The 72089-nt window shown below is 37.8% G+C and overlaps 1 protein-coding gene across 1 annotated transcript; it reads left to right on the top strand.

Annotated features, from left to right (window-relative positions):
• The first annotated feature begins 26199 nt into the window (after positions 1 to 26199).
• LOC6041369 (calcium-activated chloride channel regulator 2) lies at positions 26200 to 45477 on the top strand. The gene is made up of 3 exons (XM_038266900.1): positions 26200 to 27173; positions 41321 to 45057; positions 45133 to 45477. The coding sequence occupies exons 1-2, from the start codon at positions 26988 to 26990 to the stop codon at positions 44783 to 44785; spliced, it is 3651 nt and encodes a 1216-aa protein (XP_038122828.1). The 5' UTR covers positions 26200 to 26987; the 3' UTR covers positions 44786 to 45057; positions 45133 to 45477.
• The last annotated feature ends 26612 nt before the right edge of the window (positions 45478 to 72089 follow it).

Here is a 72089-nt window from a genome sequence, read left to right as displayed (position 1 = left end):
AACATTTAAACATTTAAACATTTAAACATTTAAACATTTAAACATTTAAACATTTAAACATTTAAACATTTAAACATTTAAACATTTAAACATTTAAACATTTAAACATTTAAACATTTAAACATTTAAACATTTAAACATTTAAACATTTAAACATTTAAACATTTAAACATTTAAACATTTAAACATTTAAACATTTAAACATTTAAACATTTAAACATTTAAACATTTAAACAATTAAACATTTAAACAATTAAACATTTAAACATTTAAACATTTAAACATTTAAACATATAAACATTTAAACATTTAAACATTTAAACATTTAAACATTTAAACATTTAAACATTTAAACATTTAAACATTTAAACATTTAAACATTTAAACATTTAAACATTTAAACATTTAAACATTTAAACATTTAAACATTTAAACATTTCAACATTTAAACATTTAAACATTTAAACATTTAAACATTTAAACATTTAAACATTTAAACATTTCAACATTTAAACATTTAAACATTTAAACATTTAAACATTTAAACATTTAAACATTTAAACATTTAAACATTTAAACATTTAAACATTTAAACATTTAAACATTTAAACATTTAAACATTTAAACATTTAAACATTTAAACATTTAAACATTTAAACATTTAAACATTTAAACATTTAAACATTTAAACATTTAAACATTTAAACATTTAAACATTTAAACATTTAAACATTTAAACATTTAAACATTTAAACATTTAAACATTTAAACATTTAAACATTTAAACATTAAAACATTTAAACATTTAAACATTTAAACACTTAAACATTTAAACATTTAAACATTTAAACATTTAAACATTTCAACATTTAAACATTTAAACATTTAAACATTTCAACATTTAAACATTTAAACATTTAAACATTTAAACATTTAAACATTTAAACATTTAAACATTTAAACATTTAAACATTTAAACATTTAAACATTTAAACATTTAAACATTTAAACATTTAAACATTTAAACATTTAAACATTTAAACATTTAAACATTTAAACATTTAAACATTTAAACATTTAAACATTTAAACATTTAAACATTTAAACATTTAAACATTTAAACATTTAAACATTTAAACATTTAAACATTTAAACATTTAAACATTTAAACATTTAAACATTTAAACATTTAAACATTTAAACATTTAAACATTTAAACATTTAAACATTTAAACAATTAAACATTTAAACAATTAAACATTTAAACATTTAAACATTTAAACATTTAAACATTTAAACATTTAAACATTTAAACATTTAAACATTTAAACATTTAAACATTTAAACATTTAAACATTTAAACATTTAAACATTTAAACATTTAAACATTTAAACATTTAAACATTTAAACATTTAAACATTTAAACATTTAAACATTTAAACATTTAAACATTTAAACATTTAAACATTTAAACATTTAAACATTTAAACATTTAAACATTTAAACATTTAAACATTTAAACATTTAAACATTTAAACATTTAAACATTTAAACATTTAAACATTTAAACATTTAAACATTTAAACATTTAAACATTTAAACATTTAAACATTTAAACATTTAAACATTTAAACATTTAAACATTTAAACATTTAAACATTTAAACATTTAAACATTTAAACATTTAAACATTTAAACATTTAAACATTTAAACATTTAAACATTTAAACATTTAAACATTTAAACATTTAAACATTTAAACATTTAAACATTTAAACATTTAAACATTTAAACATTTAAACATTTAAACATTTAAACATTTAAACATTTAAACATTTAAACATTTAAACATTTAAACATTTAAACATTTAAACATTTAAACATTTAAACATTTAAACATTTAAACATTTAAACATTTAAACATTTAAACATTTAAACATTTAAACATTTAAACATTTAAACATTTAAACATTTAAACATTTAAACATTTAAACATTTAAACATTTAAACATTTAAACATTTAAACATTTAAACATTTAAACATTTAAACATTTAAACATTTAAACATTTAAACATTTAAACATTTAAACATTTAAACATTTGAACATTTAAACATTTAAACATATAAACATTTTTATTCAATAATAAAAGCGGCAAAAAAATATTAAGGATCACAAAACGAACACACCATGACACCTAAACTGGGCGACGCTCCCCTAACGAACGCACCATGACACCTAAACTGGGCGACGCTCCCCTAACGAACGCACCATGGCGAGCTGTCATTTGTTTTCAATCGCGCGCGTGTTCGATCATGTTTGTGTCGATCGTGTTTGGCCGCTGTTTAATCGAAAAAGTGTTAGTGAAATCGCGTGTGTTCGTGAAAAAGGCAACATCCGGCGTTTGTCCAACACGGTCTTGGACAAATTTGCCGGGTGACCGAACCGGAACGGCTCTGGGATGGCGGAACTTTTTCATATTTGGGTGAGTATAAGGAGTTTTGTTGAACTTGGAGAGGGCGGAATCGCACCCGCAACAACAGCAGGCATTTTCAGGCAAATTTCTCAAGCTATTGGCTGATGCACAAAGTGATTTGTTTACCTTTTTTTGGTATCCTCCGCAAACTTCAAGCCATACAAAATTGTTGCCGGATCTTTTACGGAAGAGATCCGGAGAAAGATCCGGCAGCAATTTGTTTTGATTTGACGTTTGCTGAAGGTGCGGACAAGATTGGTTATGTTCAAAAGAGAATGGTCAAGGTCAAGTTTGCGAGAGCAATTGTCTGAACAAACTGTGTGTGTCCCTCTTTTTTACAGGGACTTCTTCTACCAGGCCCGGCGCCTGCTGCGGACACTTCCGGCCGGATTTGTTCAGGATGGTCGTTTCGTCTGGAGGCGAAAATCGTTAGGTAAGTTGTGTGTTGATGCTCAACGGTGAACGTTCAAACAACGGTCAAGGAAAAGGTCACGAAAAGAATTTTGTTGAGTGGTACGCAACTGAAAAATAACAGAAACAGAAAGTAGCGTTTGACGTTTATTGGCACGGTGCCAGTGTTAAATTTGTTTTGATGAATAAATGAAATAATAGGATTTGCAAATTTGAATGCCACTGATAATTACAAATCTCGAGTTTTTTTTGAAAAGGTCCTATAAACAAAATTTTCACTTTTTGCTTTTTGGGTGTTTTTGAATACCCCTGACTCAAGGCGGTTCTAAAAACACTCAAAATGCAAAAAATTAAAATTTTAAAAATTATAAAACTCGAGAAATGTTCACATAATTTTGTATTTAATGTAAACATATAGAGCTGCTCATCAGACCGAATCTCAAAATGCTGCATCTTGGAAGGAAATTAGGCAATTAGGATATTTGGGAATTCGGAAATTCGGAAATTAGGAAATTCGGAAATTAGGAAATTAGGGAATAAGGAAATTAGGAAACTTGGAAGTTAGGAAATCCAGAAATTCGGAAATTAGGAAATTAGGAATTTAGGAAATTAGGAAATTAGGAAATTAGGAAATTAGGAAACTAGGAAATTAGGAAATTAGGAAATTAGGAAATTAGGAAATTAGGAAATTAGGAAATTAGGAAATAAGGAAATTAGGAAATTAGGAAATCAGGCAATTAGGAAATTAGGAAATTAGGCAATTAGGCAATTAGGAAATTAGGAAATTAGGAAATTAGGAAATTAGGAAATTAGGAAATCAGGCAATAAGGCAATAAGGAAATTAGGAAATGTGGAAATTCGGAAATAAGGCAATTCGGAAATTCGGAAATTCGGAAATTAGGAAATAAGGAAATTTGGAAATTAGGAAATCAGGCAATAAGGCAATTAGGAAATTAGGAAATTAGGAAATTAGGAAATTAGGAAATTAGGAAATTAGGAAATTAGGAAATTAGGAAATTAGGAAATTAGGAAATTAGGAAAATAGGAAATTAGGAAATTAGGAAATTAGGAAATTAAGAAATTAAAAAATTAAACAATTAAGAAATTACAGAATTCGGATATTCGGAAATTCGGAAATTAGGAAATTAAAAAAATTAACAATTAAGAAATTACAAAATTAGAAAATAAGGAAATGAGGAAATTAGGATATTAGGAAATTAGGAAATTAGGAAACTTGGAAGTTAGGAAATCCAGAAATTCGGAAATTAGGAAATTAGGAAACTAGGGAATTAGGAAATTAGGAAATTAGGAAATTAGGAAACTAGGAAATTAGGAAATTAGGAAATTAGGAAATTAGGAAATTAGGAAATTAGGAAATTAGGAAATTAGGAAATTCGGAAATAAGGAAATTAGGAAATTAGGAAATCAGGCAATTAGGAAATTAGGAAATTAGGCAATTAGGCAATTAGGAAATTAGGAAATTAGGAAATTAGGAAATTAGGAAATTAGGAAATTAGGAAATCAGGCAATAAGGCAATAAGGAAATTAGGAAATGTGGAAATTCGGAAATTCGGAAACAAGGCAATTCGGAAATTCGGAAATTAGGAAATAAGGAAATTTGGAAATTAGGAAATCAGGCAATAAGGCAATTAGGAAATTAGGAAATTAGAAAATTAGGAAATTAGGAAATTAGGAAATTAGGAAATTAGGAAATTAGGAAATTAGGAAATTAGGAAATTAGGAAATTAGGAAAATAGGAAATTAGGAAATTAGGAAATTAAGAAATTAAACAATTAAGAAATTACAGAATTCGGATATTCGGAAATTCGGAAATTGGGAAATTAAAAAAATTAACAATTAAGAAATTACAAAATTAGAACATAAGGAAATGAGGAAATTAGGATATTAGGAAATTAGGAAATAAGAAAAATAGAAAATTAGAAAATTAGAAAATTAGAAAATTAGAAAATTAGAAAATCAGAAAATTAGAAAATTAGGAAATTAGAAAATTGAGATATTAAGAATTTTAGAATTTTAGAATTTTAGAATTCCAGAATTTTAGAATTTTAGAATTTTAGAATTGTAGAGTTTTAGAATTTTAGAATTATAGAATTTTAGAATTCTAGAATTTTAGAATTTTAGAATTTTAGAATTTTAGAATTTTAGAATTTTAGAATTTTAGAATTTTAGAATTTTAGAATTTTAGAATTTTAGAATTTTAGAATTTTAGAATTTTAGAATTTTAGAATTTTAGAATTTTAGAATTTTAGAATTTTAGAATTTTAGAATTTTAGAATTTTAGAATTTTAGAATTTTAGAATTTTAGATTTTAGAATTTTAGAATTTTAGAATTTTAAATTTTAGAATTTTAGAATTTTAGAATTTTAGAATTTTAGAATTTTAGAATTTTAGAATTTTAGAATTTTAGAATTTTAGAATTTTAGAATTTCAGAATTTTAGAATTTTAGAATTTTAGAATTTTAGAATTTTAGAATTTTAGAATTTTAGAATTTTAAAATTTTAGAATTTTAGAATTTTAGAATTTTAGAATTTTAGAATTTTAGAAGTTTAGAATTTTAGAATTTTAGAATTTTAGAATTTTAGAATTTTAGAATTTTAGAATTTTAGAATTTTAGAATTTTAGAATTTTAGAATTTTAGAATTTTAGAATTTTAGAATTTTAGAATTTTAGAATTTTAGAATTTTAGAATTTTAGAATTTTAGAATTTTAGTAACAGCTAATTTAATAGCATTTGTACCGAAACAAACATAAGAAAATATTCCCTATGTCTAATTTAGTGTGTTTCTCTTTTACAGGGGCCTATTCCACTGAGGATTGTTCTTCATAAATACGCGAGAGTTCATCCCAAGTACGAAGCAGTAGTTCCGGCACCGGCTACAAACATTTCGAACAACGTCAGAAAGTTCGGATTGAAGCAGAATATTAAAAGAAAACGACGCGGAAAAAAGTACTATTTTTTTTAAATCTACGAAAAAAACTATAAAAATACAATAAAACTTACCATATTGACCATTAATTTTAATGTATAAATATATGTTTTACAGTACAATTTAGTGGAGGAAAAAAAATAAATAACATTAAAATACAATAAAACTTACTGTAGTTATTATTTATTTCAATGTACGAATATAGTTTAAACCGTACTATTTAGTATGGCAAAATCCATGAAGAACTGTGAATTTACTGTGCAAACCATTGTAATGGTTACTGTTTTTATTATAAATGTATTATGTTTTCTATAGTCAGGGTAACTTTTTGGACGGAAAAGGCATCAATGAAAATACGGTAGAATGTATAGTATTTGGTTTTTTTTGTATAGGGAAAAGTCGAAATTTTTATGGTGACTGTGCCTAACAATACCCCTTTTTTATAATAAATTCCCAAAATAAGATATATTCTATGGTGAAAAAACATAACGGCTGCTGTAGAATCATGGTAAAAATAACCATAGAATTTATCGTGTGATAACCATAACATCTACTGTAGGTTTATAGTAAAACTTTATGCGGGTACTGTTCTATGCTATTGGTTCAAGTTTTCAATTTGCGGACGTCAACACAGTTTATGTGGGGCGGCTGAATTTCGACGCATATTGGAAGCGAACGGAAGCGTACTGCAGCGCTATGTACTTCCTCCCAGGTTGGTTTGACTGGGAATCAGCAAAATAGAAGCAAACAGTTGTTTTTATTGCTACAAATAAAGTCGACTTTTTGCTTGTTTAATGACTGGCTCAATTTGTGTCATTTGGCCGGGCGCTGCTGGGGGGCTCGTTTTGCTGATACTTGCTATTTGTCGATTGGTTTGCAGGGGTTTTGGATGAACTATGGCTTTTTGTTGGTTTAATTGGTAAATATGCATGATGGTAAATAAAAATATGTTTATCAGGGCGTTACATTTTTTACTGTAACCGTACCAAATATGAGCTTTATTGGAAGCAATAGTTGTTGGACTTTTAGATTTAGGGGGAGAAGGGTAATATTCTCTCCTGGGGGTAAATGCACTCCCTTTGTTTATCCAAATTAGCTCGTTGTTTGTGTAGAGGACACCATTGAAGCTCAGCTACAAAAACAGCGTACTACAATTCATGAAGTACGTCACGCTCTAAAAGTGTAGGGGGGGGGGGGGGGGATTTGGCGTTATCACAAGCGTGCCAGAATTTGACGAGAAAGAGGTCGATAAAATATCTTTAGTTTCATTGAAATTTGCATGCCTTAACAAACATTGAATGTGGGTGTGGTCAAGGTTGAGGGGTGGTTGAACATTTTGTGGCTGAAATAAAGCCAAACTTTGGTCACCCCTGGTTTTTAGAATGTGATATTATGAAAATTTACTATTTATCATCTAATTAATTATTTTTTTTCGTAAAAACGATAAAATTTATAGTAAAATATTATTGTTTAATCTAAAAATGAAAATAACGTTTCAAATACATTCTAATCTGATGTATCTAAGTTATAACAGTTCAATTGTTAGCAAATTAACATGTTTTTTCATGCATTGTTCCTCTTGCCCAAATGGGTTGTTCTTCTTGCCCCACTAGTTGAGTAGAACGTACGGAAAATCAAAAATTTTAAAATCATTTTTTTACATAAAAAACAGGATTTTTTTTAAAACTTGTTCTATCAAAGTCTTAGTCAAGAACTCGAATAAGATGATTTTAAAAAAATCCGATAGATTTTTTATCGTTTTTAATGGGTTATAACGAGTATTTCCTTAGCTTGTTATACTTGCCCCACTTTCTCCTGCAGGCTTCACGGATAGCATTTTATTCTGATCTAGATTCTGAAAAATGCAAAGTTTGCAACTCACCATCTGAACGCATAATGAACTGCTTCCATCAAATTACGATAGTTTTTGATCGAAATTGTGCATTGAGTCATGAATTCAACCATATCAAGAAAACACTCGCTTAGAAAAGCTTTTTAGTTAGTGTTCTAATAAGGCAACTGTATTCATTTAGTTGAAACTTTAATTAGGCTTAAACAAAGCCTAATGGATCATATATAATTCAAATATCAAAATGCTCAATGGTAGTCATTGATTTTCATCAATAGAATGTTCACCATGAAATTTAAAAAAATCATATTCAAGCCTGAAAGGGTTACGGTACTCGTGGTTTTGGGAATCATGCTGGCCAAATTGAGCCAAAAAAATGGTTATTCATGTTCATAAATTTAGTCTGCAAAACCAACAGCGAAAATTGAACTTGTGATTTCAATATGGAGCAGCGCAAAAAAAATCCTACAAAGAGTCTCTATAAGAAACTACACGTAAGTTTTCAATCAGTCAAAATCTCGTAGCAGGATGATGATGTTTCCTTGTTTGGACGATTGATAACTTTTTTTGATCTTAGATATATTATACTATATTATATTATATTATATTATATTATATTATATTATATTATATTATATTATATTATATTATAATATATTATATTATATTAAATTATATTATATTATATTATATTATATTATATTATATTATATTATATTATATTATATTATATTATATTATATTATATTATATTATATTATATTATATTATATTATATTATATTATATTATATTATATTATATTATATTATATTATATTATATTATATTATATTATATTATATTATATTATATTATATTATATTATATTATATTATATTATATTATATTATATGATATTATATTACATTATATTATATTTTATTATATTATATTATATTATATTATATTATATTATATTATATTATATTATATTATATTATATTATATTATATTATATTATATTATATTATATTATATTATATTATATTATATTATATTATATTATATTATATTATATTATATTATATTATATTATATTATATTATATTATATTATATTATATTATATTATATTATATTATATTATATTATATTATATTATATTATATTATATTATATTATATTATATTATATTATATTATATTATATTATATTATATTATATTATATTATATTATATTATATTATATTATATTATATTATATTATATTATATTATATTATATTATATTATATTATATTATATTATATTATATTATATTATATTATATTATATTATATTATATTATATTATATTATATTATATTATATTATATTATATTATATTATATTATATTATATTATATTATATTATATGATATTATATTATATTATATTATATTATATTATATTATATTATATTATATTATATTATATTATATTATATTATATTATATTATATTATATTATATTATATTATATTATATTATATTATATTACATTATATTATATTTTATTATATTATATTATATTATATTATATTATATTATATTATATTATATTATATTATATTATATTATATTATATTATATTATATTATATTATATTATAATGATACGATAAACAATTTCAGTTTTCTCAAGGATGGCATGACCGTTTTATTTTTTCACAATCGTTGTAAAAAGTGTGAAGAGCATGGGTGTTTGGTCGAGCAAGAAAAGTATTTTAAAATTTTAAATCAATGGAAGAACCCAAAAGAAAAAAGAATAATAACCACACAGAGCAAATTGATACCCATGAATTATGCTTTCGAGTATAATAATGCATGGTAATCATGATGAAAGTGGCTACTGGAAAACAAACACTGGCAAGACCCGCGGGGAACCTCTCTCTTCAACTCTTACAACTTTTAATGGACGAGCTGGTGAGGTTGAGCCAAATATATTCTAGCTTACGTAGCGCACCTACAGGAGGAAGCTGCAACACTTCCACCATCAATGATCAATGTTTTCATCCATTTGGATGCTTACGAAACCGGCGATTATGTAAAGTTAATAGATGCTAAGCTTTTAATGCAATTAGCATCCCGGGAACAGATGGTAGGACAAGAGATAGAGATCGATTTTGTGGGCCGGATGCTGCCTTTGGAATGACCTCACGCAGTCTGGCATTGACCCTTGGGGGATTTACTTTCTTTGTGCTTGATCAGGCAGAACTTTAAGATGGCTTGGAATCTTGCAATTATTCTGAGCTCAAAATGTATGTGCTTTTTTATGCTCTGCACAGAAAACCAAACATTGTAATATTACATCTGGGAAGGGGTGCATCTGTTATGTCAGAAAAAATGTGTAATTTTTCAACTTTTCTGCACGGAGAAAATAGAGTTCCCAAAATCGTGAACAAGCGTTCATGAAAATGGGAACCTTGAACAAAGTGTTGGGAACTCTTTTCTCTCCGTGTGTTGTATGTCGCTTTTTTAGTCTTAATTGAAGTAAAATTACATCATAAAAAGGTAATATTCAACCTTTAAAAATTACACCTTCAAAATTTACACCACTTTTACTGTGTACCAACTCAATACTGGGTGCCAAATTGGTTTGAACATATTCAGATTACATTAGGCAAAAGATTAGTTTTTGGTGGAGTTTCGGTGGAGTCGCTGGTAGTCAGTTGTACTCACAATCCAAAGTCGTCAGTTTGAAACCCGGGGTGAACGGAAGCTTAGGTGTAAAAAGAGGTTTGCAATTACCTCACCAATCAAGCCTTCGGACACCTTGTTTCGAGTAGGAATCTCCCAATTGAGAACGTCAAGGCAATGCTGTAGAGCGAATAATTTGATCTGATTTAATTTTATTACTTGAAAAAACCTTTTCGTTTTATCACTTAGATATTTAATGTTACCCATCTGGCCCATTTCGTCGCTAGTGATTAAAATACCTTACTAATCAAATCTCAAGGGCAGTTTTGAAGGTTACAAAATCCTTTCAGAGTGACATAATCAGTACACTTACGAAGGTGTTACTTGCCCGCAACTACATCGCCACTAAGCTGGGGTTGATTTTTGGATGGTAATTGTATACTTGAAGCACGCTGAAACACGCAAAAGAAAGTGAGTTGTGAAAGCATAAATAATATTTAATTATTATTCGTTGTTTTGCTGGGCTTTCCATTACACCGATTGTCTTAAAAAGTTTTCTTCGAGGTGTGGCACAATGTTATCAGCATACCAGTTCTGAGTCCTTTTTTATGCTTCTGTGGTTTCTAGGAAAAGCTTCTTTTTAATCACTTTTTTTCTTATATTTTGAGAAGGTTTAATGTCACTTTTACCCCGCCAAGTGTTGCCAACTCTCTAACTTAAGTGGAGAGGTTAAAGTTGAATTCCATTTCTTCAAGTTCTCATCAGCGCGTTTCGTACACAAAATTCTTAATAAAACAGGTAGGTAAAAAGTTTTAATCCATTCAAGCTCGCAAGCCGGCTTTGTATTGCGGAATGTATAGCTAATGCCCGAGCACGGGTGTACTCAGGACGAAAAAAAGAACAACATGAAGTACGTTTTCTCGTAATGTACTGCCACAGAACGAGATTTTTTATAAATAATTTTCCCATAAAACAGCCCACATTTGCATGTTTTACAAATTGCCAGAATTTATTAGATTAGACCAGGCCAGTTCTCCTGGTAGAGGTGAGAGTGTGGATGTGTGTGTGTGCTACCCAAGAGGGGGTATTTTGGGTGGATTTACCAGCCGGAAAATTGAATATGTGTGTGTGTGTGCGAGTTTTTCCCACGACGCTCGAGGTGTGGAGTGAAAGTACCGAAAAAGAATCCACCGAAGAAAAAACAACAACGAGATGATTCTCGCGAACAACGTGAAGTGGCATATGTGTGGGTCTTACCAGAGGGGAAGGAGGTTGGTATTTGAGCATAAACCAGTTTGGAGCTCCCCGTCTAACAACTGTTATGCCAAAACGGCTTCCCCGTACCCAGCATGCTGGAGCAGGAATAAATATTTCATCCGGCGACAGAGTCGATTGTCTTCGGTGGAGACCGGAGCCGCGGCACAGTCAGTGTGTAATGTTACATGTTTTAGGAAGTTTAGGGGAGTACAAACATAGGACATGAACACACACAACCCACACAAGCGAGAAAGGTCCCAAGCCAAACCCCAAAACGAAGAAACTTTGTGCCAAATTTATGATCCCCACAATTCACCGCGTGGGGTGGTTATGGGGTGGGGGCTCTGATAAGATTTAGAATACACTTGCCAAGTGGATTCCTTGGTGGAATACGGTCCTGGCTCAGGGCAACGAGAATATTTTGCCAGCCAACATTCAAATCGACGGCGACAAACATCCGCATGGTCGACATTTATGGAGCCAGGATGTGAATTAACTTTATCAGCCTGAATGAATCTTGAGTAGTAACTTATTTAGCTGCAGCGCAGAAGGGGAGATTCACGAGAATCTAATTATGAGTTGCTTCATAGAATTTCGGCGAAATAAGTGAGCTTTTGTGCATTTTAATTGACCTAGATAGTTGATGAAAGTAATAAATTAATTCCTATTTTTTTTTGAAATTAGATATGTCATCATTGAATTTTCTTATTATAATTACATTTCATTTACATTCTAAGTGGTATGGCTAAATGCTCTTCATCTTTATTGTATTTTTCGTTTTATTATTAACTGTTCACATTCATTTATTTAATTCAAATTGTTTTACATTTTTGCATTGAATTTAACAACTAATCCTAATTTTAAACGAAAAAAAGTAAATGCATTGAAATATTCAAAATCAATAGAACGAGGGAAACTACGAACTGTATTTTAAGATAAATCGTCCAAGCGTTCTTACTGGTTCCTGACGAGTTTTGCAACCACGCAGAGTTGTTGTCATCTCGATGAAAATGTTCAGAAGTTCTTGTGGTGAAAACAGGTCACTACTGCCTTCATCCGTATATGCTGGTTGGTTTTCCCTCGGTTGCTGACTGAAGCATGGAGGTGTTGTATTCTCTGCAACTTTTTGACGCTGATTCAACGGCAATGGCTGCAGATTTGGAACCACTCGAGCAGATCCCGCTCCAGGTGACGTCAAAGCAGGAAAATCCACGTCTGTGAATGCTGGTGATGATTTGCGACGATTTGGTTGGTGCCTTGGTACGGAGTACCTCTCTCGTTGTTGGTTCCCAAAGGAATGAAATTAATTCCTAAATTTTCTGCAGGCATTCTGATTTCTTGCGTGTAACCGATGAGCCTTCCCTCGTGAAGTTCTACGAGATCGTCTGTAGTAGTATTCCGTAAGAAAAACATTGCGCCAATACCAGCGATGTCCCAGTGTGCAACTAGCGCTACCAACGAGCTGCCGAACCCACCACCAGAGGACTCAGACAACATTGGGTAGCAAAGGAGTCGTGACAGGGTTAATGGTGGTCTGGAGTGAAGGCATGACGGAATAGGTGGAGTCGAAGGGTACCAAGGACCGCCATTGTCGAACTGATCCACGAACGCGGTCTATTTCCCGGACGACACCATCGCGAGTAGTTGGTACTCCTACAAACCACTACTGTGCCAAAAGTGAAATTCACATTTAGTGAATGAAGTGCCCGTCTGAGGCATTAAGGAGCTTAAGGAGAAGCGTAGTTTTTACGTGTGGAATTATGGGGCACTAGGTACGCCGGTAGCCTTCCCCGAGTCCTCAGACAAACCACCTAGCAAACCCCAAACCCCAACCCTTGACATCCCTAACCTCAAACGTTCTCCACCAGGACCAGGTCGCTGGAGTGCTGCGGTCGACGACGGGTCTCCGAAGAGATGAGAAGAAGAAGAAGTGAAAGGTTAGGTCAGTGTAGGATTAAGAAAGTGGGAGGAATAAAGCACTGTAGAAGAAGGAGAAATAGAGTGTGTTTCTTACCCGCACACACTGGAGTTTCCATTGGTATTCCAGCATTCCCCAAGCTACCCGCGACTTGATCTAAAGGCGTGCCGACCTTGAGGCACTTGTGGTCAGAAAGTCCCAACGACATTAATGAATCGGAGCAACCCGTACTACTTTTGTATTATGTTGTCATCCAAGGGGGTATACTGCCGTAACAAGCAAAAGGTCAGTGGTTTTTGACCACGGATCATATCCTCATAGCTGTTTTCCAATAAAGTGTCCATGTGGTTTATTGGTGGTCCCTTGGGGGTATGGCGATTGTCCATGCTCCATACAAAAAGATTTTTTTGTATGGACAATTGTCCACGAGGGGGTTCAAGATTACCAAAAAGTGTCCACGTGGTTTATGAATGGTCCCTTGATATCTTTATCGTTAACAAATTTGAAAAATTTAGTGAGAGTGAAGAACAATAACAAATCAGTTTTTCTATCAGTGCCTACATTCTCCGTTGGCTAACCGTTCGCTCTCTTTACTTCGTTCAGAACTGAGCGGCAAGCGAACAGAGAAATGATGATCGAGATTTTGGTTCGCGAACGGTTCAAACCCGCCGCTCTGAGCGTTCGATAAGCGCTCACCCGATAGGTTCGCCGATTGAGTTCGCTTATAAGCGAACCGTGGCACCACTGGTATTATAGCGATGTAATCGAAATTTAGTGTCAATTTTAAACTCACCTTTCAAATAAAATAATTTATTTATATTTTTGTCAGTTGTTAAAAACCTTTTCAGTTTCGTTGCTAAAAGTCGGAAATCGATAGCTTCAAGAGAAAGATAGAAAAATAGCTGTGACAGTCTTTTTCTGTAATTACCCCCAATAAAACGGTTAAATTCCCATCCATGATAAAGCAGAACATTTCTCCGGCGGCGTGGGATGAATCCAAAGTCATCCCACGACGACGACAACACCGGTCTTCGAGAAGGGTATTAAAAACCAGCGACGGTGATCTGATTTGATTTTATGCCTTTTAGATCCATCGCAGCACCGGCAGCATCAGCAGACTCGGAATCTAGAGGCAAAAACAAAACAGAAAACAACATTCATCGGGACTGCCCCCCTCCCCCCCCAACTCTTTGGGAATCTTGCCAACACCACCACCCGGTCGAGGCCATTGACGTGACGCCGACGCCGTCACTGGCTCCGTCAATGAATGGAAAGAGAAGGTAATGAAAAGGAGCCGGAGAAAAACAATGGATTCGGAAGATGAGGCAGACAAAAGCTAAATAAAATCAATTTTATATCAACCGATTAAAATCGAATTATCACAATTACGGTTTGCTGCTTCTTTTCTCACTGTTTTTAACTTTATGTACGTTGTTGCTACATCTAGGCTCTGGTTTCGAGAACTGTAGCAGACGGAAATGAAGGGATGCCCTTCAGAAATAGCTGTTGCCCAATTGAACCATGTTATGACAACGGACGCCATCTGGCGACGCAAGTAGCAGCTGTTAAAATGATTATTAAATCGCAATAATGCAGTTCGATTTATCGGACGAAGAATTTCCCTTAAATAGACATGGCAACAATCGAAATCCTTTGTTATCTGTGCCGATCAATGCTAACGGACTGGTCAAATCGTTGGAAACAACTTTGCTCACCAAATCAGTAGTAAAAACAATAGCAGATGTTTTGTTACAATCTGCCTTTTGTTTCGCCACCAAAAAACAATCATCCACACACAAAATCATAAATTGACCACCGATAGCCATCTCAATGACGCAATGTTCGTGGCGATTTTCGCACACATTATTAAATAACATATCAATTAGCACGCCACATTCACACACGAACACATCGAGCCACCACTAAAATATACAAATCGCAGCGAATCGCATCAAATCGCACGATTTGGAGTCATGGAAAACGTGATTTGTGCACGTCAAAGATTGGGCGTTAAATTATTTTTTTTAAATCTGACAATTTGAAAATAAAAATGTTTGGTGCGTAGCATTGAGGAATGAGAATTGGCAAATGACAAATTTGAAATGAGAATTGGTCATTGGTGACCAATGACCAATGGCCAATGACCAATGACCAATGACCAATGACCAATGACCAATGACCAATGACCAATGACCAATGACCAATGACCAATGACCAATGACCAATGACCAATGACCAATGACCAATGACCAATGACCAATGACCAATGACCAATGACCAATGACCAATGACCAATGACCAATGACCAATGACCAATGACCAATGACCAATGACCAATGACCAATGACCAATGACCAATGACCAATGACCAATGACCAATGACCAATGACCAATGACCAATGACCAATGACCAATGACCAATGACCAATGACCAATGACCAATGACCAATGACCAATGACCAATGACCAATGACCAATGACCAATGACCAATGACCAATGACCAATGACCAATGACCAATGACCAATGACCAATGACCAATGACCAATGACCAATGACCAATGACCAATGACCAATGACCAATGACCAATGACCAATGACCAATGACCAATGACCAATGACCAATGACCAATGACCAATGACCAATGACCAGCGATGGAATAATCGTCATCAAAAGAAAATCATTGGACGTTCATCAAGAGAAAAAATCCGAAGTGAGCATGGCTCTCCTCCCTCGCGCACGAAAGATCGGTAAAAGGAATCTAAAAAAATCATCATCTTGATTATTCGGCGGAACATCTTATTCACTACTACACTTGCAAGTGTAACGTCACACGTCGAAAAACGACCTGTCACATTTTGTAGATGGGCAATTTGTGTAAACAAAGTAAAATATTTTTTTTTTAAGTGGTGCTGACAAGGAAATTCATAAAAAATCATCAGCAGATTGATTTTCTGGAAGAATTTCGGGAGCGATTTTCTTTTGCGTGATTTGCCTCCTCTCTCTTTCGCGGGTGAAGAAAGTTCGCTAGCGAAATTGATATTTTTGCGATTATTCCATCCCTGCCAATGACCAATGACCAATGAGTGAGAATATTTTTTAATGCTCAATTTTTAGGTGAACACATCATATCTGCTGAAAATTTCGCGATTTTGGTACTGATGGGGCTGCTTCTAGTTCAATGGAGCAGATCGTGCCCGAGCGGCCTACAAAGCACCCAAATGACGGTTGTTACTGCTGCTTGGCCCACAGAGAGCCCAGGAGGGGCGACCACCGAGCATGGCCGAATGGCTCTCGTATGTAGATGGATGGGTGGTGAGGCGGCAATTTTTTTCTCTGCCAAATTATAATAACCACCCATAATAACTGTTATCACATCGTTCGAATTGATTGAAATTGAGCTCCCGAAAAGCGATGCCGCGAGTTTTGAAATGGCCGCTGGCGTATGGTTCATCTGTGCGTTACCATGAATGGATGATGCCACCGATTGATCAGCGAAGCTATTCGTTTTAGTAGGTTAGCGAATTAACTGCCTGACACGCATAGTAGAGTGTGCAAATTGTGAGCAGATGTTGCAGATGAATTTCAGTTGAACTTTTGAAGACTGTAAAGCGATGTGCTGTTATTTATCATATTTTAATTAGTAAAACACCTCAATGTATTATTCACAATTAAACTCGTCAGTTCAAATTGCCACTTTTGCTACGAAATCGATTTTAACGACCGGTTCAACCGATGAACCTCGATGTAGCGAGACAGTCAAGTGAGCTCTCCTCAAATAGCCAAAGAGTTTAAAGAAGTCTTAAGCACCAGTCCGAATCCATTACCGGTCGTTGGTGCGACCGGTCGATAGGGTGCCTAAGCCGAAAAGGGGGCAACATAATAAAAATCATGGATCATTTTTCATTTTTTGCAGTAAAGCTGCGAAGCTTAAGAGACCCAGCACTTCCCAGCTCGTAGATCGCAGATGTTACTGATTACTGGCTGCTGCAGCCGCTACCGAAGAGCTGAATGGTTTGAACCTGGCTGGACTACTAGTTTCTTTTCCGTTCTGCTGGTTGACCGTTGACTGATGTTGTTTGAACTGAGCATTTTTTATAACCTTTCGCGCCCCGCAACTTCCAGTAGCATTGCGATCTATCATATTTCATCCAGAAGCAAGTTATCAACATTAGCAGAAACATCTGTGAAGGGAACAACAAAATAAAGAAAAGATGAATGAGCAAACAAATAGAAGCACTCTTCCCACTCTTCTCCCAGAACTTCTGAGAGTTAGAGAGGGTAAAGCGATTAAAAGTTAATAATTGATACTAAAGTGGAGCTGCTGCTGCTTTATGACCACGCTTGATTCAGCGGGTTTTGGTTTGAATTGTTTCTTTTGAGCTTGGCACATTTTTACGTGATGTGACTGGAAAAGATCTGGTTTAAAATAAACTTATAGGTTGGCAAGCATTAGATAAACTCTATTTCTAAGGAAAAGTCTGCTCAGGTAGGGTCACTTATCGGCAGTTGGACTTACAATGTAAAGGTCGTCTGTTCAAATCCCGGAGTGGAAGGGGGATAGGAGTTGCAATAGATTCCTTTAGAACTAAGTTATTAAAGAAATTAATAGATGTTTTTAATATATAAAAAATGTGCTTGATTTTCCTCATTTTTAACAGTATTAATCGAACTTGCATGTAAGCACTTCCTTTGGTACAATATCAAGCAATTAGTGACATTTTCCTGTCCATTACACCATGAAACAAACCGTTTTCAACTGTACAGTACAGCAATGCCATGCCACAAAAAAAAAAAAAAACAAAACTGGACCAACATCAAAGACTAACCCGAGTGCGCACTCTGGCTGATAATTAAGCTTGAAAACAACGGCACAACGGGTCTGTGACAGTTGCGCGCAAATGCTTCAATGGAACTAGCCCTCTAGCGATTGATTCGCACAAATGCACCATTAAAAAAAATGATAGATTGATGGATCGGTCACACAGGGTGGTTAATTGCACCTGGATCGGTGGCCGTGAAGCGGCACATTTTTCTCTGCTTATTTTTTTCTCGATGGCATTTGCTGTTAATATGTTGGAAGCCCATTTGTTGGCGGCAATCGAGCAGTGATAAACAATTTGTCCGGCGATAATCATTTTTATCATTGGCAACATGTGTCGTTGAGTGGGCCTGGGACAGCAGAATAAGGGGCCTTCACAATCTTGCATAAATTTTGCTGTGAAAATTTGCTATTCCCTAGCCCCATTTTTGTCGGTAAAACACGATTGTGTCCTCTTTGTGGATCTTTTTTTTTAGTCCAAACCTTGCTTTTCACGTGGCATCCACAACAATCTCCAGGAAAAAGAGGGCACAGCAAGGCTTTCCCAATAGTTGGTGGGAAGCTGGGAAAATAAATTTTATGAACCTCGACTGTGTGTTTGGTATTGTAACGCCATGTGGTGGCCCCCGGATAAAATGTGGCCAACGGAGTCCTTCCCCGGTATCGACGCTTGATGTGACGACTGTGCCTGCCCGGATCCTGTGCCAAATCGACGGATGGCAGGACCACCGAACGGACACCGATGGCAGTGTGTGGCGTCGTAAAACGTCGATGAAAGCGGGAAGCTCCGTACGTGATCGGTCATATTAATTTGGGTAACTTTTACTGCCAAGCCGCTCTCTCTTCTTTATGGTGGCAAAATGATGGCCTACGGGGGGTTATCCTCAATCCGTGCGTTTCAAGACTGGCATCGCTTCGACAAGCCGGGCGGCCTCGGGTCCGGCCGTTTCAGCATCTGGGATGAGTTATAAGCTTTGAGGGTTACTTACTTTCCGACTATGAAGTATGACAACAATTTGGCCGTATACCGTGAAGGCGTTCGTTAAAGGCCATCATGATTCTTCATTTCGTAGATTTGCTGTCGTAAAATGCGTACGAGCTGGAATGTAGCAAAACTATCACTCACAACCATTGCCCTAGCTTAGATTTGTAGTTGGTGAATGGAAATAACAAATGATAATGGTTGGTTCTCAAAATATACCACTACATGTATTTAGAATTTTGAAGTACAGAAAATTTGTATACGTACTAGAATATGAGATGATTCTTTCAATCATAGTTAGTACCATAGGCCACGCATACTACCTCCTAAAGCCTTTTTTACAGTACATTTCATTCAAGGTCCTATTTGTGCATAGAAATTAGCACCATCGTCCACAGTGTCACCGTGAAATATAACTGAAATTCCATTAAAAGCAACGAAAATCAGGCAAACTGCCAGCACGGTCATAATGATGAGTGATGGTATCTCATAATTCAGAGTGCATTACCGTCTATTTGAGAGATTGTTGAAGGAAAATCTCTCCGGCCATTTTTATTTTAATAATTTAAATATTTTTTTGTTTTTTATTTAAATTTTTGTATTTTTGTATTAAACAAAAATACAAAAATACAAAAATACAAAAATACAAAAATACAAAAATACAAAAATACAAAAATACAAAAATACAAAAATACAAAAATACAAAAATACAAAAATACAAAAATACAAAAATACAAAAATACAAAAATACAAAAATACAAAAATACAAAAATACAAAAATACAAAAATACAAAATACAAAAATACAAAAATACAAAAATACAAAAATACAAAAATACAAAAATACAAAAATACAAAAATACAAAAATACAAAAATACAAAAATACAAAAATACAAAAATACAAAAATACAAAAATACAATTTTTTTTTGTATTTTTGTATTTTTGTATTTTAGTACTTTTGTATTTTTGTATTTTTGTATTTTTGTATTTTTGTATTCTTGTATTTTTGTATTTTTGTATTTTTGTATTTTTGTATTTTTGTATTTTTGTTTTTGTATTTTTGTTTTTTTGTTTTTATTATTTTTATATTTTATTTTTGTATTTTTATTTTTATATTTTTGTATTTTGTATTTTTGTTTTTTATATTTTATTTTTGTATTTTGTATTTTTGTATTTTTGTATTTTTGTATTTTTGTATTTTTGTATTTTGTATTTTTGTATTTTTGTATTTTAGTACTTTTGTATTTTTGTATTTTTGTATTTTTGTATTTTTGTATTCTTGTATTTTTGTATTTTTGTATTTTTGTATTTTTGTATTTTTGTATTTTTGTATTTTTGTATTTTTGTATTTTTGTATTTTTGTATTTTGTATTTTTGTATTTTTGTATTTTTGTATTTTTGTATTTTTGTATTTTTGTATTTTGTATTTTTGTATTTTTGTATTTTTGTATTTTTGTATTTTTGTATTTTTGTATTTTTGTATTTTTGTATTTTTGTATTTTTGTATTTTTGTATTTTTGTATTTTTGTATTTTTGTATTTTTGTATTTTTGTATTTTTGTATTTTTGTATTTTTGTATTTTTGTATTTTTGTATTTTTGCATTTTTCTATTATTTTTTTTTGTATCTTTGTATTTTTGTATTTTTTTTTTGTATTTTTGTATTTTTTTGTATTTTTGTAATTTTGTTTTTTTTTGTATTTTTGCAAATGGTTCGTTAATATTTTTTCTTATACATTAATTTCTTCAAAGGTTCACCCTTAAACCAAGTACATTACCAAGAAACCCCATCCATTCATCCATCCGGTTTACACTCCATGTCCTTTGAAGGACCAGTTCATTGTGGCAAATTGTCGGAAAAATGAGTGCTTACCGGAAAACAAAAACAAAAATTTTCAACTTTTCTCTGCATTTTCTCGGTTTCCTCCTGTCGGTATCGGCATCTTTGGCAGAATCCAACTCTTTCCGACAGCATTTTTGCTCTTCGGTGGGTGGTGGTGGTGGTGCGGCGGCAGTCTTATGAAAAGTTGGAGCGGAAAATAAAAGTGGAAACTTTTTCTGTTTCTTTTTTTTTGTTGCTCTCGCCGGAAAATTCCAGTTTGGTCTTTGTGCCCCCGTAACGGATCGGATATTTTATTTCATGACCTAAGGTAAACGTTTACTTTTTTTTGGCTACCGCGCGCCCTCGTTTCTTGTGGGTTCTTCGCCGAACTTTGCATGCCAATGATGCACACAGTATTATTTGCCAACCATAATCCTCCACCTGATGGGACCTTCTCACCTCAGCTTGGTGGGATGTGGTCGATGTTTGGTTTTGCCATTTTTGGGTGGGCAGAAGTACGAGTTTGCGGTTTTGGATTTGTCTCAGTGGGTATTGCAGTGGGTGGGAAAACTTGGTGAAAAATGAATCTGTAATGCTGGGCACAAAGAAATGCTCTGAGTTTTACTTGGCCTAAACATTATTTTTGAAGAGATATTAACTTGAGTTTTAAGTTTGCGGTAAGTCGCAAACTTATAGTTTATAGGAACTTTGACACAAATGTGCTGGTACGTTTGATGTTTCGATTGAAAAACAATAAAATCTTTATAATCCGATTCTCATATTCTTTGAATTCCTCAGGAGCTATGTCGTTTATTGGAATCAGAAAGGTAAAAAATCCATATGGTAGTGCTCACAAAATGCGGAGGATATCTAAGCAATTCTCTGAGTTGTCGAAATTAGTCATTTGTTGGTTTTTTTTTAACTTAATGAATGATTTGATAATCTTAGTAATGGCCATGTTATAAAAATTGGTAGCCAATATGGAGTTTTTTAGAATATTTAGAACATCCATGTGAAATAAAATATATTTTAAAGCATTTTTAAAAGGTCATACATAACCCAGCCAGGGAAAATATTTAAAAAAATATAGTAGAAAACGAAAGTGGTTATCTTCTAGAGAACTACACTTCTCGGAAAATTCATACTTCAGATCACCTCTGTAAAATCAATTCCCCGATGACACATCATCCAACAATGGAAGACGATGTTTGCCAAACACGGAATCAAATGTACAGCAAAGACGCGTATTGCAAGACTTCCTTTTATCCTGGATCTCACCGGGAATCCCTTCCAATAACTTGCGATTCGTGCTCGTGGGAGCGATTTACGAACTCTCCTCCACCCATTCCATCATTCGCTGGAATGTCATCAGCTTTCTACGAAACATGAAAATCCTTGCAGCGTGATCCATCCTTCAATTCGATTCAATTCGTCGTGTGGAAAATCGGTGGAAAATGCCACCACCAAACATCATCAAACCCTCTAACGGAACGGTGGGGGAAAAAAAGCAAAATCAAGCTGTTTGTGAGATTGCAGAGAAGCTTTTCCACCCTCCAACTCCGGTTTTACACCCACACAACTTACAATTTCCAGCTGCAAAACGCTTTATTGAGCACCATTGTGTGTTGTGATGACTGCTGCAGCAACAGAAGGAAAAGCTCGCTTACACAATACACAGCTGCAGTTCGATGGGAATAAGGTCAGTTGCACTTTCCGGACGAACGCGGGAAAAAAGGATGATGATGCTGTTGTTGTTGTTGTTGTAAGTGCATCGGGATGCAAGCGAGCGTACAAATAGTGCATTCTTGTTGCCACTGCTGCTCCGCACTGATCGATTATGATGGTTCAAAGATTTTCGATCGACTGGGGATTGTGTGTGTGTGTAAGTGTGTGCGCTGTGAAAATTGTTTGCAGTGCAGCAGGAGCTTCCAAACAGGAAAATTTATTTGATATTTGTGCTGCCTGAAGTGTTGTAAATACTTAAGTTGACAAAATGATTCGTTATGCAAAAGGAGATATCATCGAAAGTAGAAATCTAGAGTTTTATTTGAAAAGATCCTATGAGAAACATGAGCTATTTGGTTTCATATGCTTATAGGACCTATTAAAAAATCTAGAAATGTGCTCCAATTGAAATCAATAACTGTCCAATAGGCTGACAAGAAAAAAAATAAAATTTGGAAAATAAGAGATGCCCCCTGGCTCGATTCTTTGGGTTAATATAAGTAACTTTGTCAATTTTTAGCCAAATCGGTTAAGAGTTAAGGGAAATCGTATGAAAAAATCGAAGAAAAAAACATATGGGGAAAAGCAAAAATTTCAAAATTCCACCAATAGGTGACGTCAAATGTTTCCGACAATGTCAAGTGTGAGAATCTTATGTGAAATTTTATGACAAACAACTTTGTCCAAGATTGCAAAACGATCTGAGTTGACCCTGATGAGTTATTAACGATTTAATGAGGACGTTTTTGTATGAATTTATTTTTATTATCATAAAAATCGAACCTTAACCTTTAACCGATTTCACTCAAAATTATCACAGTTTCTTATTTTTGCCTAAGGAATCGCATAAGGGGGTATCCCTGATGTAGATTTTTATATTGTCACCTTACCTTCCAATATACAGACACATCTGTTTGTCTTTTCGAGCAACATTATCAAATATTTGCATCACAGCCTTTTTCGTAAATTGATTCTTTTCAAGGTTGCAGCAATTTAATAAATCGCTTATGCTTATCGAGCAATTAATAATAGGGGTGGCGTGTATTTTTATTTTAACCACTTTTTGATACGATGCAACGGCTTCGAGATACAGTAATTTTAAATTGCAAAATACCAAAATATTTAAATACCTTACGCCCTTCTTAAATGTTATTTTCGAGTACTATTGGCTTCATATACACAAAAATTGCTTATATAGGCCTAGGATAACATGTCTGCAAAGTTTCACTGAAATCGGAGAGGGTCGGGTACAAAAATACCAGAAAAAATCCTGATTTGAGCTGGAATTGCTCTTATAATGAAAAAAACTGTATGAAATTTGAATTGCTTTGCGTAATGTCAAAACTAATCGTTCTCAAACTTTGGGAAGTTACGCTCTTCTCAAATATTATTTTCGAGTACTATTGGCTCCATATACACAAAAATGGCTTATATAGGCCTAGGATAACATGTCTACAAAGTTTCATTGAAATCGGAGAGGGTCGGGTACAAAAGTATTGGAAAAATTCCTGATTTGAGCTGGAATTGCTCATTATTTTTTTGAATGGATGTAAATCTCTCTGTATTTTTTTAACGTCAGTTTCTTAAGTTAAAGCAAATTTGCCTTTTCGATTGCATTACATTACAGAAATTATTATAAAATGCTTAATTTTCAAGACATAGCTACAAAAAGTCTGATTTTATCTAAACAATTTGAGTGATTCGATATTTAAAATAGTATTTCCACCTCTGATTTTTTTTTTCGAGGAGTTCAGAAAATTTCCTGGAAATTTGTCGATGAAATTTTCCTGTGGTTGCCGAGGTTAGTATAAAAGCACTTTATCAAAACTTCTTTTCGATTGCAAATTTGTTTCTACATTAAAACGATAGTCAGAAAAGGGTTCAGTAAAAAACATTTTCTTAACATTAATCGGCGTTATGCATAACAGCTGAATTTACAAACGTTTTGTTTACAGCTAAAAATTTGTGGGTTTTTGTTAATTAGCTCTTTCAGGCTTAATTGACCATATATGGCTCAAAAATTGAAATTTCCAAAAGTAGCCTATAATTTTCGTATCATTTCACATCACTAACTAAAAATTTTTTTTTTGAAAATTCAGGCTCGAAAGGGTTATAACATTTAAAATAAAAAAACACACAGGTTTTGGGACGAAATACCAAAAACTTTGCCGAAAACATGAAATCGATCAGATTTGTTTTGCCAAGTGATACAGATTTTCGAATACAGTCCAGACTGAATTATTCAATAGCCTTGGCAAAATCTCACTTCGGATAAATGATCGAAACATAAAAAAAACTTTGTTTTGTCTTATTTTCGTTTGTCGAGTATAAGTTTGCATTAAAATACTCTAAAGTGATTTAGAAATTTTTATCCAAGATGGCGATGATGAAATATTGAAAAAATGCATCTTGCAATGAAACGCCAATCAACCATTTAAATTTGACAAAATTAGGGTCGCATTACTCGAATTTGATGTTAAAAATAAGAAAATAAAAAAATCGAAAAAATGGTGTGTTCATGATCCGATTATCCGAAGTTCCATTTATACCATCAGATAGTTGAACTTTGGATAATCTAAATTTCGGATAATCGAGGCTGTGGATAATTGAGTTTGGACTGTTTTTACGTTGCATTTCAAATCATTACGTTCCATTTTTGTACGAATCCTTGTTTGGGTAAGCCAAAGACACAAAATTTCATGTTGGTCACAGGGACGATCCCTACAAAATATGAAGAAAAAAATCAAGAAATCGATCTATTTCGTTAAGAACTGCTCAAGAATATTTAGGTTATTTCTGTTTTTCGAGAGGTGTAAATCATTCTTGTATGAATTGTTTTGACATTATATAGAAGTAAGTTTATGATTATGAGAGATATAGAAGTGAGATTATGAAATCCCATTGCATTCATTGTATTGTTTGAAGAACATACAATTCCAGTTAGAATTCATGTTGCCTGCTTAGCATAACTTCATTCCCCCTGTTCCATGTCGCGCAGCATAACTTCATCCCGAACGCTACATACGATTGTCCTTAGCTACACCCAATGTGCAACATACCGGAGGTCATTCCAAGCCCAGTGAATCCTACCACGCCGTTGTTAGTCATCCCTTCATCCTACACACACACCGCATGTGACGGCGACCTTCACTGCTTCGAAAGCATAATCAAAACAAACCGATTCATCGGCCGGCATCGCAGCAACTTCGGGTGAACTTCGGCGATGAACCGTTTTTCCCATGTTCTGCTTTCCACACCCGATCCGTAAACCTTGCATAACCCACAAGCGTCGCGGGTGAAGGAAGAAGATGCTTATGCTGGCTCGGTTTAGTCCGCAGTTGACGTTCGTTGCGTTTGGACGTTCCCTCGATACTCTGTTCGACACCACGTTACCGCGGTGGGCAGTTAGATTAGTGAGAGAAGATCTTTCTCTGCGGGAGGAGAAGACAAGTGTGGCGTGGCGCAGAATTTGTGGTCGCGTGGTGCTTTTCACGTGCTGCCGCTGCAGTAGAATCTCCAGCTGCTGCTCCAGCTTCTTGAAGTGTAACACATTTTTGTGTGTGCTGGGAGGAATTTGAACAGATACGATACGTTGCGTACGCAACTCGTTCACAGGAATTGTTCGAGTGTACCTTACCGCGGTCGGTGTGGTTCGGCTTTTGGGGTGTATTATTTGATTTTGGGTTTTGGGTCAGCGGTAGACCACGAGACCTGGCCTGGCACAGCTGTGGCACAAGTGAGAAGCCTAAAAATAACACCGGAGATCCCTCGTCGAGTGGGCTGTTTGTGTGCGCGGGGGATTGTTTTCAACCCGAGTGAGAGCAAGGGGGAGGGTGGCAAGAACATCAACAACTCCTCGAACCAGAGGCGCTCCACTGCGGTCGTCGGGATGATGAGTGTCTACGCGATAGTACCTGCAGCAGTGAAGCTCGTAAGCCGGTGGATTTTCGCTCGGAATTGAACACAGAAAACCGTGGGATTCAGTAACACACGTGTGATAGTGCTTGGATTTTTTTTTTTATATTTTCGGGAAAATTGAAAACAAAAACGTTGACATTCGAACGGAACCACTTGTGTTAGCATAAAAGTGAGCATAAAAGCTACGCGATTAGCATTCGGCAAAATGCTACTTCCTACGTTTGTGGCCCTGCTGCTGGTGGCCTACAACAGCCGGCCGGAGGCTTCCGCCGCCAGTCTGGCCTCGGCCAGCTCAGTTTATGTGGAAAAATCCGCGTACAAAAATGTCGTCATCGAGATAAGGGATAACGTGCCGGTGGAGAACTGCCAAACGATTCTGCACAATGTGGAGGTATGTACGAGCTCTTTCATAACACACAGATACCGCATGGCAATGAGTGAGTTATGCTGAGGCTCTCGGTCTTATGTGATGAGCACGACAGCGTGCATAACATTGCGAAGCTTCCGGGGGTTGCGCGGTTGCAGGGGGAAAGTCACTTTGATTTCCACGCTTTTTTAATGCTAATTGAGAGCGCTTGCACAGCGCAGATAGCGCACTGTGGTGGTGGGACATATTGTCGGAAAAAGCACAATGAGCTCTTTTTGTTTTGGGTTGACATGGCGGACAGCAGCACTGTCAGCGTGGGGATTTTCGATGTTTGAGATGGGTAATTGTTTCTGATGGGAGATTGATTAATTTGGCAGGTTTTGGGCATCACAGCGCAGCGGTTGTCAATTTGCTGGGATTTGCAGTGTAGGGGTGGTGTATTTTTGGATGCTTGAATTTGTTTTATTTTTTGCAGTGAAGCATCAGTTTCAGTTTGAACGTTATGTTGCTTGTGATATCGTCAGAACGCTACTCTGCGCATGTTTACATAAATGTCCCATATGCAAAAACAGCAAGCTGAGAAAAATGCTAGCCAAGTTTGTCCCATACATAAGACTATATTGTTATATTTCCACGAAAAAACTGGATTTTCTCCAGATTTCTAGAACAAAGTACTGGAAATGTTTGGTTTTTTGAAAGTGCACACGATTTTGAACCAAACTGCATCATTCACACAAAATTGATGAAAATGCATATGGGTCTTTCATGCAAACAGGGGCAGTACTGGAAATTGTACTTTCAAAATTGCTAACAAAGAAGATTTCTATTTTAAATTATTAATACGTGATGGTTACTCAATCTGGCCCAATGGAATCTTAATTAATTTTCAAACAGTTGGATTTAATGATGATTGCTACTCAAAAAGTTTTATTTCGGAATTTCGGATTACTTTAACAACATCAAAGTTGAATTATTTATTGCATTGATGTTCTTTAAACAATTGAAATAATGCATTTACATTTCAGTTCATTTTCAAAATATGTACCGCCCGTGTGGATCAATCGGACCGCGCACTGGACTCACAATTCAGAGGTTGCCGGAATCCTGCGGCGGGCGCTCTAAAATTTTTGTGTTAATATGGGTATTTGGCGCTATCGCTCTGTGCCATACTCTCATACACTTAGGAGCCCAGGGCGGCGAAGTCCTTGTAGATAAAAGGAAGACACTAGTGGTTGGTACTAGCAATAGTGGCCGACAGCTATAAAGTCAACTTCGCACAAATATTTATGGTTTCTAGGTCAAACAGCTTAATTTATTTTGAAAAGAAAAGATATGCAAAATAATCGTTCTACAATGTTTGATAGAGTTAACAATCAATTACACTAGTTTATTCAACTTTTTTTTTGTTAATAAAAAAAAACTGTTTTTTTTTATTTTGAGTGATATTTACTGAAGTGTCGATAAACTATTGAGACAATTCCACCTCTGATTAAATTTTATTGAAGTTCATAACGATTTTGATATGCTGTAATCGCAGGTTCGGTATAATAAAATGGCTCGAATAAGTCTTAGTTATCACATTTTGATAAATTCAAAACAATAGTTAATTGTGTCAAAATCAGTCTTTTTCGTGGAAGATTTCCAACTGACTATTCACGAAAAAAAATAAAAAAATAAAATGCAAATAAAACCTTCGTACTTGGCCACGATTAGCAATGTAGAGTTCAATGTGCCTAATCGCCAGTAGCGCTGCTGGGACCTTCTTTCTAGGAATCTCTGGTTGCCTTTTGGTGCTGACAAGAGTGTAGGCTATTTTGGGGTGGCAAAAAGTGTTTAGCAAATATGTGTGGGTGGGCTTCTGAGTAGCTTACTTGGTAGAACTACAAGCTTTTTTTGTGTGATTTTTTGTGCAAAAATAGCCAACATTTTTGTGTAACTTATTGCACGAGCATGCTTGAGTTGGTGGGTTGTTTGTCCTTATTAGAAAGAGACGACTTCTGTACCTGGAATAACTTAACGGCTTAACAACTATTAAGGCCGGGAACGAACGTTTTACTTCTCCATCCGATCTTTAAGGAGATAGGAATCGAACCTATGATCATCCGCTTACAAAGCGAACAGTGTAACTATTCAGCCACGCCTACCTACCTACTTACTCGCCTTGTTTGTTATGTAAGCACCTTCTAAAATGCATCTTGAATGTACTGTGGAAAGAGGTATAGAAAAAAACTTCCTTTTTCTGGGTCAGGCTCTGCAACTTCCATTCTTTTCATAAAACTCGCATAGAAAGTCTCCCATCGGTACAAAAATATCAATTGATACGAAAGCATCCCCCAAACCCCCCACTGTATCGAATTGTGCACTGCTCCAAAATCCAAAACATTCTATAAAACGAGTTCACCACCCTCACCAACGCAAAGATGAAGTCGGAAGACCATCAATTTTCCCACTATCATCCGCAACCCTCACTCGATGCTGTCATATTTTTCCAAAGCTCTCTGCAGCAAGCAGCATCACCGCCCAGCTGCAAAACAAACATCAACGTTCTGTGCAGAAACACACTCTCGCTCACACTTTCTTAGAGGGGGGGAAGGAAAAAGCTAACTCGATACTCGAAGATGACACGAACCAATGAGAAAAGATGGTAATAAAAGTAGTTGAGGAAATGATATTTTTATTATATTATGCAGATATAATCCCTTCCGCACCCTCTCTCTTCGCCCTCCAACAACATGCAGAGTGGATCACATTAAGGAGGTTGGCGGTGGAAAACTTGGAAAACTTCGAGCCGCACTGTGTTTGTATGCGAGCTTTTGGCTTTCCCTCTCTTTCGTCCACACCCGTGCACGATTATGCAGCGAACGTAGAAAGAAAAATTGCGGTTATATCTCATGGAGCGGGGCTTTTTTTCCTGCTCTTCAAACTCTTAAACTCGTGCCGCTGCGCTTCTTTCAGGCAGTAGGTTTTTGTGTGAAGAAGGTGGATGCTCCTTTGTCGAGTAAAAAAAAAACTTCTGCTTTAGATGGGATTCCAACCGAGATCCTCTGGTCGTGTCGCGCCCACTTTACCAACCGTGCTGCACTCGCTCGCGTTGAATTTAGAACTGAGTTTTAGATTTCCCAAGTATAGGTTAAGTCAGATATTGGAGCATTCACTCTACATAGATACTCACCCGCTCATGCATCTTCATAGCGAATGTATGCGCTGAGCACACTCACACTCACCGCAGCAGGTATAACAGGTGGAAAGGAAACAAATCTATATTGCACAAAATCCTCTTTGGTGGCAGTATTTTTTACCCCCCAAACTGGCTTGGCTTTTCCACATCAGCCTCTCTGCTGCTGCTGCTGCTGCTGCTGCATTCATTAAGATGCATAAGAAGACATGATACATTGCCGGCACGCCATGGCAGCTTCCGCCGATGCGCAGAACTCCAAGGGGGCAAGGATGTGTGGCGTATGCAAAGAAGCTTTCTTGCAAAGTGGTGCCACAGAGTTGTGCCAGGGGCAAGGCAAGTTGCGGAAAATTTACGGCTCGGAAAACGAGGTCGTAGCAAGTAGGTATCAACATTCTTCAGGCTCGATTGAAGGCTTATTTCGCGTGGAAACGTGAAAACACAGAAACACACTCGGAATGAGTGATGTTAAGAGACTCTTGAACTTGGAGTGGCGGGAATTTGGCAAGAATGTCAACTAAGTGCTTAGCAGCAAGTTTTGGTGAAGTTATTTGTGGTTCAGCACATGGTTGTGAAGAATGTCAGTAACTGAATCTGTTTTTTAATCAACTTTATTATTAGATATTTAACTGATTGATGATTCAGCATTTGCGTTCAATGTATGACTGCTAAACAAAATTATAAACTATATCAAAATATTGTTTTTTAATGATATTTGCAACGACCTTGATTTTTCCATTACCCCCGTATGCTAAAAGCCGTAATCGATAAACATCTCCTCATGCACTCAGCATAAGCATTTGCATTTTCCCATTGTACTGAACCCTCTCTGTCTCAATCTAAAGAGTTGCAACAGTCCTCCACTGCCGCAACCCACACACTCGCACAGGTGTATTATTTACATCGACACGAGACGAAAAGTCACGGATTACCCACCGCACCACACCACATTTCAATGCTTTTGCGCGAATTACTATGGTAGGAGAATTGTTAGGGCGCAAAAAAAAAAAAAAAAAAAACAGGTCCAGATCACAAGATTAAGTGAAAGGCGTAGATTGCGAAATATTATGTTTGTGCCATCGACAAAGTTGCTTGAATTGGCATGCCTAACGTTAAAACTATTCCTGGAAAGTTGGATTTCATAAACCACCCCACTATGGTACATTGGGTGGCCAAGTTTCAAAAAAGTGACCTTCTCCAAATATTTTTTGGTATTTTTTTCTCGAAAGTAAACATTCTAACTAAGAAAAATCCAAATTTTCAAAGCTCTAAGTTTATTCGTTACGGAGATACGCAAGCTGAAAGTCAAAAAATGGAGTAAAAAACTAGCGTTTTTCGTAAAAAAGGCGGTTGTTTAATTTTAACATAGCTCAGCCATTTTAAATGTTTTACTAGGACAAATATACATCGTTGGAAAGGTAATGAGATAAGCTTTGAAACTATTAATAGATAAAATGTAGTTTCTAAACCAAAAACTGAAGTTTTCATCGAATAACTGGAGCATTTTTTTTGACAAATCGTATTTTTTTATGTTTGTTAATCGAGTACTTTTTTTGCTAACCGATGCTAAACATGAAACTAAGATCACTTGAAAGATTGGATTATAATCTAACATTGCTGAAATTTCCAGCATGCGAAGAAACAGGAGGGAGGGGTTGTGTCCTTAAAGTGGGGATGTATTAGCTTATCCATAATTTAATAATATAAACTTGCAATACAATATATACGCAATTCTGTTGCACTTGCAAATGTATGAAAAGACTTTTTTTTTTATAAACAATCAACTATTGAAAAACATGAAAGTTCATAAAAATCGACGTATATCATTTCAATACCATACAATTACCCAAATTTGTATGAAAAAAACATTTAAAAAGCAAAAAATATATTTGGCCGCCTGTTTGTATGGAGATGGCCCATAGTGCACCCCAATCGTGAACCATCCTTATTTCCAAAAAGTTGAACCTTTCCGTTTTCAACAACTCTGAAGACCACAAAGCTCCAAATAGTTTTTTTTTAAATACACTTTCCCCTTAATTTTGCAATCTGGACCATTGTGCAATGTTATTTTGTAAGCTCAATTAAAAATTTGCACTAATAATTAAAATTCATTTGGAAAAAAATAAAATTGTACACCCAAGGAAAATTTCTCTGTCATTCGATGTTTTCTAATAATCGAAGAAAGAGCGGACAAAGAGAAGAGCATGTTAGCGTTATTGCTATCTCATCCAATCGAGCAATCGTTGCGCGCTGATATAGCGATAGCTTACGAATCAAAGAGCATCGTTTCGATTCTTGGTACAGAAATGTCTAATATTCAACAAGTTTTGTTCACCTTTTCGTTAGTGCTTCCCTGTCAGGTCACCCTAAGGAACCACCAACCATGTCCTCCACCCGAACAATGCTGAATGCAGGAAGCTGCTTCTGTTGAGCGCCTCTGCACAAACGTTATGCACCCCTCGAGGAGACACTTTAGCGCGCTTTTCCGAATGTGTTGTGTGGAAAAAGGAAAAGAAGCTTGCAACAGGGGGTAGAGAGAAAAAACGTTACAAGTTTGCTTTGAAGGAAAAAAACTAAAAAAAAATAGCAACAGACCTGCTCCCTCGGGAGAGATGATGCACAACTCTTTAAACGTGCATGCCCTCTCAGACGTGCTGTTTGCTGCTTACCGACGCCGCGGTAATTGGTGGGAAAATTTTAGAAGCAAAGAGGAAAATGCTCCCACTTGCAGCCATCCGAGCCCCTGTAGTCGGCTGCCATGTCTCGTGAAACGTAAAGTGCAAATAGTTGAGCAAATTCTTTAATTGTATGCTAGACGGAAGCGAGCGGAGCTGGGACGCGACGCGATGCAGTGGCTTGGATAATTGAGTGAAAACAGAAGTTTAAACGCCCCCCTCCTAGTAGAGCGTGTGAGCGGACCGAGGAGGTCGTCGTCTTCACAGAGTAGGAGGAACCGTCACGTAAGGTCACTTGGCTCACAGGGATTTGAAATTTGACTCTGTGTCCGGTATCTTCAGATTGACCTCCTAACATAAAATCTGAGGGAAGACTTGTTAGAAGGGAACTAACAAGATGAGAAAGGTCACCTTGATAGGTGACATGATTATGACATGTATGGCTACTGATTTGGTTTTTGGAATCCAAATGACCCCCAACCGACGGTAATCAGCCTTCAAAGGGGTGTACTAAGTTGTTACACTAACGTGCAATTTTGCTCACCCTCCGCCTTCCGGAAAAGTGTGCAAGTGTTTCCCGCACTCAAGAAGATTATGTACTACAAGCTCTGCTCGCTCGGGAAACTTTCTCGACGACGAGCTCAAGAGAGTGTGTGTATTTGAACGTACTCGTCGTAATTCTTGACATTATCTGTTCGATTGCTACATCTTTCGCATACGTCGTGGGAGGGGAAAAACCGCCTCTCCCAGAAAATCTCACCTTTTCAAATGTATGGGAAAAGACCAAAAAGCGCTTAAAAGTTGGAAAGCTTTCAGCTTTCAACCAACGGGCCATGCTTTCCAGAACTTGAAGTCGTACCAAACGTCCGGGGGTGTCTTCCGCGGTGAATGATAATGATGGAAAATTATGTGCCAGCCAGGAGTCTAAATTTCCCTAATGCTGCCTGTCGGCGGTTCCTGAGTGCATGACTCGGTGGCTGGGGAGAGCACCCACCAGTAGTGGAGCTCCGGATTTAAAGTTGGCAAATTATGGGTTTGACGTTCGACTCTAAGCAGCTCTCAAGAAAGACTGTGTGCGAGCGAGTCCGTAAAAGTCCGGGATGAAGATGTTTGGCTTATGTCGTGTTCGTCTTCGAAACGGGTGAGGCAGTGCACACGATACATGGACTCTCTGGAGGGGTGGAAAGTGGGCCAAGCTCTCCGGTGGCAAAAGGATTAAGCTTTTGTGAGGTGCTCTTTGAGCTCGCAAAGAATAAAGTTAACTAAATGATTTGGAAACTTTCCGGCTAAGATGTTGAGCTAATTTTGCTGCCGGAAGAAAGTTTAAAGTGAGTTTTCGGGATTTTGCCACGGAACAGTTTTCACATAATTTAAGAAATTAGCTGGATTTTGATTTTTATCATTCTTTTGAGTTTTGGAAGCAAGAACATGATTCCAAGACATAATCTGTGTCATAATAAGCTTGTACACGTACACGTCGAATTTTTAAATAGATTGTTTGATATTTGTTAGGCTTAGTTTTCTTGTCCTTTTGTCTTCTTGTTTTTTTGTCGTCTTGTCTTCTTGTCTTCTTGCCTTCTTGTCTTCTTGCCTTCTTACCTTCTTGTCTTCTTATCTTCTTGTCTTCTTGTCTTCTTGTCTTCTTGTCTTCTTGTCTTCTTGTCTTCTTGTCTTCTTGTCTTCTTGTCTTCTTGTCTTCTTGTCTTCTTGTCTTCTTGTCTTCTTGTCTTCTTGTCTTCTTGTCTTCTTGTCTTCTTGTCTTCTTGTCTTCTTGTCTTCTTGTCTTCTTGTCTTCTTGTCTTCTTGTCTTCTTGTCTTCTTGTCTTCTTGTCTTCTTGTCTTCTCGTCTTCTTGTCTTCTTGTCTTCTTGTCTTCTTGTCTTCTTGTCTTCTTGTCTTCTTGTCTTCTTGTCTTCTTGTCTTCTTGTCTTCTTGTCTTCTTGTCTTCTTGTCTTCTTGTCTTCTTGTCTTCTTGTCTTCTTGTCTTCTTGTCTTCTTGTCTTCTTGTCTTCTTGTCTTCTTGTCTTCTTGTCTTCTTGTCTTCTTGTCTTCTTGTCTTCTTATCTTCTTGTCTTCTTGTCTTTTTGTCTTTTTATCTTCTTGTCTTCTTGTCTTCTTGTCTTCTTGTCTTCTTGTCTTCTTGTCTTCTTGTTTTCTTGTCTTCTTGTCTTCTTGTCTTCTTGTCTTCTTGTCTTCTTGATTATTGACATCTCGTTTGGTCATCTTCTTGTTTTCCTGATGTATTGTCTTCTTAACCTCTTGTCTGTTTAAAAGCAAGAATATGGCAATTTGATAAACGACATCCATGAAGCTTTTCAATAAGCTCGTTACACCTAGTTCACTTCCACCCAACCAAAGTTCCATTTCCCTGCCGGAGCCAGAATTCATTTGCCAAAGTGCACAATATCCATCGTTAAAAGTCAATAGAGTTGTACACACAACATCTGACCACACGTCGGACCAGCAAAAGTTCCCCTTCCGCCGCATGCACGTCGTTCCCCTGGCTGGTCATTTATCACGGAATCCATCTGGTCAGTCAGATCTCTCCCAAGGCGTACGGAGCTCGGGTGCACCAGGCTCGTAGCCGGTAAAACTTTGAGCGGCACGTTTCGTTTGGTTCACCACGTTGTTTGTCAGCAAATACTTTCCACTATTCCACACTACATCCCGGTGGCCATTTGGATGTTCCAAACTAAGAAAAATAAGCGAATATCAGGATCGATCCCTTTACTTACCGCCGGCACCCACTGCACGTAGTCGCATCCCTGGAAGCCGTTGTATATCCAACGAAACTTTTCCCGGAAAATCATGACCGTGCCGACCTTCGCAGCCACTTTAGGAGAAAAGTTTGCTGGCAAACTTCTCCCGAGGTATGTTAACTTTGCCAACTTTTCCATTCTCTGAATTGGTCTCATCAAAACGCACCCCCAGAACAGAACCAACTTGATCCAATTAATGTCGCTCAAGTTTAGGGTTAGCAGGAAAGTGATTTCATTAATCGATTTCGCCGCAAATAAACACATCAAGATGTGACGCGGCATAGATCTCCATAAATTTCGACTTCATCCCCTCCGGATCGCGCTGACCGGAGGAGGAAGCGCAACCCGATAGCCCATTAGTTGTAACAATTTTTCTCTTTTCGTTTCACCCACACGAGTTTTCCTCTCCATTTTGATCGATCGCAAGTCAAATTGAATATTCAGCGGAAGTTTGTTCTCTGGCAGAGTGTGTACGGCAGAAGGGAAATGCTTTTGGGCCAATCCATTAGTGGCACGGTTATGACTGTAAGAGGACTTCCACTCAGTGCTTAGAGCATCTCCACCGGTCCGTGCAGCAATACGTCAAAATTTTGCTGTACGACGTGACACCAGACCACAGGAATGTTTTTTTTTTAACAGAGTAGGTTCTACAGTTGAACCATTTAATTGGACAGAAATGTGAAAATGACAACTGTCCAACAATCGGAGTCTAGCTGTACTCAAAATTATTGAACGCATTTAAAATTGGTCAATTCTGAGTGGTGCAATATGGGTTCAAATTGGGGTAAACAAGACCTGCAGTTTCGCAATTTTAAACGCTGTTCGATCAACTCCGAATTGCCCCACCAGCAAACGCTGATGATTGCCAAGTAATGAGAGAGCGTTAAACTTCTGGCAGATACAGCAGTTTTTTGTGTGCTTTCCTCCCTTTTGTTTCATACTGATGGGCTCCAACGTTTTTTTTTGTGTGTGGTTTTGAAGCCCCCCCCCCCATTTGCAAGTTCAATTCCGGTAGACCACGGAGTTCAGCGTTGTTGCCAACTCATGCGCCCCGGTGTGTTCTTCGATAGCAATTAGAGATAGACCTTTGAGTTGGATTCAATCTCTGATTCTGGGCCTTTTTTGCGCTATTTGGTCTACGATGGAGGATGTTCTCTAGGCAGTGCCGCATATACCTGCGAACTGCTAGAACGAATCGATGTTTGGGAGGAAGCATTGGCAAATGGAGCTGGTGGTATTTATGGGCCGATCAGAGCAAATGGATATGAACTGAGAACAATGAAGAATGGCGGCAGAAGGTTCGACGTGAACTGTGTATTTGATCGATTATGTAACGTCGATTGCTTCTGCCAGAGTGATTGCTAAACGGTTTTGGGATCTGCAAACGATTTGTTTGCATCAAATATTATTTTGATGTGTTTGTTGTTTTTGGTTGCTTGAACGGGATTAGAACTCTTCGTAGAAATGAAGTTTTATTTTGCTTAGTGATTTTATAAATGTAGTAAAAGAAAGCAAATATATGAAAAAAAGATGTTCACATGGTGAATCCTTACACTGAAATAAAAAAAAATACCAAATTGCTAAATTCTAGGAATTTTGCCTCCTTTCCTTATTAAGTAATCCAAAAACCCCGATAACTAAATAAGGGAAAGTAGAGTTTAGGAATTTGGTACTTTTTTTTATTTCAGTGTAGAAAATTTCAAAGCTACACGGATAGAAATGCCGTGTTATGCCATTAAGTGAAAGTTACGAAGTTGTTTTTTAAAGATCTTTTCTATATTTTGTTTGCATTTTTACGTGATTTTGATGTTTTTTCCTAAATGCAGTCTGAAATGTTGTCTTTTTATGAAGCAAAAATGCGTTTTTAAAAATTTTCATAGCGTCATTCCAGATTTTGAACATTATGTCTAGCAATGCGCGAATCATTGTCACTCAAAATTGTGTAGATCCGTAAGGGAACGAGTTTTTATCTGGAACTACAAATTGGACTCTCTTGGCATTGGTAATCCTTGCCAAAATCTTCATGCCTTCAAAACAGGTGTCAAATGATACGGAAATTAAGTCATCCAAAACTCACTCATATCAAATAAGCAAACCGTCACAATACCACAATTCTCCAACACAAACTACACCGAAAATCGAATTAATTTCTTTGACACTTTGTCGAGCAAAGCAACTGACAGTGCAGGTCCGGTTCCAGCTCATAACTAACATCACTCCTGGTGCGGCACAAAGTTGAAACGCAAACAAACGTCAGCTCACAAAAAGCTTCAACATATCGTGCAGCAATTTACCAGCAATTCCCACGTGAAAATGTCCCCAAACTCGATAAAGGTAGCAAGCGACACGACACTACTAATTATATGCACCCTTGTCCCTGGTCGTCCAGATCGTCCAGATCCTGGAGGGGACACACCAGCAAAAAAGAGAGAGCAAAACTCAAGCATAAAACTGTGAAATTATATTTCAATCTGTCACCCCATGTTTAGAGCAAAACATGAGCTCTGAGAAATTTATTCCTCAAATAAACTTTTACGTTTGGGGTGTTGGGTCCTGGGACAGGTCTTTGGAAGGAGGAAGGGGGTCGTTTTTAGTTTTAGAACCGTCTGGCGTCCGGGTGTGAGTTGCGAGTATGTGTTTGGGCACTTTGGACACCAAAAGTCCGGAAAAAGCAGATTGCTCCTTCTCGACACACATAGGGTAACGTGACCTTATTGCGTAATATTTGAACCAACCTTTTTAAAATCGAGTTTAAAAACCCCGTTTGAAACCCTGTAACTAAACGTCAAATTCCAGAAAGGTCGAAAATTGGTCCAACCTGTCGAAAATGAGTGCTTTTCCCCCCTAGCAGCAAAACTTTCGAGTGACAACATGTGTGAGTGTGCAGCTTTTGCAGGGCTGCTTAACAAAAGCTAATCCGGTCAACGTTTTCGTGGCGAGGGGTGAGCAAGAGTGCAAACTTTGCTTCTATAGAACAAACGTGCAGTTTGTGGTTCAGAGTTTGAAATTTTTGCGTTCGGGAAAAATGATTCCACTGCAGTGGGGCTGGGGGTGTTTGTGTGTGATTACTCGTCGAGGGAGAAATTTGCTTTCAAGTATCTTCTGGCTGGTTCTTCAAAGAGTACTCTTCTTGAGCTGGAAATTGCAAAAACAAATGCCCGCAGGAGCCTTTGGCGTCCAAGTTATTGCTCTTTCTCTCTCTGTGCGATAAGAAACAGAAGTTCTGTGCTGGGCTGGCTTTGCTTTCATTCGATTGGGTTTAAGTTATGAATCACTGATAGTGTCAGGGCTGATCGTCTGTTTGTTCAGGCTGTTTGTGGCAGAACGAAAGAATAACTGCCTAATCAATTGAATTTTATTGAAATGATAAAAGCTTGAGATAGCATGGCTGTTTTATGGTAATTGTACTCAATGTCATACGGTTTTGAAAATTCTTTATTCAAGTCAGAAATCAAAAAAAAAATAGCTATTGTAAAAGTGAATAATACAATGAATTATCCCCATCCCCATTCCATTCCATCACCCATTTGACGTTTCCGGAACCAAATCTTTTCCCTCGATGTGACGAACTTTGGATGGCTTCCACATGGCTTCAATTGCCTCACCTTGCTCCAGCCTTCCCCCAGGTGCCAGTAACACACTCACAAATTAACAGCATATCTCACCCGAAAGTTGGCCCATCACATTCCGAGCTCTCAGCAGCACGCAAACAAGGCGAATCGGATTCTCGTGTAATCCTCGAAGAGTGCCCCCACACCGAAAACTTGAGCGCGCATAACCCACAGACAAATGGATCGTAATTTATCGGACAGTTTGAAACAGTTTGCGAGTTTGATAACTCCTCCACGAACGATTTGAATCTGCTTGTCTGTGCGCTAACGGGCGCAAAGCTTCGACAGCAAGTTTGAGGTTAGGAGACGCGAACACGGAGCTTTCTGCTGAACGAAACGTGACTCCAAATCACGCCGGCATTAAGATTCGTGTTTTTTATATTATTTCGTTCTCTACTTCCCTCCACGGTTCTAATGCTGCTAACCGGCCTTTGATTGCCGACTTACGGCCTTACGTTGATGGGGCGCGCGTAGTTTCCGACAATTTCTGGGCTCTGTTTTTGGATTAGATTAAAGTGGTACAGGACGCTCGTATGATGGTCGGCAGGCTGTCAAGAGGTGATTACCTCTCGGATTTGTGAGAATCATAACACCAATTTCGTTCCGATAAAGACCCTGAACTTGGAGGGCGAGCGGTCGATTCGATCAGGGAATGACGCTGAAGAAACTGACCCAGCTTTTGCCATAACCTCCAAAAAACCGAAGCACTCAGGGGAGGGAGTTTGATCATATCTCTTCGTTGGGCCCGGAGTTTATGGTAACGGTCCGTTGATAGGCCGTGGGAGACTGCTGGAGAAAGGTAGAAGGTCAAAGGCGTTTTTTTTTCTTTCCTGGGTGTGCGGACCAGGTCATAAGCTGGCGACAGCCCAAGCATCGCCGATAAGGTACACGGTCGTTAGGATGCTTATAAGAAGGTGCAGCACAACGGACATCGTCGTCGTATATCTGGGACACTTTATGGCCGTTGTAATGCTCGTCGCCGTGGTGCTTATGCTTTTAGCCGCGTTCTACCTTTTTCTGCCCGAGGTTTAAGGAGGTGAGGAAGGGGCTCCCTTTTCAGGGTCATACTTCTGGCGGGCATAATGAGCAATTTGATGCTATCGCGCGGATAATACTTTGAGAAGCAGCAGCTCCAACGTTGAATCGTAGGGTAGGACCCCGCCCGGAAGACTCTCTCTATTCAAGGCGAGAATCGTAAAAAAGTAATCTCGTTTTTTTTTTCCTTCTTCTGAGCCCTCAGGTTAACACGCTCTCTAACTTTTCGGAAAATATTATCTGTAAGAAGCGTGAGGTGCTCCTTCCGCGAGTGGTACCAACTCTCACGATTCGGTGATCGGAACGGTCTCCAGTACTCCCAGAAATGGGGATTATATTTTCAAGAAGCACGCAGCACTAAACTTTTCTCGCCGGCATTAGCGGGCAATTGTGTAATAAAGTTCGTTTCCAGCGAAGGAGACTTCAAACGAAAATAACCATAAGGTTTTGGATCGTTGAAATCATGCTGTCTTGCCGCAATCAACTTCTTGAAATTTTCAAAATTCCATCCGACGAGTTCTTGAGGCATCAACCTGATGAACCATCTCATCACATCCTTACATCACACGTGCTCGCAGAGTAGGTCCCATTACCGTCGAGCTCGTTCGACTGTAATATGTGCAATTTTCGGTCAATTAAAATTACTCAACTGCTGGCACTTCAACTCTTCGTAGCCCCCTTGCACCTCCCACGGATCATCAATCAGCCGCGAGGCATTTCACGCGTGGTCATTCCTTCGTTCCACTTTGTATGCCACTTCTCCGTACACACTCGCGCGAGAAAGCCTCGTAATGCTCTTTTCTGCTAATTGCGGTTATTTTAAACCTCGTGTTTTCTATAATTAACCAATTCGTCGTGAAAGGCCTAGATTTAGTGATTAATGTACGCTTCTTCGTCTTCTTCTTCTCTTTCCACAGATCATGCTGACTTCGGCATCGCAGTACCTCTTTTCGGCGCTGGATGGCCGCATCTACTTCGGGGACGTTACGGTCATCCTGCCGGCCCATTGGCCCAATTCGTGCATCCCGTACAACCAAACGCGAACTTCGGCTAGCGGAGAGCGGGTCGATGTCACCATCAAAACGCACTCCAAGACGGAATCCACGATTTGGACGAAACAGTACGCCGGTTGTGGTGAGCCCGGAGATCAGATCTACATCGACTCGGACATCTTGGGAAGGGACACGATCGGTCGTGAGTTTGTGCGTGAGTGGGCCAAATATCGGTATGGCATTTTTGACGAAATCGGTTTTACGAAAGACCCGATTTATCCGCGTTGCTATATCAACGATGATCACGAGCTTAAGCTGACGGGCTGTTCCGATGCACCTGTGCACGATCGTGGCCTCTGTGGCAATCCAGCATCGTACAACATTAGCGACATTATCGATCGGAATGCCCGTTCTAGCATTATGTTTGCTGCAGAAGCTCCCAGCGTGACCATGTTCTGCGATGAAGGTACTCACAATCGGTACGCTCCCACCAAGCACAACCAGCTGTGCGATCGACGTAGCACGCTGGATGTCATCCTGAAGCACGATGACTTCATTATGAACAACCAAATAAACGTGAATCCGTCCATTATTGTAAATACGACCCCCAAATTTAGCTACAAAACACGAAAATCCACCCGTTACGTAATCATCATAGATGAAACTCTGGACATGCAACTGCGAGAATCGTGGAGTTTCCTACGAAGCGCCATCCGCAAGTGGGTAGTGTACGACCTCCCAGCCAACACCGAGGTCGGAATGGTCCTCGCGAACGACACAGCCACCGAAAAGATGCTCCAAATCTCCCCTCTCTACATCCAGGAAAACAAAGACCTGGTTGCCTCATTCATTCCATACTCCCCGAGCGATTCCCGACAACCTGCTTGTCTAACCTGCGCCGTTACTGACGCAATTCACATGCTGAATGAACGCACCCGTATGAACGGGCCAGCAAACTCAATTATCCTCATAATCGCTCCCGGTATGGAGTACTCTATCGATCATACCTCCCTAGCAAACGCCGCCCGATCCTCCCATATCCGCATCTCGACCATCAACTACCCGAACGTAATCCGGCGTCAACCGCTGGACGCTCTAGCCCTAACCACCGACGGCACCGCGTACTCCGTTTTCGAAAGCAAGTACAACCTCGAAAAAAGCTACCTTACCACCTACTTTGAGCTGTCCAACACACTCTTCAACATTGGCAAGCTCTACTACGAGGGCAACAGTAACGATCTCCCGATCGAGATCTATCGCCGCGAGCTGGTTGACTCGGATGACAACGATGCGAGTCACCTGCTTTCGAAGCGCACCAGCCGCACCGTGGACGGTACGTTCACCCTTGATTCGTTCATGGGACCCCCGGCGTATTTCTTCGTGTACGTCCACAATCCGGAGTATCCGCTGATCGCGAGCATCAAGTTGACCAGCCCGAGCGGTATTGTTTACTCGTCTAGAAGTGACGCTAGATCGTTGGTTAAGCAGCTGATGGTGTCGGCAACGCTCAACGAGACCGGCAGCTGGAGCTACAAGATCGATCGGTTCAACGGGAATCCCCAGCCACACTTCGTTCAGGTGATCGCCACACCCCGCTCAAAGTACGCTCCTACGATTCAGGCGAGATCGTGGATTCGACAGCGCAACGGAGGTCCTCCAATTATCTACGCCGAGGTAAAGAAGGGTGATCTGCCTATCATTGGAGCGCTGGTTGAAGTTGTCGTGACACGTCCGGATGGAATCTGCCCCGCTGGAAGTGGAAACGAATGTCGACAGAAGTTCCGCTTGCTCGACTCTGGCTCTGGAGATCCTGACATCACCCGTAACGATGGAATCTACTCGCGTTACTTCAATGCGGATGACTTTGGCGGAGCGGGAGCATACCAGTTTGAGGTAACGGCTACGGATAACGGAAATATGGCGTACACGCGATCGGAAAGTGTGCTGAAAAATGCCCCGCCGAGATGTTGTGGAAGCGCGATCCGAACCTCGCTGATGGCTTCAATGGTTCCGTTCCAGCGGACAATGCCACCGATTTCGGTGTTCCTCTCGCAAGATCAGCTGGATGAGGTTGGATTCCGGACGATGGGAAAGATCAGTGATTTAATTGTGGATGTTGAAGGGATGAGAGTGAGACTGAATTGGACGACTCCGGACATGGGAGGCCGAAGTATCGCTCGGTACGAGATCAAATACGCAACGTCGATTCGGGATATTGTGGACTACTTCGATACGGCTTCTTTTCTGTGGCATCACGATCAACCGCTAATCAATCCGACTGGTGACGAAAGCTCGTTCACAATGAACTTGTCCCATGAACAGCATCTGATTGGACAGGTCCTGTACTTTGCCATTCGTGCCCATGCGTTGGGTGTTTCTGGCGCTGCCGTCTCGAACTATGTGAGAGTGTTTGTTCCCAAGCCAAAGCGAGCCACATCCCTGTCTCCAACCACTTCTATTGGAACAGAAAGCTACGAAAACGTCTGGTCATCGTACGACGAAATCCACGATCATCACAACCGAAGAGTCAACATTCATCAAAGGATTGCAGACACGATCAGTTTGGAAGTGGAAATTTTGCTCGCCATCATTGCGGGAGTTATTTTCCTGATTATAATCATTTTGGTGTGCTGTTACTACTTTTTCATTAAAAAGCGCAACAGTGTACAGGAAGATGACCAGAAACGCCCGATTAAGCCGTTTACCACCGAAACCAAGACTTCGCTAGGTCACAGCGTATTCGTAACGCCGGGCAACGTAACTTCGTCATCTTCCAACGCCACCAGTTCAACCTCTGCTTCGCCAGATTACGTCCAACAGACGAACGTGACCACGAACATCCCCACGATCTACAACTCTCGAACGCTTCCGCTCGAACAAAAGCTGATCGACGAGCTGAAACAGCAGCAACAGATAGCTGACACCCAGTCGTACATCCTACAGAACGCCAACGAAACCGTCAATTACAACAACACTCTATCTCGCGGGTACAACCCGACCCCGACGATCAACCACGATAACCGAACGCTCAGTCCGTTTGAGTCCTGGTCGGCATCGCAACTTCTCCAAGAACACGAGCAACACCAACGGCGGCGCAGCCCAAGCCTCATCGACAACTACATGGACAACGACGTCCAGCAGTTCTACGCTAGCCAACACGATCAAATGTCCTTGCTGAACAACAACCCTCCGGTGCCACCACCACCGATCTATTCCACGGCCAACCCACCGTACTTCTACGAACCCCAGCAGTCTCATCAACTGGCACAGCACCCACATCCGCATCAACTCCAGCAACATCAGCAGCAGCACCAACAGCTTCCACCACAACAGTACAGCCACGATGCGCTGAACCCGATGACCACACCACTCCACGTGACCATAACGTAATAGCTGGCGGCCGACGCTGAAGCCGAAGCCGTGCAAAGCATTGTACCTTCACTAGAGAAACCAGATGCCAGAGAAACCGATACGAGATAAGAAGTGGTGGACAAGGTGATCGTTGCGAGCGCGATGTGTGGAGGCTGTGATCAGAGAGATAGTTCTGCTAGGAGAAGGAGAAAGAAGTAGGAGGAATTTCAACACGCTCGCGCACACAACACAAGTTTGATTGCCAGAAAGACTGATTTCAAGCTGAGGGCACTTTAGGATTTAGTTATGAGGTAAGTTGCTTGTTTCCGAAAAAAACATTCCGCAGCATTACTAACTTGTTTTTTTTTCTTTGTTGTTCTTCGCAGATTTTGCACCAAACCGGGATTGAGTCATACAGAAGTAAGGCATAAAAGACCATAGTTTTCTGTTACAAAGATTGCAGCAGCGCACTAGTGTGTTGATTTGACAACAGAACAAGATAATTACTGTATATTTGCAAAAACCGTTCAGAGAGAATACAATACTACAGATGCTCATTCAGCTAGGAAGGAAATTGATCGATGTTGCTAGTCCGTGATTCAAAGTGTTAAACTCCAAGTTGCTTTGGGTCGTTCAATTTTGTATGTAGGCTTTAGAAACATTTGGATATAAGAAGAGATTAAAAAGCTGTAAATAAAATTGTATGAATAAAGAAATGATGTAACTCGTAATGGACGTTGTCTAATGATTTTATACATAAAAAGTATATATAATTAATAAATGATGACATTTTTGTTCTAAGATCAGGTAAGCAGGTATTATTTTTAGAAGAAATTGAAATTTAAGATTTTTTCAACTCGAAACGGAACACGAAAATTTACTTGCCATTAGCTGTTTAAAAGATATGAAAAAAAAAACTATTTGATATTTGTACCAACATCGTTAGATATGTAATTGGAAGATGTTTTCAATGAGTCTAAATGCTGAAGTCCTGGCTATTAAATACCTTGAGTGACATGTATGTATTTTTTTTAAGCGAGATCTCACATATCAATATTCTAATATATTGTAAGTTTGTCTGGGTACATCATCTGACCTATCGATGGTTAGGTCATCAAAAGCCCTTTCTAAAGAGTCAAAAAGTGCAAATATCTGGCAACTATGCCTTATATCACTGTTTGATAATATAACATCCTGACACAAAATGTACATTGCACAAAATTTGTCAGCTGAATTTTCTATCCTAATTTTACTGAAATTATTTCAATTCAAAAAAATCCAAAACGACGCACATTATAATCTATGTATTCTCTCAAAGTAAAATTAAATTTAGTGTGTATGCATTGTTTTCAGTGATATGCAAAAGAATTTTAAGTATTTATTTCTCATATCGGTTTTATTGGTGAATAATCAAGATACAATCAGTTCTAGAGAGTGGCGAGTGGGAATTTCCGGGAAAAAGATCCCGGGAAATTGACCATTTTTGGACTTGTAAATATCGAAGCAAAATAACATAAACTAATCAGAAAAATATTTGGAAAATTCTAAATTGTTTTGAACATTGGATGTCCAATACTCGATGTTGAAGTTCGAATAAGGCTGGTACAAATATTTTTAAAAGATTTTGTCACCCCTTCAAAATTGGCCCCTTCTTCAAAATTGGCCCGAAAAATCAGGGGGCAAAAAAATATGTTTACGATAAACTTCAAAATTTCAATGAAAATTCAAGTGCAACCATCTGAAATCAAATTAAAATACATTCTCCTGCGTTTAAAATAATTTTTAGCATGTTTGGGTTTATTAAAAAATCTTAAGATTTTTTGAAAATTTTCGATGCAAAATCTTTTTTTTCGATTCAATTTTTGTTTTTGTCTTAGATTTTTTGAAAACTAATGATTGCAAAACAACTGAACTAGTGTAAAATGCATTTTAAAACACTTTTTTCATTTAAATGTGAAGACTATGGCTTGTTATTTGAATTTTTATATTTTTTTATTATCTCGGCCTGGGCCGAGGGACAAAAACTTTTTCAAATATTTGCATCGGCCTAAACCAATTCCAAATAAATATTTTAAAATATGATTCCCAGTCGGTCCCAGAGTCCCAAAAAACTCAAGAAACTATCTTGTATTTGAAGATTTAGAAAAAAAAAAAAAAAATCAAAAGGTAGATATAGTTCCTCTGAAAAATGAGGATCGCGATAACTCGTGATGTTAATAAGCAAACCCCTTATGTCTATATATCAAAATTTTTGTAATTGTCTGCTCTACAACTTTGTAGAACATTGTTACACTCTAAAAAATAACCCTGCAAAGTTAGAAAAAACACGAAATTTTAAAATGAAAAATTTTGTTCTAAATGAAAAAAATGACCCTTCTGGGACAATGTAGATTCGAAAAGTACATTAAATTTCCCATAAAATGACATGTTCCAAAATTTTTTACAGTCGAGTAACGGAAAATGGGAGAATTTTTAAAACATTTTTAGTGTTTTTTTTTCGATGAAAAATACGTTTTTTCGGAATTCTGAGTACGCCATCAAATCGGGCGTCTAATTTTACATAAAAGTCCCTTTGACTGCAAATTTCTATCTCATCACCGTTTCAGGCTGCAAATTATTGAAAAACACCTCTTTTTTCGCATGTTCAAAAAAGGAAGGGGTCGTACCGCCCCTCCGTCACGAGATATCAAAAAACGGAAGTCGGATTCGTGATCAGGGACAAAAGTTACCCCTTAGGATAAAGTTTCACGCAAATCGAAGAGGGGTCGGGGCAACTTTTCCCGATTTCGTGTGAGTTGGTAGAGAATTACCCCATTATTTTACTCAATTTAACATAGAGTATAAAATGAAAATCGCAAACTGCTTGCGTTTTCACAAATTGCAGTTTAGGAATTCGTGAAACAATTCAACTAACAAGGCAAGTATGTTTTTTGTTACTGAAAATTTACGTTTATCATCTGCATTTTGTAAAATATTCAAAAAGTTAGTTCTTGTAAAAAAAAAATACATTGTTTAAATTCAGTGAGGAGCAGTTTAATCACTTAATTTCTCGAATTTCATGACATTTCACGGTTAAACAAATTTCACGGAAATCCAATTTCCGTGAAATCGTGAAAATTCACTAGTTTTACCCATTACCTTCCGATCAATTGAGTGCTATGCTGAATTTTTAGACACGCTCTGTTATTTTTGGTGATGTCAAGTAGAACAAATAAAATCATAGTAAAAGTAAAGATATTTAAAAAGGATATGCCGAAAGGATAATCGAAATAGCCTTTTCAGAGTTTATTTTTTACAGTTTATTTTTGCTGCACAAAATTTTAAAAGCTAAAAATTAAAAATAAAATAATATTTAAAAATGGGATTTTACCACAACCACCCAGAGTAATCGCTTTCAAACGAAGACAATTTTCAAATAGAACACGCATAAACAGCGACGTCCGTCAGTTAAAAAAAAATCGTTAAAGCACGCTAAAAAAGCTAAATAAAATTGCATGCCAAAAAGTGTGAGTAGTGAATCAATGGAAACAATGTGAATTGACCAATCTCAATGCAAGCATTCACTGATGTGAAAGAGATGCACTGTTGTTTACAAATCTACATTGGCCGTTTAATTTATTTTGCTTGAAATGATAATTGCAGGTAGCAGTAGTAACAGTCAAACTAAAAAATAGTGTTTAAAGTATCCAAAAACAATATTAAAAATAATGCAACACAAATAATTTCAATGAGTATGTTTTAGTTGTTTAAAATATGTATTTTTTCACCGCAAATGTTTAAATTTTCAGCTTTCCAAATTTACTTATTTTTTATAACTGAAATGCATAGAATTTCATAATCAAACTTTTTCCAGCAACCAACAGAAGACTGTCCTGGGTTAATTGTGATGACTAGGGTAATGAAATATTGACAGTTTTTACGAGCAGCCATATACCGATCCAATTGCTAATCAACGTTTATGCCTAGCACGCATTTTCAGTATCAATCGAATCAGCGCGTAATCCGATTCTAAGCAGCATCACCTGGGAGAAAGCCATCACCGGAGCGGCGTTGATCCCCCGGCAGGTTGAGGCCCGGGAAATACGGTTCGGAGATGAAAAATTCAGCCTTTCAGCAGCATCGCTACCACCAATCCTGGAGAAGATAATAAAACTGTCATCCTCGATGAGATTTTATCTTCCTCAAGCCCGTGTCATATCATTAGTCCCTTTGTTTTACGACCTTTTGGTTCTTTTTTTGGTTCCTCTGCCTCGCTGGAATCGACCCAGGGTTCAATATCCATTGCTGCTGCTACTAAGGTGATTTATAACACTGTATCGTCATCATTTCTTGTTTTCGGGAGGCTTCTCCCTCTGTTTGCTGCAATCTCTGGTCGGGGATCCTCATCTCCGTAATCGACCTCGTCGACGTCGTCAACCCTGGAAGACCCTGGTTGAAGGTGCCGCTGAAATAAAAATCATAAAATCAAATTAGATTTCGTTTTCATCGTAACCTCCCAACATCCGATCGACCTTCCGCCGTCATCATATGTGTTCCTGCTGCTGAAGGGAGGCAGGAGTCTACACACAATCAAAATGCAGCACAGAAAAGGTAAGTTGGGCGCGTGAAAGCAAACACCCCGGGAGAAATGAGGAACATACGTGCGCGCCTTTTCAACAACCTTTGTCGATTCCATCATCATCACCTTCGTTGCTTTGATGTTTGATTGTGTTTTTACCGCGTGAAAGTCTGGGCGGTCCTGCTTGAATTGAATTTAAATCAAATGCAAATTTATTGGAAATCTCATATTCGACAAAACGCGTCCTAAATCAATCATGTTTTTTAATTCAAATTGTGTCATAGTTAGTGTCTTGTCTGTCTTGTCTGTCTTGTCTGTCTTGTCTGTCTTGTCTGTCTTGTCTGTTTTGTCTGTCTTGTCTGTCTTGTCTGTCTTGTCTGTCTTGTCTGTCTTGTCTGTCTTGTCTGTCTTGTCTGTCTTGTCTGTCTTGTCTGTCTTGTCTGTCTTGTCTGTCTTGTCTGTCTTGTCTGTCTTGTCTGTCTTGTCTGTCTTGTCTGTCTTGTCTGTCTTGTCTGTCTTGTCTGTCTTGTCTGTCTTGTCTGTCTTGTCTGTCTTGTCTGTCTTGTCTGTCTTGTCTGTCTTGTCTGTCTTGTCTGTCTTGTCTGTCTTGTCTGTCTTGTCTGTCTTGTCTGTCTTGTCTGTCTTGTCTGTCTTGTCTGTCTTGTCTGTCGTCTTGTCATTCTGATAAAAAAACGTCTGTGATTACCTTACTTTTTCTAGACAACCAACAAAACAAGACATGAAAATTCAATTGGCTGACCTGATTTTCAATTCCCTGCCAACAATTTTCACCTTTTAACAAATTTGACTACCAGATCACGACCGTCTTTTTTCCATTCAAACTCCCATTCCGCCAATTGATAGCTCAATTGATAAAATTTCCCGAATGGCTGCCGACATTTCTCCACAGCAGCACTTCATTAGATTGTCCCAAAAGTTTCTAGCCGGGTCGGTCGGCCGGAATGTCATCCTCGTGGCCGGTAGGTGTGGAAATTTCTCCGCCTGGTCCGGAGAAATCAAAACACAGCAAAATGTGGGTGGTGGGTGGTGTGGGCGAGTGCGAAAGGAAACCTGCAAAGGCAGTGTAGCACTGCGGAAACGGAAACCATCTTTTCATCCAATTTAAAAGTTCCTCAGCAGTCTATATCTTTGGCACTGTGTTTTTCGCTTGTTTTTTTCCCGGCGAGATCGTCGTCGATGGCGATGTCGTCGACGTCGCCGGGAGAATTGTTTCCACTTCCCAGAACGGTCTTTTGAAATTAAATATTTATCAACGGATCGTATAGAACGGGGGCCGTTGTCTTGTCCCAGAAACACACGCACCCACTTGCACACATCTTTTATCCCACACCATGAATCGTTCGCCGGCCGTGATCCACCCTCCCACACGTGTGTGGTTCATCCTTGCGACATGGCCACTGGGGTTGGGAGAAAAAATAAAGTGCCAAAATTGTGACAGAATATTCGTTACAATGGGACCACCATTGCACTATGGGCCATCTCCATACAAATAGGCGGCCAAATTATTTTTTGCTTTTTAAATGTTTTTTCATACAGATTTGGGTAATTGTATAGTATTGAAATGATATACGTCGATTTTTATGAGTTTTCATGTTTTTCAATAGTTGATTGTTTATATTAAAAAGTCTTTTCATACATTTGCAAGTGCAACAGAATTGCGTATATATTGTATTGCAAGGGTGCCCAACGTTTTGGCCCTGCGGGCCAGATCTGATTATTCTGAAGCAGCGGCGGGCCGGTTATAAAAGAAATTACAATTTTTTTTCAATTTTCTTATGATTGTGTTCTTTTAAAGTAAATACATAAAACACTAGTGTTGCAAATATGATTCATTTATCTTGATTTTAAGAATGAAAAACAAAAAAAACATTCAAAAATGTGTTTATTTGACTTATTTTAATTTTTATTTGTTTAAAATTTTACAACGAAAGGAAATACATAGCTCAAAATCTGCAACAGTGGATTTGCTGCAGAAAATGTCACATTTTATAACATTTTTTGCAGCAAACCCGTAAATCATTTTTGCCCGCGTGTAAACATTTCAGCGGTCCACAGTTCTCACCAACACATATAATGCTGGCGCGTCCCACGGTGGGTAAGAAGGGGATTATTATGCGACTTGCATGCACCTCGGAAATTCTTTCTGGAGGTTGTTGAGGGGACTATTCTGAGTCAGAAAAATCAACTTCCAAAATATTCTGTCGGTGAAAACTGATTTTATCTCGATTTGAAGTTAAAAAACCTAATATATCACCTAAAAACTCAAAAATACGTCTAAAAACTCGGTCTATCTCTGGACAAAGATGTACATTTTCATCTAGATATCAATTTTTAGTTCACAAAATATATTACTGACATAGTACACCTTAAATCGATCTATTACTTGAGTCCCAGCGTCATCAGGAGGTGTAAAATAATGTTATTTCTAAAAAAAATATTTTCAATTTGCTCTGGTAAATAAACTGTCATGTCTGAATTCAAAAACTAATGTTGTAGCATTGTTGCAAACGAAATGAAGAACAATTTTGCAGAACAAAGTATGACATTTTATCCATTTAAAGTAAAGTTATGTCTATTTTAGTGGGAAAATTTCTACCGATTTTCAAAATTCTTCGATATTTAACTCATGCTTGTTAAAAACAGCTACTATCATCATACTCAGGAGGATGCAACAAAAATTAAAATTTGACGGTCATTCAGGGGCTGGTTACGGTGGGCATACTGAGCTAAAATTCCAAATATGAGCTTTATTGAACTTAACAGGAGCTGGCGTTTTGCATTTACATTTTTAATGTGATCTAACTTGTAGAAAACACTTTTTTCCAAAATGTAGATTTTTTGTCACTTTGGCCACTGAAGCGTTTATTTTAAACATCATTGGCGTGTAGGACAAATCCTTGCAGATGTTTTGGTATATAGTATATTGAATTGAAGCACTGTGGAGCTCTGTACAGGCCTTCAATTTATTTTTTTATTTTTAAGAAAAACGTCTCAGCAGAAAACATAAGCGTAGCGCCATTTAATTTTGCTCAAAACTTCAATTTTATACAGGTCAAAACATCTGCAAGGACCTGTCCTACACGCCAATTCCATACTAACTTCAGATCAAAACTGGAGCAACTAAACCTTAACCAAATGAGCTCAAATTTTCAGGCTAGCTTCTGGGGTCATTGGACTTTGAAATACCGGTTGATGCAAACGAAATAGAACACTTTTGTCTTTTTCATATATCCATGAACCACGCTATTGGCCACCCAATGTACCATAGTGCATTGTTAGTTAGCTACGGTCCTCAGTTTATTTTCCAAATTTGGATTAACAACTAATGTTGATATATAAAATTTAATTTAATATCAGTCTTGAAAACAGTAGTTATCTAGCTTGTCTAGATTGTTAATTTTATATTTTTGATTTGTATAAAAATATGCCATTTTGTATCATGGAGAACTCACACGAAAGTTGCTTCGACCCCTCTTCGATTTGCGTGAAACTTCGATAGGGAGAAACTTTTGTTCCTGATCACGACTCCGAGGTACGTTTTTCGATACCTCGTGACGTAAGGGCGGTACGACTTCTTCCATTTTTAAATAATTTGCAGCCTGAAATGGCGATGGTTTGGAAATTTAGTTTCAAAGAGATTTTTATGTAAAATTGGACACCCAAATTAAAAAAAAAATAATCGAACAAAAAACCAAATAGTTTTAAGAATTCCTTGCCATTTGACGTTGACTGTAAAACAAATTTGAAACATGTCATTCTATGGAACATATATTGTAATTTTATGTGCAATAACTAAAAAGGAGATTTTTTAAATTTTGAACAATTTTTTTAAATTAAAATATTTTTGTCATTTGAAAATTTCGTGTTTTTTCTAACTTTGCAGGGTTTATTAAGTGAAACATTGTTGAGTTACCAGGATTCTAAGAAAAATAAAAGCTTAGAAAATGTTGGTCGACGTTGACCAAGGTGACCAATGACATTTGCAGACATGATGTTTCATTTCAGTTAGCTAAACATGATAACATACACAGCAAAAAATCCGATTGTAAAATCGCATGCAAAAGCATGCACATCACCTTCGTCAAAATAAACACTTAATATTACACACTGCATGTACAATTTTTGCAAACACAAAAAAAAGTTGCAACCGACGGGATTCAAACCCAGCACCAACAGTTAGGACTGGCGCCTTAGCCCACTCGGCCATCAGACCGATGAAAAGCTGTAAGGATAAACGCATATATGAGCTTGACATTTCGGTTAAGTAGGTTTCCCATACTGATGGGCTACATATTTCAGGGTGTAATATTACACAGAATTTCATAAAATAATGCGATATTTATTTTACACCCAGGCCTTTTACACGCAGCTGGATTACTACTTTTTTAGCTGTGTAGCAGATTTGATCGTTGGCTTCGGCAGGTTTTTTCTCGTAAACAAGTTGTTTATGTGTGGTTCGCGTTCGTGATTTAAAAATCTTGCTAGAACATGTTGACGAAACAAGCACATGTAGTTCTTATACAACATTGTTACACTCTAAAAAATAAATTTGCAAAGTTAGCAAAAACACGAAAAAATAAAAATAAATGTTCTAAATTAAAAAGATGTACAAGACTTAAAAAATCCTCTTCCGAGTTATTAACGAGATCTCGAAATATGAAGCTCGGGTTCGTTATCAGAGACAAAACTTACCCCTTAGGATAAAGTTTCTCACAAATCGAAGAGGGGTTGGGCCAACCAAGGGTCCTGATTTTCGGCTCAAAGATCAGAAATCATTCACTCATCGCCGAACGAATCTTTGCTGACTGGAGCGCGCAACCATTCGCGAGCGAACACGATCAGCTAGCTGCCAGCGCCTTCACCAATCGCTTCACACAGCGAAACAAATACTTTGTGATTTTCTTTACCGTCCGTTGACCCGAGTCACAGATGAACATGTTTAGAGAGGAGAGAATATAACAAACAAACAGCGAGGCGCTCACTTGGCCCGCACTGTAACAGTTTGCCGTCAATTTAAATTTGAAATAGTGGAAATTGCTGTAAAATGTTTTTTTGACGTTGTGTTATCAACAAAATTGATAAATTTCTAAAATAAAATCGAACAATGTGGTTGGTTTGATTTTTTTTCTCAACATTGTTTTTGTTTAATTTGCTAAAATAAACAGAATATAACATCACAAATACATCTATACTCGATTGACGTGATGACTAATACATGAATATTTCATCATCTTACCAATACATTAACACTGCACTAATACAACGACATTGGCAATGATGAGGCGTTTCACTTTAAAGGTTTCTTTTCACTTGAAGATAAAAAGTTAAAAAAAACTTACATCAGCACAACCAAACAACAGTCGACCACTAATTAAGACCCAATACGATAAACCGATAAAATGTGCGATAAAGTTGTCAACTTTTGCAAATAATCTCACAGCTGCAATCGACACTTTCCAACCGGGGGTTAACTTTTCGCAAACTTCCCCAACGATAAAACTGTGCTCACCGGGAAGACTGACGTGACCTGACTTTTGCCACTCTTACAACTTCACACGGTGCTGCCCGTTGGGTGTAATTTTCCACATGCCACCACACATGCTGGGAAAAGAAAAGTTCAAAACACAACACCACTACACCGACCGGTTTTGGGAGAAAATGAACAGGTGAACCTGCAAGCGATAAATTTATCACACACGCGTTCCAATTTTACTCTATTTCTTTTGTTCTTTTTTTGCCAAAGTTCGACCAAAGACCAACCTGGCCAACCAACGCAAGGAAGAGGAATCTGTGTGGACGTGCAATTTCCCGCAGGCTCCGGAAAAACTTGGTTCACTTTTGGTTCTGTCTCTCATAAACGATGCCGAGATTTACACCTGACTCGGTGATCCTTTGATAGTTTCGGTGCTATATTTTCACTCTACTCGGTTTGCTCTCTCTCTTTGTTGGTCCTCCAGCCTTCGTGGGCGGTGGATGCTGTGGAAAACGCAGCGAAAATTAGAGCAGAGTGTTTTCCAGGCGGAGAAAGTCTCCGTGGGCGATCGGAAGATAACTTTGCACTAGCTGTAACGTTTGATCCTTGGCCGTAGAAGCCAATTGGTATATCGACGTCGTCGTGCTATCTTGTCGCACCCGCCATTTTGACGTTCCGAGAAAAACGCGTTTTAATGTTTGACCTTGAATATTCAAAAACGAGAGCACGCAATGTAAACAATAACAAACACGTTTTGTTTGGCTCACCATTCTGTGCATTGTCCCAAAGTTTGGTTGAAGTTGGTTGCTGGAGTCCCGAGTTATAATTACAAATATTTACGGTAGTCTAGCTTGTACGTGCGACAAACGCATCCTGACTTTCCTGGCCTGAAATCCCTTTGGCCTTTTGTCGCACTTACATCAATTTTCATGGAGTGACAAGATAGCACGACAAGATTGAAACTACTTTCATATGTAAAGTGACAAAAATGCACCGAGTTTTTTCGGTTTTTGTTGAATATCTCAGGATTGAAATCGAATTTTGGGGATCTGTGAAGGTCAAAAGGTGAGGCATTGTGAGCTGCACAAAATGGCGTTCTTAACTCAATTTGGCCCAAAATGCACGTACGACAAGTTAGCACGATGGCGACGATATAGTGGGAGATGAAGATTTGTTGGGTTTTTTGTCAGTGTTACTCAGCCTTTCTTGTTAAGAAAATAGTACCTATAATTAATATATGTTTGATACATGAAAATGAATTGCAGGCATTGCCTCAAAATAAATAAATTTTAAAGGCAGAATGTCAAAAGCCTCATTTCTGTATTTTGCTCAAACCAGAAGCCAGACCGTCTCAAATATTTTGGCAAATCTTGTTTTTTAATTTCTTTTTTTTTTCATTTAATATGATGCCTAGAGGTATCGAGGTAATTAGTCAGCAATTCCATTTGAAAAGAGCCTAAACCGAAAATAAGTTCTCCGATCGAGCTCAAAATTTTTCTGGGGGTTCCTTGGCCAAAATAATTAGACCCATATTTTTTGTTTGGCCATTAGGTTGACCTACATCTGGCTAGGGTGGTTCGAAAAATGGCAATTTTCGTCATTTTTCGCAAAAACCAGTTTTTTCAAAAAATCATATCTCCGCGTCATTTCATCCTGTCTTAGACGCAAAAGAAAGGTGATTAGTTTGGCTATTTGAAAAAAAAAATAGTCAGAAGTTTCAAAAATCTAGCTTAATATTTGAAAAAGTCGTATGAAAACTTAAAATGGCGTTTTGACCGTGTCTGGACCAAAGAGCCTATGTTTGAAAATATTGTTATCGGATTCCTCGGAAAATTTCACATATATTATCAAAAAAAAATGCAATGTCGAACCGTACGTTTCCGACTTATGATTTTTTGAAAATAAAAACTTAGTTTTTCGACGCGCCACGCGCTAAAACAGGAAAATTACGAAATCGGCAAAAATACAACTTTTTTTACTAAATAACTGCGATAACTTAACCCTCTACTGCCCAAATTTTTTTTTCGAAAATATTTATTTTTCCCTTGTTCAGGAGGTCATTTTGAGCAACTTTTGTTCTACGAAAAACTTTACTTCTCTTGTTTTATGTTTTTCTTGTTTTATTTTTAGTATTTTAATTTGCATTTATCTTGTTTAGTATATGTTTGTTTTTGGTAGTATTTGGCCTATTCTACCATCTAAAATAATTACATTTTGCCTGTCTAATTTTTTCACGTTTTTTAGTCATTTTTTCAATTTTTTGCATGTTTTTCACATTTTCTGCTATAGAATGGCACCATCATCATTTAAATTGCGAAAAAATGCGTAGAGGCATAGTCTGGGACACTACAAAAATTACTGCATACTTCTTTTTACTGAAAGTATAGGAAATGTTAGTAAAAAACACAGCCAAAGTTGACCCCTAAAAAAATTACATTTTTAAAAACACTGGCTAAGTCACATAAAACAAGTTAAACTCCCAACTCTGAAATTTTCTAAAATTTTAAGAGTTTTTCTTTCCAATGCTTTTTAAAGATCAAAAATCGGTTGGAAAATGGATTTTTGGCGATTTTTTAGATTGAAGCCCGTCTAGAGGCGGGGTTAGGTTGTAGAGGGTTAAAAAATTCAGCGATGACCTATACATGTTAGGGTACCAAAAGCCAAACTAATCACCTTTCTTTTGCGTCTAAGACAGCTAAAATCAGATGAAATGACGTGGAGATATGATTTTTTGAAAAAAGTGAATTTTGCGAAAAATTACGAAAATTGACATTTTTCGAGCCACCCTAGCAAGATGTAGGTCACCCTAATGGCCAAAAAAAATTACGGGTCTAATTGTTTTGGCCAAGGAACCCACCCAAAAATTTTGAGCCCGATCGGAGAACTATTTTTTCGGTTTAGGCTCTTTTCAAATGGAATTGCTGTAGTGTTATTTGAATGACAATATGGCTAAAACGTTTCATATCTAAAAATATAATAGTAACAGTCCGTAAATCCAAAGTGTACAAGCACTAATAATTTATATTTCTTCCAAAAATGTAAAACTCTCCAATTCCAAACGTTGGCCTGATGTCTGCTCTTTATTTTATTTTGTAAATCCAACCTGATCTCCTTGAGGAAGAAACCAACAAGTGGAAAGAAAAGTTGTGTGCATGTCATTCCAGCCCAAAATCTGAGTTTAATTCTGCTAAGTAGCTATAGAACACTGCACCATTTAATCGGTTCAGTGCCCATTCTATGTTCCTCCCATTTAATCCCATAAAAAAGTCAGCCTCGTCCAGAGCCCCGCAACAAACACTGCAATAAAGACCCCTCTGTAAAACACTTTACAGCCCCCGAAACGGCAACCGACAGAGAAGCTACCACAATCGTATTAACATGAACTCCAACTCCAACTCCAGACCTGACTGGCCAAGAACAAAAGATATGTATCTAGAAAAAGGTGTAAATTTTTGACTGAATTATTGTATGCATGCAGTTAGAGACCTTTTTCCCCTTTTCCCCTCCAGGTGGCCATAAACTGACCAGGCTACTGAACGGACCCCCGGCCAAACCCTCAACGGGCCCGGGTCGGAATTAGTATGTCGGAGCACGTACGACCGTTTTCCAGCATATCCCTCGGTGCTTTGGCTTCTTCACCATCTCCGACTCGCTATGCTCACGTCTCACAAAACTCGGACCCCAGCAGCAGTGGCCCTTGTGTTGTTTTCTTAGAAATTTTTGTTCATTTTATATGCATCCTGCTACTTTATTCATGACCAAGTAACATGGGCCGTCCCGGTCGTCGGTTCAATTCTCGAAAACAGTAGTCCGGTGGGTGTGTGTACTCCTCAGGCTCACCTTGTCAAACAAACATCCGGAGGAGGTTAAGTTTTTTGGTCTAGAATTGCTATTGAAAAAAAAAAAAAAAAACAAATGTGCACGACCAGTGAGCAGGAGAAGGTCAGCTTGCTGTGTAAAAAAATAATTATTGTGTTGATAAGAGGAGACAATGTGAAGAGTCAGATGCTTTTGATTTTTTATTTGGTAGCAAAGCGGATAATTACAGCGTAAATTGAAAGTAGTTACTATGTATTGAAACCGACCTTGATTTGTTGGTTTAAAGTTCACGAACTTTATTACCTTCACATTGCACTCCCCTCTCTTATTCTTATCTTTTAAAAACCTATGCACATCTGTGCACTTCTTTTTGAAAACTCATTATTATGTTTGTAATCATCGTGTTTTTTGCTAAATCATGTGTTTGAAAACTCAACTTGTTGCTTTCATTATTTCCGAGCAGAGTCACCTAAACCCGAGCATGGGTAAATAACAAGGGAAATGCGTAATAATACCTTTCTCTGGTATCAATACCAAATTTTGGTATTCCTGGACCCTTTAAAACTTGTCTTAAGGATTATGCAAGAGCAAAATGTGGTATCATACCAATTTAAAGTATTGTTTTGATATTGCAAAATTGCAGAATTTGTCAATGATCGAACACCACATTTTGGTATTCTTTTGGTATTACAGTATTTTATCAAATTCCTCTGCAACTATGGGAAAATTTTGACCAATTTTGACAAAATAATTAATTTTGCACTATAATGATGTCTCAAAGCGAATGCTTTCATTCAAAACCGGAAATTTCAAACTTGATTTTAAACATTTTTGATATACCCCCTACAGAAATGACTTGAAATTGTGGAAAATTTACTAAGTCAGGATGGCACATTTTGGTATTATTTTGGTTAGTGGGTTCATCCCGGGATTTTCCCTAAACCGGGAATTCCCGAATCCCGGGATTTTTGATATTTTGTCCCGGGAATTCCCGAAATTGAAAAAAAATAATCATTTTTTGGTCTGAAAACTCAGATTTGGTTGTGGAAATATATAAACAGTTGAATACTTAGCAATCGATAACAAATTTAAAGCATTAGCAAATTTGTATTCGGCATATATCAATATTTATTTGGCTTATAAGGAAAATTATTAAAATTTTAGTTTACGGATCCGCAAAATGCATAGCGCTTGAATATTTTCCATTAAATTTTATTTTATTTTTTAATATTTACGTTTAATGATGATTTTAAACTTGAAAAAAAAACATATTTAATTATTTTTCATCAGACATCGGCAACTGGAGCAAATTGGGACAATAGTAACGAATTAAGACAGCATAATGTTCTGATATTTTCTCAATTAACAAAACAATTAGTGCACTAATTTTGAAATTCATTGCTCAAAAATATCCTGTACCTATTCAGACTGCAGTCCCAATTTCCCCCAGTTGGCGGTAGTGACTTAAAGATTGTTTGAAAATATATGTTTTATATAAAAAATGAAATTCTAAACTTTTTAAAAATTTTACATTTGATGGCTTCATTCTATCTGTTTTCGTTTTTTGTTTTTTTACAGTTTCAATGAAATATTTTAGCTTTTGTAGTCATTTCATATAAAAATATAAAAGAAATATATTGATAAGAATTGTATGATTATTAACATGAAATAATTTGAATCACATTGGATTAGAAATTAAGATTCATTAAAAATCTGAAGCAGAACAAAGAACAAAATACAACAATTTTTAATATTTTTACTTTTACAAAAACTGCTGTTCTTGTTCAGATTGAAGTAAAGATTATTACCAATGAACAGTATTGAGCTAATTCTATGATTGTAAGCTTGAAAAACATAACAAATTTAATGAACAAAAACATTTTTTGACTGTTTTAAAAATTTCCCGGGATCCCGGGAATTCCCGGGATTTGAAAAATATTTTTCCCGTTTCCCGGGAAATTCAAATCCCGGGAAAATTGGACGCCCTAATTTTGGTATTTAAGTGTTTTATCAAATTCCTCTGAAACTATGGGAAAATTTTGACCAGTTTTGACAAAATAATTTATTTTGTGCCAAAATGATGTCTCAAAGCGAATGCTTTCATTCAAAACCGGAAATTTCAAACTTGATTTTAAACATTTTTGATATACCCCCTACAGAAATGACTTGAAATTGTGGAAAATTTTCTAAGTCAGGATGACACATTTTGGTATTATTTGAATATTGAAAGGTTTCATCAGTTTTCTCTGAAACTATGGGAAATTTGTTGAAAAAAATTTTACGAGTTAATTAATTTTGCGCTAAAATGACTTGAAACCCAAAAATGTTAAAGATGATTTTAAAAATTACTGTGATAAACCCACTAATATTTTTTTCAAAAACGTTGAAATATCTCTAAGTCGGGATAACCAAATACTTTGAAAAACGAGTCAATCGACAGATTAATGAATTTTGGTGAATTTCAATTCAGTTTCATTTTAATAATACTTATTTTTCAATCTTGTTATTTTTCAGAACCAAGAACCCTGGCAACGCTTGAGCCAGCAACAACACGGTGTTCGACGCTCCTCAAGTTTTTTCGATTTTAACGTCGCGAGTTACCAGTTTATCCGCGAAACTGCCTCCCCGAGATGCCGAAGTCCGGCCGGGGCCGTGGCAGCTCGAGTGCGGCCTCGAAACATTCGCGAAGTTCCTCCGCCGGCCGAGTGCAAAAAGGTGGTAAGCAAACCATCGCCAAAACCACCGCCATCGCTAAAACGAGCGACAGTGTCATCGACAAAAACCTCCTGCACCCGGAATACCGGCCACGTGGGATCTCCCCACGTGGATTCTCTCCACGTAGCCCCGTGAGAACACGTGGGAGAGTCGCCGCCGGTTCCAGCCAGGTGAACGTGCCGAAACTCGACGGCAATAAATCAACGGGTGGAATAATTATCAGCAACCCGTACGAGCCCCTCAGCGGGGAAGAGGAAGATGACGGCGAAACGACCAGTGACGACGACGACGACAATAGCAACATTCCTGAGTCCAGCGCAAAGGAGAAGAACAAAACGCGATCGCAAGAACGAAGGCCGCCGCCTATCTATTGTCTGGGCCATCTCGCAGACGATATTGATGAGCTCCTCGAGGGCAATAAATATTCTTTGAAGCTAGGCAAAACTGCTGTGCAAGTGATCACACTCGACAAAAAAAGTTTTGCCGATGTGATTGCGACGCTCAAAGCAAATGGCATAAGGCACTACACATTTGACCATGCTGATGACGTCCCCGTAGGTTGTCCTTGGTGGGTATATGGATCGCCCCATTTCGCAGCTGGAGGAACACCTCCAAAATGCGAAAGTACGACCGCGGGAGATAAAAGTGCTCTCGCGCAAGACAACAGAGACAGGTACGCACACGCTGTACTTGTTGTACTTCAACCGCGGCACCGTCAAGATCCAGGACCTGCGGCGGATTAAAACGTTGGACGGGTTTTGGGTAAACTGGCGGTTTTACTCGAAACACCCAAACGACGCAGCGCAATGTCACCGTTGCCAGAAGTACGGCCACGGCTCGCGACACTGCAACCTCCAGCCACGTTGTGTAAAATGCGGTGGCACACACCTTTCTGAGGTGTGTTCACTGCCACGGAAGGTGGATTTGGGGGACGACGCAGCCCAAACCAAGCCGCGCATCAAGTGCGCCAACTGCGAAGGTAATCATACCAGCAATTACCGTGGATGCAGCGCACGGAAAGCATACATCGAGGACCAGGAAAAGAGGAAGAAGAAACCGGCAGCGTCCCGCCCTCCTCACCGCAGTACGAGCACAACCGTTCCTGCAGCTGGGCAGCGTACGGTCCCGTCGAACAATTCAACGCCTCCTCCTGGCTGGGGACGATCTTTTGCCAGCGTCGTTGCCGGTTGCGGCGATTCGGCGCAGCAAGAAATAACTGGCGAAGATCTTTTCACCCTGCCAGAATTCTTCACTCTCGCGGGTGAGATGCTGACGCGGTTCAAGGCCTGCCGTAACAAGGCGGAACAATTCATGGCTTTAGGCGAATTAATGATCAAGTACATCTATACTCGATAAATTTGAACTGTGATCTAGTTGTAAGCTTTTCTCCCTATCCTTTTCCTTAGTAACTCTAGTAAGTTTTTGAAACTTTTCTTACTTTTTGTTAAGCCCATAGTCAAAACAATAATTCCTCCAACATGGACTAGTTAAACACACAGCTGCAAGGAACTCCAAAACTCTGTATTGTACACAAATTGAACTTATTGTAACTTGTTTATTCAAAAATAAAAACTGAATTGAATTGAATTGAATTATTTTTCAGAAGCTTCAAGAACTTCAAGCACAGGCCGTTCATCAATGACAAATGCGGTGTGGTGAAGAATATCACTAATAACAACATGGAATCATCAGATGAGTAGAATTGGCTGTTGCATATGAATAATTTCCGTTTTTTCACTAACTGCAACTGCTGCACTAAAAATGGTATGAAAATACCAAATTTTGGTATTACTTGTTCAAATACCAGCGACCATAATGTGCTCTTGGTTGCCCAGTAATAGATGGTAAAATACCATGAAATCAAACCAAAATCATGTATGTGGAAGACCACAGGAATACCAAAACCTGATTTTCCAAGGGCGCGGGAATACCTAAAAATAAAACCATGGCAATACCAAGTTTTGGTATTCAAGCAATGTTCAAAAATCCAGAAGACCTCAACTTGGTATTGAAATGGTTTTATTTTGAGGTATTATTTTACCCTTTGAATAACATGGTTTGGTATTGTTGTGACCTTACACATACAAGATTTTGGTATGATTTCATGGTATTTTACCATCTATTACTGGGCAACCAAGGGCACATTTTGGTCGCTGTTATTTGCCCAAGTAATACCAAAATTTGGTATTCCCGTGTTATTTACCCCTGCTCGGGTACAACCACACCAAACAGTGGGATAAGCGTTGTGGAGCCTTCCGGTGGTGGGGCGTCCTCCAAATGCTGATGCTAATGCTAATGCTAATAAAAAATACAAAAATCAAAAACTGTCGATTTTTTTAAATGAAAAAAACAAAAAAAAATATATTTTTTAAAATATTTTTTTTTTTGAACATCGGCCTTTGTCATGCACACTGGACCGGTTTAACGAGTTTTGAAATTTTTGAGCCGATTTGGTTAAGGCACCCGTTTTTTGAATCTACTAACTTCAAATACCTATATATCGGCAATGATACAACCAAATGTCTTCAAATTTGTTTTGATGATAGATAAAAATGCATTTTTTTAATGCCCTGAAAACAGATTTTAAATAAAATTAATTGTGTACTCACACCAACTTCTCGCTTTTTTTTGTTGATTTACATGTACATGTAACTCCTTAACCAGTCGGCCAAGCCTGCTGCCAACTTTTCAGCAACAAATGCTAAAAATATAGTTTCTTCGAGAAAGTTGCCATAAAACAGTGCTTAAAAAAGCTTAATTAAAGTAAATGTGATGAAAGTATGATAATAATAATATTTTGTTAAATTCCTTTAATACTTCAACTCAACTTAAATTATATTTATTTTGGTAAATGCTCATACCTCTTAAATTCCATTTCAGCATATTTTTCTTTAATTTGCTTTGGAATCTTTATGCTTACTTTCACCGCTAAAAATATGCAAAAAACCTTCGTTTTGCTTCAAACGTTGCCATCGGAGGGAGCGCCGGCAAAAACAACCCAACCGGGTGGCGTTTTTGTTTTTCGCTTACCGGTAAAATTTACGCCGCCAGGATCGCCACCAGGCAGTGTATGCTACTTGGGCTGGTAGGTAAACTCCCGGTGGCTGTGGCAGCAGGTTGATCCTAAACCACAGAACCCCGGCTGTGCGAGCCCACCACATAAAAGACGGAAACTTTTCCATTCGTAGGATTTCGTGGTTTTTCATGATTTTTTTTGCTCTGCCTCATAATATCGCGTTGATCGCATGGAAATGGAAAGTCTGGTCTGCAAAGTTCTTTGAATCAACTTGGGAAAAGGGGATTTTTGTTACACTTTGAATGTTGCATTTGAATTGTTCATGTAAAACAATTGCTTTAATTTTTACAGCGGAAAAATCTAAAATCAGCCGTAAAGTCCGTTTGCGATGTAATGAAAGAAAAGTTGCTTCGAAGAAACGAACGATAATGAAGCGAAATTTATGCGTCAAGGGCAAACTTCAACTTGGCTTTCAAAAGCAAAACGGCAAACGGTATCTTTGTTGCACGACGAAGAAACAACTCTATAGAATGAAACCTGATGAATCGTCCTGTCCTGGCAGACGCAAGTTGCTGGTCCTCTAACTTTTGCTGGCGACAATAAAAAATTACAGGAGTGACATTTCCCTTAGAGCTCGAAGTTTTTTCGGTTTTTGTTAGTCATATTTTTCCCTTCAATTCAACTCCGATTAAACAAAATAAAAATCTTTTTTTCATCAATAGTAAAAAAAAAGTTAAACAATTCCGCAGTCTCAAAATTCCAACACCAAGGGATACCGATGCAAACAAGGTAAGAGCGCATCGGGTAAGGGGCCACTCGACCTGGCCAGCCAGTCAGCACCAGCACCTAGGGGATAGAGCCAAGGAACAATCAAAGTCCCAAGCGCGGAAGGAGGCGGCAGTGAAGTGGCCCCCGAAGTAACTGCATGAATATTTAAAATTTTATTACACTATACTGTTCCCTGTTTGTGCTACTACGTACGTGTCACCGGTTTACGGGGCTTGGCACTTGACACTTTCGTTTGTTGACGTTTTATTTTTCGCACTTTTATTGCAGCCATTGTTGTGAACTGCGAAGAAAAAAGGGCTAAGAAGTTTTCCCCTTCCGGTAAATGGCGGTAAGTGGGCAGGTCATTTTGAGTTGGGAGAACCCTCTTTTAATTAGCAAATGTTCGTGTTTAGCATTTTCAAATGTTTTTTTTTTTATAAACTCTAAGGAAACCATCTTTCCGTGTGATATTTATGTACTTTTTGAGGCTAGATTTACCTTATCTGTATGAAAACTATGTCTGTAGTTAGGTGATCAAATGATCTTCAAAACGACAAATTTCATACAAAATGTGGAGTGTGGACAACCGCCAAACACCCTCCCCCCTGAAGTGTCCACGTGGTTTATGGATGGTCTCTATCATGTCATGACCACTGAAATGATATTTATATTTTCAAATCAGATATTTGGTTCTAGTTGGTTGCATATCAAAACCCTGTTTGGTGTAAATTATTTCCCGATCTTTTGAGTTACTTATTTTTCGTATAGAGTTTAGTTAGTTTTGTAGATTTGATACAATATTACTCTTGATCTGCACTCAATGGTGCCATTGTACCCTTTTCAGTTTTTTTTAGCACAATTAAATCAACAAATAACTTTAAATTGGTAATGTCATCCTAAATTCTATTACGCATCCAAACCGGCAAACTCCAAACCGCAAAGCAAATAATGTTTAATTTTAAAGTCCACCAATTCCTCGGATGCCGTTGCGGTGCTTTGCAACTTTCAGCTGAGCTGTCGAGTCAGCGCTGTGGATGGGCAATCCAATGAATCTCTAAGTTCAATGAGATGTGTAACAATTCACGACATGCAGTCAGCGTGTGCGCTATTCTCGTCCCAACCCCCTTCGCTTCTCGGGATTATACCGCACACACCCGGATGATTCCATTGAGTTATCTCTTCGCAATGAATTCTGGCATTCAATCTCGCTGGCTGGCTTGTCCTGCTCCAATGTGGGATGGCACTAGGCAACTGGGTCAACAATATGACGTGGGCAATGGCTTGGAATGCACTGAAAGAATGATAAGTTTTGTTTGAACAATGTCAAACAGTTTCCTGAAAATTTAAAAAGTAAAATAATGTTTATTTTTTTCAGAGATAATTAGAAGCTTGACACAATACACCTATCATGACTGATCCGAAGCGTTTGATACGGCTTGTTAACGCATTTTCCTCCCCTGTAGATTCTGTGAAATGAGATCCGCTCACATAATCCTCTCTGTGGTCAAGGTAACGCAGTAGGCCTGGCCGCTTCTTTGAGGGTAACACATCTCAAGGATACTCGAATGTGGGTACAACACTAATCAATATCTACAAAAAAGAGCTTGAGGCAGGATGCTTTCTCCGAACTTACTGCGCTTGTGTTAGATTTGGTAAGGTATGATAAAATTAGGTTATACAGTCCAGACTCGATTATCCGAAAGCCTTGGCAAAGTTTCACTTCGGATAATCGAATCACGATTATTTTTTTTTGTTCTCATATTTTCGATTGTTTAGCTTTAGCATGATCTATGAACTACTCTAAAGTGATTTAGAATTTTTAAATCCAAGATGGCGACCAAAATGACGATGATAAAATATAAAAAAATACATTTCTTAATTCAATAGGCATTCAACCATTTAAATTTGATTGAAATTGGGTCACAAAATTCGAATTTGATGTTAAAAATAAGAAAGTAAAAAAAAAAAACGAAAAAAAAAATTTCTTCGTGTTTCGATTATCTGAAGTCCTATACAAACCTTCGGATAATCGAATTTCGGATAATCGAAACTTCGGATAATCGAAACTTCAGATAATCGAGTCTGGACTGTATAAGAATCTTGAAATTTCAAACATTCCGTGCAACAAGGAAAACAATAGATCTTGCAGAAATTTTAGCTGGCAACACAAATTTCAAAATGTAGGGTTTCCTATCAAGGGTGACCATTGTTATTAAGTTTTTTAATAGATTTTTAAATTGTACTGATTTTCTTATTGTTACATTTAAATATTAACCACGTGAAGGATTTTTTTAACCATATCTTTTAAAATTGTCATTAACGGTAGCCACCCTAACAGCACGCATCCCCACCTACGCACACGCCCTCTATCAACGGTGGCGATGGATGGTTCGAATGTTGGCTGACGTCCCGCGTGTGCCATGTGACAGGCGATGCATCATGATTCTTATCGGCCGGTATGGCTCGTGCATTTCTATTTTCCGCAAAACGATTTTGTGGTTTTTCCTAGCATCGCGCGCGTATTTCTTCTGCTACCATCCCCACCACACCAAATCGACAGATGTCAATCACACGTGGGGTGGCTTTGCGGGACTGGTCAAATTGAAATGTTGCGTGCCATTTGCGATTGTTTTGGTGGGCGAAAAACTGCTCGGTTGGAACGGAATGTTAGTGAACTTTTAAGAGCGAGTCCACGAACAGGGCATACCCCTTCGAATGGGACGTTGTTTGGACCTCACCAATCTGCCTGAAATTTTTAGGGGTTGTTTGTACATATAAAACTAGCATCTGGCCAAAATATGAGCACTCTAGGTCAACGGGAAGTGGGGCAAATCGGGACACAAATTTTAAAGGTTTAAAAACGTCAAAAATCTTAAAAAGGCTATAACTTAGGCAAAATTCAAGATTGTTATCCGAGCATTCGTTGGTGAAGGTTGTCTGAATCAACATGACTCGTCGCGTCCCGGCGCAAAACGCCGGCAATATTGCCCTACCTGCGGCTCAAGCAGGCAAAAAAGTGGGAATTTCCAAAAGGAAGGTTGAGGCCTCGACTGATGGCCAAAAACCGGGGATTTCAAGAGGAAGGTGCTTTTGGAAGTGACATCGAACAGCAAAAAGACGAAAAAGAGCGACGGTACTGTACCGATGGATGAGGAGGAGGAGAACTCTTCGTCGCACGAGGAGCAGCTATTGAAGAACAACAAGTTTGCTGGACTGCCTGACGAGGACCAGGTAGCGGAAGCAAAGGAGAATGAAGTGAAACAGCGAAAGGAGAAACTGCCTCCTTTTTATGTGCGGCAATCAGCAGCAACGATCGACTTTCGAGCGGGGCTGGTTGAACTCATCAAGTCTGGGAAAGTCCTAGGCAACATTCGTCTGTGTCAGGACGGATTTAAGGTGCTGGTGCAATCCAGGCAGCACTATCAACTGGTCAAGGATTACTTGACCGAAAACGAGGCGGAGTACTTTACCCATGATGTCGTCATGGATAAGCCGTTCAAAATCGTCGTCAGAGGTCTGTACGACATGCCAGTGGAGGAATTAGCTGCCGAGCTAAAAGTTTTGAAACTGGATGTGTTGGCCGTGCACAAAATGAGCCGACGCAACAAAGACATCAAGTACCGTGACCAGCTCTACCTGCTGCATTTGGCTAAGGGATCGACGACGCTTCCTGAGCTGAAGGCAATTCGAGCGGTTTTCAACATTATCGTGTCGTGGGAGCGATACCGACCAGTGCATCGTGACGTCACACAATGCTTCAACTGCCTGGGCTTCGGGCACGGAGGTAAGAACTGCCACCTAAAGCGTCGTTGCGCCAAATGTGGTACCGATGCGCACATCACATCCCAGTGCATCCAAGATTCGCTGGTGAAGTGCCTCAACTGCAACGGTGAGCACTCGTCAACCGACCGAAAGTGCCCCAAGAGAGCTGAGTTCGTGAAAATTCGACAGCAAGCATCGACGAAGAATCAGCCTCAGCGTCGTAGAACTCCTCCAGCCCTGGTGGAGCAAAACTTTCCACCTCTTCAGCCGCGACGGCAGGTACCGAACTTGGCACCGTTGCCGTTGGATCCCAGGAAGAGAGCTGAGATGAATCATCCACGGCCGGGTTCCAGCCAGGAGCCGAGACCGCCACCACCGGGCTTCAGCCAGGAGCCAAGACCAACCCAAGAACCAGCAGTTGAGGAAAATGGTAATGATCTTTACACCTCAACCGAACTCCTCAATATTTTCAAACAGATGTCCGCTGCACTGCGTGGATGCAAAACCAAGACCCAGCAGATTGAAGTGCTGACCTCGTTCGTCATCCAGTATGGATCGTAGGTCACTCAAGCTGCTGAATTGTGAACGGCCCGAGCGGTTTAGGCTTTCAGGATTTTTGTGATATTTACTTGTAGAGTCAAAACAGATCAGTAAACATCACTTATCTGTGTATTACATTTTTTAAAAGATTACATTTTCGTGGTAACACTTTCAACTTCTACGCGCACGATCACATCACTCAACTTTTTGTTGCTAATTTCATTAAGACTTTCGTCGAGCCAATTCTCTACGTTGAAGCCAGACTTGTCCTCCAGACCTCTTCGCCGAGCCATGCCAGACCCCGAACTCCTAAGTCCCGGGTGGACTCTTCACAGCGGCTAAGTCCCGGCGGACTCTTCACGGCGGCTAAGTCCCGGCGGACTCTTCACGGCGGCTAAGTCCCGGCGGACTGCGGCCTCCACCGCTAAGTCCGGCTGGACTGGGGCCTCTGCTACTGGTGGCTGCTGGCGGGTCCGGCTGGTCTGGGGCGTCTTCTGGAACTGGAACTGCACTGGAGTGGAGCTGGCTGGAACTGACTGGAACTAATTCTGGAACTCACTGCCCTCCTCAAGAATTTTGGGGTTTTTATAGTCAGTCCCCGAAAACTCTACTAAATTTTGTTCTACTAAAAGTGGTCCGTTTCGATGAGAAGCATCGATGAACCTCATGAATTAAATTATGCAGACCTCTGCAATTCTTCATGACTTTCCGTATGGTGTAGTGAGTACACCTCAAAATCGGAAGTCATGGGTTCGAACCATTGTCGTGAAACTTTAAATTATGTTATTGGAATATCAAAATAATGTTCCTCAAATATTCTCAAAAATGTAAGTCAATAATGAGAAGGTCGAATTCTCCATTGAACAAACATGCCAATGAATTTGGTTAAGCCACACCTTCAATTTCCCTATGGAATAACATCGCACATTCATAATTGAAAGCTTAACCATTTTTGTGATTGCCTAATAATTGGCGAAAATTAATAAAGGGCTTTTCAGGTGAGGATGACTCATGATCCACACCTGTACATAAGCTTAATTATTTGTCGCGCAACGCGAGTCGACGGTTAAAATTATTTATGCTTGCGTAAGCGCGCATGGTCAGAACTGTGGTGAGGTTCGAAAAATGGACAAATTTAATGATTTAAATTTGAGGTCGCTGCATTCCCCCACACTTACCAGCTAGATGTTTGTATTCTTGAAAAGCATTAAGAACATCTATCGAAAGTTATTTGTAGGTTGGAAGAATATTCCCAAAGTTAATAATTTAAATTGTGAAAATTACTTTGCAAAAAATCATAAAAATATTTAAATGGCTGGCTATAAAAATTTATTTAAAAAATTGGTTCGGTTAATCTCCCCCACACTTATCAGCTAGATGATCGTCTGAAAGAAATGATCATCTATGGAAAGAATGTTGTCGGGTGTAGTGATCGCGCGGTTTACAATTTGTTCTTCTTGTGCTTTCTTGTAAATTGTTTTATAATTATAATTGCTCTTTTAATTTTTCTACTGTAAAATTATTTTCATTACTCTTTTGATCTTCTGTCCTGTTAAATTACCTGAATTACCGTTTTGAACTTCTCTATTAAAAATATTTTCGTTGAAACTGATTTAAATAAACTTGCATTTGAAATTAATTTTCATTATCAATCCTAAAAAATCATTGCATTTTTCCCACTGTAAGCAAAATTTGTTGTTGTTGTAGAGCTGTGTTGATCGGCTGGTTGTTATCGTCGTCGTCTTCCATCAAAATCGTCTTTATCGTGAGGCTATTCATTCCACAGTGACTTGGTCAATTGATCAGTTTTCGAGGCTAAGGTGTTGAATTTCGTCGATTAATGCAATTGTCGTTTCCATCATGAATTATGCTTCATAACCCAGCTGTGAGTTGACTATGGTCAGTTTTGAGAGTGCATTGACTTCTCATTTGCTGAGTAATGTGGAATTGATCGTAAATCCAATATTTTTTCAAAATTGGACTTTTCAAGTTAATTTGCACATTTGACTTTCTCGAATAATTTACATCGGTTGATGTAATTTTTTTTTCAAATGTTTAGATCATGTTGTTTGTCCAAAATTGTCTTTTCGTGTAATTTGCAACTTTGGCTTTTGTAAATTAATGACATCGGATGATGTTATCATTTGTTTATCATGATCTTCTCCTTTTCAATAGTTTCAGACGTGCAGTATGATCTCAACTTGCATTTTTTGTTCCATAATTGATGTTTCGCATTTCAATCATGTTTACTTCGCTTAATTCCACATTTTGATTTAGTAATTTGTTTTACGTGAATGTTTCGTTACTAAACTTGCGTTTTAATTCGACTTGATCCTCATTGATATGACCTTTTACAACAACATCAACACCGTTACCTGTCCAACCTCCCGCATGACTTTGCCACTCCCCATCTTGCCATCACAAACTTCTGCATACGAACGCGTAGAACTTCTCAGCATACGAACGCGTCGATCATCCTTGTGTTTCGTCTCCCGTCTCTGTCATATTTTACTTCAGTTTCTACATTTGTTTCTCCCACAAAAATGTCTTACTTGTTTTCTTCGTATGAACAATATTTATCATTCAATTTATATGCAAAATTGAATTCAAATTTACTTATACAATTTTATACATCTTCTTGATATACTGATACTGAAAAAAATCAGTTCTA

This window comes from Culex quinquefasciatus, chromosome 1 (genome assembly GCF_015732765.1).
Source record: "Culex quinquefasciatus strain JHB chromosome 1, VPISU_Cqui_1.0_pri_paternal, whole genome shotgun sequence".
In the NCBI taxonomy this organism is placed as follows: domain Eukaryota; kingdom Metazoa; phylum Arthropoda; class Insecta; order Diptera; family Culicidae; genus Culex; species Culex quinquefasciatus.
This window is presented reverse-complemented; position numbering and strand designations above follow the sequence as displayed.

Bases quoted from the DNA above. Each gene is read 5' to 3' on its own strand.
- LOC6041369 (XM_038266900.1), top strand. From the start codon at position 26,988: ATGCTACTTCCTACGTTTGTGGCCCTGCTGCTGGTGGCCTACAACAGC. The intron at 27,174-41,320 runs GTATGTACGAGC...CTCTTTCCACAG, and splicing joins CGATTCTGCACAATGTGGAG to ATCATGCTGACTTCGGCATC.